Source organism: Vigna umbellata, chromosome 3 (genome assembly GCF_029865625.1).
Source record: "Vigna umbellata cultivar VRB3 chromosome 3, Vumbellata_1.0, whole genome shotgun sequence".
In the NCBI taxonomy this organism is placed as follows: Eukaryota; Viridiplantae; Streptophyta; class Magnoliopsida; order Fabales; family Fabaceae; genus Vigna; species Vigna umbellata.
Genome location: NC_142167.1, coordinates 7,780,109 through 7,852,197, shown reverse-complemented (window position 1 = coordinate 7,852,197; position 72,089 = coordinate 7,780,109). Strand labels below are relative to the sequence as shown.

The following is a 72,089-nucleotide window of genomic DNA, read 5'->3' as shown; positions in this document are numbered from 1 at the left end:
CAATATATAATTAGAAGAAAAATAAATAATAGAATATAATATTAGTGTAAAAATAAATAAAATAAAATAAATATAAATTAATAATAAAAGGTGGTAACATAATCATAAATAAATTAAATAAAAATAAATTAATTAAATAGATAAATACAAATTAATATAAATTATGAATATAAATTAAACAAAAATTTACAAACATAATTAAGTAAATAACATCAATATAAATTAATAAAAAATTAGTCTATTACTGAAAATGATTACGTTGGACAAGTATATTAATAATTACTTATAATATTAAAAATATAGTGAAATTGTCAATTTGATGATATTAAGATTTATGAGAGCCTATATCACATTCAATACTTATCTATACTTAAGTCAGTATTTTAAATATATTAATTTTTTAATATATTAACATCAATGTATATACAAAATTTGTACTTTTGCTCCAAATTAACTGACCTTTGGTTAATTAATTAAGTTGTTATTTTTATATCATATAGTAAGTATTCATACTCATTAAACTCTAAATCTTCTATCTACACTACAAAAATCTAGAATTTTACCAAGGGTTTTTCTTTTTACATTTTCGACGGTTTTAACCTCTAGAAAATGTATTTTCCGCGGTTGGAAATATCGTTGGGAAAAGTACCGTCGACAAATTTTTTCTGGCAGTTTTGTAAAAACCGCCAGTATTTGTGGAGTTTTGTGAAATCCACATATTCAAACTACCGCCACTAGCACTTTCCTTTGATCTTTTGACTGGTAATTTTTCCTTCACCTCATGAGGTTTAGCACCAACTTCAATGTTGTCTGGGTTATTAATTTCTCTGAATGTCAACTTGTAGGTTACTTTTACTTGGATAAAGACAATTAGCGCACATGAAGGAGAAAAAAGACAAATGCAAAACACTAAAAGATACTATTGGAGTTTGTTTACCAAAGGCCACTCAGTTTACATTAACATCTAGATTGAGAAAGCTTGTCAAGGAGAAAGGGTTTGGTTATTTTTTTCACTTGGGGATAGTGATCGGCTTGCAAAGGATTTTGACAAAGCTTGAAAATTCAGTAGCCAAAGATCAGATAGAATATATGAAACCTCAATGGAAATTTCCAATTATAAGCTAAAAGTTAATCCGAATCAGGATCTTAGACATTAGAAGCTTCAATGATTTAATTAAGCAAAAGTAAGGATAAAAAGCATCTCCTAAGTCAATTTACAACCAAACAATAACAACGACAGTGTTCCAAATCATGATGTGCTGTAATAATTATGTCTGAAAAACATGATAAAAATATTGAGAAAAGGAACTATAAACATGGAAACTATACAGAAATAAAAGAAAGTTAGGGATACACTAAACATAATATAAATAGTTTAACAATTTATTCAGATGCAGTTTAGATCATTTACACCCCAAATATAAAAATGACCACAAAATGAAATATACACAATCACAGCAACATCAACATTCCATCTTATTATAGCAACCACTAACAAATATAAATATTCATAAAGCATTTTCAAATCTAAAACTATTACTTGGCCATGAGTTTCAAATAGACTGGTTTTTGCGTTGATATACCTTGCATAAGCTATGAGTTGGATAACAAATCGAAAAAGAAAAATTTGCACATTTGATGCTAACAGTTCGAATTCTTCTCATCAAATCGTAGTATACAATGCAGGTTGAACAAAGTGCATATTTCAAGGTCATGCATTTAGTACCTGTATCTTTGTCTAGGGAGAGATACCAGATCTGACCATCTTTAGAGGTAGTTCCAATTGTGACATCAGATGCTGTTGTTCTTCCCTGCTTAGATTTATGCTGATACTTCTTAGTTTGTTTAATTATATTGCATGTGTCAATGCCCAATTGTACAAATTTGCCCTTTTTGAATACCAATATCCCCAGAGTCCTAGAGATCTTGTAACATCCCAAAAACATAGTATAAAACTATATAATAGAATAATCACATTTTAATAATACTACAGATCAGTCTTCAAAAAATAGATAACGTACACTTATGGTCGAACGACTTTACATAATGACAAGAAAGTTAAAACTGTAAAAAAATGCAATCCTGACCGAACGGTTTACAAAAGACCTATACCGAACGATCCTACAAAAGAAAAGGAAAAGATGATCGAACGATCATTTTACAACTATACTAAAATACTGACCGAACGGTTCTACTGTTCGGTCTTAACTTCTACCTTGACTAAATTTTCTTCTTCCAGCGCTTCTTCCAGCAGCTCGTCTCCTTCTGCTCACATCCACATGGACGATCATTGCAATAGAAAGACAACCGAATGTACAAAACAGACAAGACAGGAAACATAGGGTAAGCTTATGTAATTCAATTCATGTATCATCATATATTTCACACAATCAACCAAACAAGATAATTCATTAACTCTTTCATGCAAAGCCTAATACTAGACTCTGACTGTCTGGACTGTATGAATTCTGCGTAGCTACGACGTTCGTGCACCCGGGTGATGTAGTAACTGGGATACCCTCAACAACTACCACCCGAGGTTAATCCTATCTGTCCAAATTAACCATAAGGACTAGGACCTCCTGTCATTCCCACACATGACTTACCCTTCTCTACGTGAGAACGAGTAATCACAGAATATCAGGATGAACCGCCAGCTTAGCATGCCCACATTCATACTTTACCAAATTCCAATATCCATTCATGAGATATTCCTCCCCGGAATACTCGTTCATAATCATACTCATTTCATCTACATCATATTCCATCATATTTCATTTTCAAACTTCAATTTGAACAAAGATCCCTTAGGATACAAAATACATAACCTAAATCTTCAACCCCTAACGAGACCGAACACTTGGACTGAGACCGAGAGGTTTCCAGTTCCAGAACAGATCAAAACCGAGAGAGGGAGTTACTATCGTGGTTGGGAAGAGACCGATTACAAGAGTGTTATCACTACAAAAAAAACCTTATTTAGAGGGGGTTATTTTGGGGAGGTTATAAAAAACCCCCTCAAATTAACATACTTTAAGATGTTTAATTTAAATTATCTAACTGACAATATTTGTGGGGGTTTTAATTCCTTTCAAGAGAGGTTTATAACCTCTTCAAATAAAAATATATTTTTATTCATCATCTTCTAATTCTTTTACATTTTTCCCTCTAAAAATTTTAGACTAAGTTTCATTTTAGCAATTTTAAAATTTTATTCCCTCCAGATCTAAAACTCATCCCTGCCTAAAGCCATTATTTTTCTAAAAGTTAATTTTCCTCTAAAAATCTTCTGACAATTTCTCCCTTCATTTCACCTGAACCCTAGTTTCTCCCTTCATTCCATCCGCTCACTCCCTCTTCTTTCATTTCTCGTTTAGAGGAAAATTTAATGAACTGACTCATGAACATTTAGACCGAACACCGTAAAGCCTAGGCCGAGTACTAAGACTCTAGGCCGCAATCAATGGATACTAACACTGCAAGACATTCAAAAGATAGTACTTAAAAGAATCATAGGAAGAAACCGAACGCTATAAATACTTAGATTATTTATGAATTTATCATCAAGAAAAACAGAATGCCAGTCGAAGACCGAGCACGGTAGAGAGTGAACACTATTGAATTTGGACGAACGCTGTTATTATCAAGATAGATTACGGAGAAGAGAACGAGCGCTTGGTGTAAGACCTAGCACTAAATCGTACGAGCGCTTGGTGAAAGACCTAGCAATAAATCGTACGAGCGCTTGGTGTAAGACCGAGCACAACTTAATTTATAGAATAAAGGCTTGATAAATATAAGATATCATTTAACTAACGTTCAAGAACGAACTAATTATACAATTTCATATTAATATACTTAAATTTATAACATAATACCAAGGAACGAATATCCTTGGTTGAACGCTTATATATAAATAATACTAACGAAGACGCTCGGTTCTCAACTACAATTCCATCCAAATGAAAGAATCCAGTTCCAACCGAGTCCACAAGAAAAACCGAACGGTCAATAACCATTCAGTGACAAACATACATTTTCATATGGAATTTCATACTTATAATTATTTATCTCAATTCATTTCTCAACATCTATCTTCATAATTTCATACATCCATAACATAGTAAATTTTCTTACTTCATACAGTCAAAACATAGCAACAATCATATTTCATATTAATTCATCAATCAAACGAGCATGCCAGCATTCAAAAACGAGAAATAAAATCAAATTATATAAGCTTCCCTTACCTCCAACATGACCGAACGTTTTCAGGTGGGATTACTGATTCACCTCTACAAATCCTTCTACCCTCAACGCTCAACAATTCTCCAAAACTAAACCATGTAAAACCAAAACACAATCAGAACTACTAATTTTAGACGAGTGATCAACACATGAAACCAGAACTTGGTTTGCATGTCCAAAAAACCGCACGGCTAAGTGATGAGAAGAACTTACCAGCTCAGTTTCACAAACCGATCGGTTCGATCGAAAGCTCTTGACACCGGAAGAGTAGAAGCGGTGCCTGAATGGTGATCGGAGGAAGAAAAGGTGAGAATTCCTTAGAGAGAAGATGAAGAAATCTAGAGAGAAGGAGGAGATTTCAGAAGGTTGAAGAGGGATGGTGCATGCAGAGAAGTGGCACGAAAATTTGAAAGTTTCAGTTTTACTCCTACCGTCAAAACCGAACGTCCAATCTGCATCACACACCTGTCTTCCACTTCCTGAACTTCAGACGCTCCGTTCGCTTACACTTGGCGTCCACTCAAATGGGGTTTATTAGTGGGTTTTAATGGTTCTGACAGATCTTACACATAAAAATTATAAAGAATTAGTAAGTATATAATTTGATTAAAAATTATGAAAAAGTGTAGTGAAGATTAGAATGAAATGTATATATACATTATCGAGTGAGAAAATAAATTAGCTTTGGGATAGATCTAAAGGCATACATATCTGGGCAAGTAGTTTCCTTAGAATTGCAGGTTTCCCATCCGCGTACTTGATCAGACCATGTTTTCTGTTTAAGAGAATTTGGAGTATGCATCAATCTTTGATAAGAAGTATCATACATTGGGATAAAATATAGTTATATTCTCTTGAATGGCTTTGGTGAAGCTATTTATGTCTAAGTCATAGAATCTTTCTTCGACTGTTTCAATTATGTTGAGATCCCAAACCTGTGTAGCAAAAAATTGGTGAGTAGAGTAGATGGTGAAATAGATCATACAGTAGTAGTGAATGAACCTGAGAATTAGACTTATATGGTGAAGATTTTGCTTCCTTCTATACCAGTGAATGTTAATTAAATTGCCTCCTTTGTCAGAGGTAAATCCCACATGTAGAGGTTGCAGATTCACCATGCAAAAGAACCATTACAATAACTAAATTGGAAGTCAGATGCTAGCTTAGTATATGGTGATTTTCGTGCTTTATCATGCTCACCTGATGTACATCTTCCATAAAATGAGAGAGGAATAGAAGAGCTTGTGTGAGGTTATCTGATATTATGATTTCACCAATTCAATAAGAATTTGGTCAGTGAGAGAATAAGATATAAATAAAAAAATTGGGAAAAAATAGAGGTTGTAAGCTCATAGCAATGGTTTACATTGAGTGTCTTTTCCATAGTCCAGGAGCTGGTCTGTGTAATTCTTAATCGCTCCCACAACAAATCTTCCCTTCTCACCATCCTGATCCTTGCAATCCCCTGAATTTTCAGACAACTGATCAAAACTATCCCACATCACCCCATCACCCCATCACCCCATCACCAGATTTCTAATCTATAAATTTCATAATCCCAAAAGCGAATCTGATTTATGAGATTCTGCACTATTAGCAATTGATGATTTTTCAGAACTGTACAAATAATGTATCCTATAATAGTGTTAGATTATTTAACACAAACACAGAAAATAAACACCAAAATCCTAAGGGGGACAAACATGGATATAAAATTAGGAGCCGAAGATGAGAAATGAACTTACTGTCATATTGATAATTGCAATGGTTGTCTGGCGTATCAGCAAAGTGCAATGCAGAAGATCAGTGCAAATAAACTTCGAGTGTCTGGCCAAATAATTATGAAATCACTTCGTAGTCGTAATAGTGTTTCGAGAGTGCGAAAGAAAAGAAACTAACATCAATCCCTATTTCCATAATATCATGTCAAATTACCAATTTTAATTAGATCATTCATTATTCGAGTGTTGTGCTCAAAATCTATTAAATATATACATGTTGCGTTAGGATATTGAAAGCAAAGCCATAATAGGAGAAATCATATAAAAGATAAACTTACTTCATCCCAAGACTTCCCCTGAGCAAGTCATGGATATAGAGGCACCTTAGGATTGACAAATGATATGAAATTGGAAACTGCCACAAGCTTAGGCTGCATTGTTCAATCATATGACTCCAAGTCAGCCAAAAAAATCATATACATTTAGTAAGAATGGGAGGGAGATAACAGGTTAAAGTAGCTGTCTCATCTACTTGCTTTACTCATAACCCTTCCCAAATTTCAAAAGAAAGTTTCTAATGTTACTACCTTCTTTGTATGGTCTAGAAAATGTTCAGCATGTGTTATTTGCCCAGTTTTTGTTAGTTGTCATCTTTAGTAGCTTTTAGATTAGTAGTAAACTTGGCATACAATGTATCTATCCATTGTATTTCATCTCATAGACAATAATACTAACCTTGTTGAAATTGAAGATTGATCTTTATAGTACACTAACAAAACATCTATAAGCTAAAATAAAGTTAGAATGTTACTCTGCAAAATAAATTGCTGCTACTCAGATGAGCTATTTCAGAAATTAGCAAACTTCAATTAAACTGGTCAAACTCTACTTACGTTCTACCTTCCGAGTCAACTCAGAACCAAACTCGATTTTGATATAAACTCGGTGGGCTAAAATCGTTGAACTCACGATTTTGCAACGGCGAGATTAAAGGAAATATTTTTTAAACAGTGGTTTAGTGTGCGAGAATGAAGAAAACTCACTGGTTCGGGGAGTAGGGTTCCACCCTTGTTCTTCTACTACCCCGCATTGGCCTTCCTTTGAACCGCTCGCCGTCGAGTCACAGACCGTCGCCCTCGGTCATCGTTGCGCGCCCTTGTCGTCGTCCCCTACAGCAGGTTGAGTTGCGCCAGATTGCGTGTGAAAGGGAGACCACTCCTCTTGTACTGTTTTGCTTCGTGTAAGGGTGAATTTTGGGAAAGCCACAGCCGGTCCATAAAACTAGGAATACAAATGAGGTTATGGAGCTTTCTAAACATTAGAGCCAAAAGAGAAAAGAACTCAATCATAATTTTCTCTCTCTCTCTCTCGCAGTATACTACACTTGATTATTCATTCTCATTCTTCGAAAAAAAGGTTTTCTATAATTTTGAAAAACTTCACATATGACGGAGTAAAATACCTAGATGAGCATATAGATGGTAACTAGCCCTAGGAGCGACTCTTTATACAAAGAAGAAAAACAACACTCTTCAAAACACAGTAGAAATGGTTCGGATGACACAGAATGAGATTTAATAACTCACCTTCACAATATCACCACGAACGCAAATAGCGCCTTCCTAGTTTACAATACCTTCATCGATTATTGTAAAGGGGAGAGAATTGAGCGAAATGTAAGAAAGGAGACGAAATCTAAGAGCCAAATAAGCACGATTTTCATTTGGACTGCCTTCAAGATTAGGAGTTATGGATTTGCATAAGAGTAACTAAAAAATTCCAATAAACTGTTAAGACAGAGTGAAGAGGAGGGAAATGGAAAATAACGAAGAAGAAATAGAGAGAAACCTGTTGCAGGAATTTTTTTTAATAATTTTGGGCAGTTTTGGAAGAAATCGCCGAAAATTACCGGAGATTATCAAAACCGCCGGAAATAAACCTCCCCTATAATACATTATTTTTGTAGTGCTATTATGTAATTAGAGGAATGAGGGATTACCAACAATCCCTTTTCTAAGTATGAAATTGCTTAATGAAAGTATAATAAACATTTGAAATAATTTCACATTAACCAAAAATGAAACATATAATTAAAACTACTCCATCAAACCTCTATATAGAGATTATTCAGCCATGCATAAGTAAATGATATAACCTAAAATAATTGCATAAAAGTAGTCTTCACCTCCCATGTATCACTCTCTTATGTTTAATGATGCTAAGGAAAAGTCCACGTTAAAAAGTAGTAAATTAATCAATCAAAGTTATAAATTTGTGTCTATTTTCATCAAACCCAAAATTTAATGAGTGATATAGCTTGTCACATAAAAAACATCATTTAAGATAAGTCATCAAATGATATTTACAAAAATTTTGAGAATGAAAATAAAACACAAGTCAATAATCATTTTCTTTTTCTAATTTGTTTTCAATCAAAAGTTTCTTTTGATTCCTGTATTATCTTCTTTACATATATATCTCTTTGATAAATTTGATCAAATCCATATAATTTTTTTTAATATAAATGTTTTTTACGTTTGTCTATCCATAATCACTAATATTCTAAGGAAAACAATGTATATAAATTTAAGTTTTCGTGAATTTCATAAATGCCAATAAAAAGTTTTTTTTCCAAACAAAAACAAAAAAAAATACCAAAAAACAAATTCTGCCTTCTAACTAACATCCTTCCCATATCCTCTAGCAGAGAGAAAAAAAATCATATAATACTTTGTCAAGAGGAATTGTCTCTCATTGACCCAAATATTTTCAAACCACATCAAGTTTCTTTCAAAGATTTAAGTGTGTGAGAGATTTATTACGTTTTGTCAACATAATACATTCATGGAAATGATTTTTGAAAATTCAATCCTCTTTTCTTTTGTTTTTCTTTATATTTGTGTGATTTATTTTCAATCAAAAGTCCATTTTGGATCCTTTGTTATATTCCTTTTATATCCTTAGTAAATTGTCAAATCCATGTAAAAGTTAAAAAAAAATGTTCTTCACATTTTTCTATTCGTAATTGTTTGAAAAATTGCATCACTGATAAAGAACATTATCGTCATTACTCTATAAAATCACCCTACTTAGATAGAGATAAGATTAACATAAGGATACACAAAATATAAATGGAATTTTCAAGTTCAGAGAAAACCACAATCATTATTTAATGACAACTTGAGAATAATACTATCTGAAATTTTTTACAACATATAGATTGTAACATCCCAAAAATACAGTGTAAAACCATATACGAGAGTCATCACATGTTAATAATACTACAGATCAGTTCTACCCAGAACGAGATACAATTTTGGCCGAACGGCCTTACATAAATAACAAGGGATTTAACAACGTACGCTAGCTACTACTAGACTGAACGGTGTACAAAATAACTTATCCCGAACGGTCTTACCAAAGGTAAACTAATAACAAACCGAACATCTTTAAGGTTCAGTCTTCACTTCCGTCGCATCTTCCAATACTTCTTCCAACAACTCTTCTCCTTCTGCTCACATCCACACGGATGATCATTGCAACAGAAGGACAACCACCGAATGCACAAAATGAACAAGACAGGAAATAGGGTAAGCTTATGTAATTTAATTCAATTATCAACATATATTTCACTCAATCAATTTAAACAAGATAACTCATTAACTCTTTCATGCAAAGCCTAATACTAGACTCTGACTGTCCGGGCTGTATGAATTTTTGTATAGTTACGACGTTCGTGCACCCGGGTGATGTAGTAACTAGGATACCCTCAACAGCTGCCACCCGAGGTTAGTCCGTTCCGTCCAAATTAACCATAAGGACTAGGACCTCCTGTCATTCCCACACATGACTTACCCTTCTCTACGTGAGAAGAGTAATCACGGAATATCAGGATGAACCGCCAGCTTAGCATGCCCACATTCATACTTTACCAATTCTAATATACATTCATGAGATATTCCTCCCCGGAATACTCGTTCATAATCAAAGTCATTTCATCCATATCATATTCCATCATCTTTCATTATTAAAACCTCTACTGAACCAATTTGAATAAAGATACCAAATATCGAACGTTAGTTTTTAATCCAGAACAAGACCGAACACTTGGAGTGAGACCGAGATGTCCCCAACTCAAAACATAATCAAATTGAGAGGGTTACTCACGAGTTGTGAAAGGGATCGAATACAATGATACTTCCCAGAGAATAATAGAATCGAACGTTATTTACAAGGTGAGCCAATTTAATGAACTGACTCATGAGAGTTTAGACCGAACGCCAATAAGCCTAGGCCGAGTACTAAGACTCTAGGTCGAACACCATAGAAACTGATACTGTAGGACAACTAGTAATAATAAGTGACGGAATTATATGAAGAAACCGAACGCTATAAATACTTAACTTATTTATGAGTTTAACATAAAGGAGAACAAGTGTTAGTCGAAGACCGAGCACTGTAGAGACCGAACGCTATTGGTTTTGGCCGAATGCTCTTATTTAAAAATTAAATTAAAGAATCAAGGTCGAGCGCTTGGTTTAAGACTGAGCACCACTTAGTACGAGCACTTGGTGTAAGACCGAGCACTACTAAACTTATAGAAGAAAGGCTTGATAATATAATAAGATACCATTTAAATAGTTTTCAAGAACGAACGAAATATACAAATACATATAGATATACTTAAGTTTACAACCGAATACCAAGGAACGACTACCCTTGGTCAAACGCTCATGTACAAATATTACAAAACGAAGACATTTGTCCTCAACTAAAATTCTTTCTAAATGAAAGAATTCAGTTACAACCGAGTCCATAAGAAAACCGAACGGTCAATCACCTTCAGTGACGAACATAAATTTTCACATAGAAATACAGACTTAGAATTCATACTCTTATTAATACATTCCTCATCATTTATCTTCATACATTCATACCGCCAAAACATAGTAACAATCATACTTCATATTCATCCAATATTCACACAAACATGCCATCATTCCAAGAAAGAATAAAATTAAATTAAATAAGCTTCCCTTACCTCTTACGTGACCGAACGCTTCCAGATATGGTTATTGGTTCACCTCTATAAGTCCTTCTACCATCAACGCTCAACAATTTCCAAAACTAAACCAAGTAAAACCAAAACACTATCAGAACCACTCATTTTAGAATAGTGATCAACACATGAAACCAGAACTTGGTTTGCATGTCCAGGAAATCACACAGTTGAGTGAAGAGAAGAACTTACCAACTCAGATTCATAAACCGATCGGTTCAATCGAAAGCCCTTGACACCGAAAGAGTGGAAATGGTGCCTGAGTGATGATCAGAGAAAGAAAAGATGAGAATTTCTTATAGAGAAGATGAAGGTTTTAGAGCGAAGTAGGAGAAAATGGTTCAGAGATTTGGAGGAGAAGGTAAGCATGCAGAGAAGTGGCACAACATGTGAAATTTGGCATTAACTACTGTCGTCACCAAAAACGAACGTCCACTCTCCTACAGCCACTTGTTTTCCACTTTCTGATTTTCAGACCCCCTTCCTTGACACTTGTTTTCTACTATTTGGGGGTTTTTAGTGGATTTTAAATGGATTCTGACATATATCATTCTCTCATGTCCTTTTACCTATAGTACACATACTCTCCAAAGCACAAAATAACTCTAACCTTACAACAACCTATTACAATAATATAATAAAAATCAAACAAATGTGTAAAGTTTCGTTGATTTGGGAAAAGAAACAACATACACTTAGAGTTCATTATATAGTCACTAATGTCCACTCTCTAGCTTATCTTAGGCGATGTAGGATTTTTTAAAACGTAATATTTTCATCAGCCCAACAATAATCACTCTTTCGATTCCTCTTGCTTGTCTTTTTAATTCCAATTTTAATGTTTGTCCTTCGTATTTCTTTGAAACTATATTTTATGCTCCTAAAATAATTATTTATAATAAATAACTAGAAACCAAGAAAGTAATCTAAAGGCAATGTAAGATTAAATAAATGAAATAATGCAATTATGTATGCAAAAACATGCATCCACATTCAACTTCAACACATATAAAGAACTAAATTAAATAATAGAATAGAAAATAATGGAATAATATAGTACATGGCTCAAAAATAAATATAAGATTAAATAAATGCATAAAAATTATCAAAATTAATATAACAAAGGCTTAATTTAACTCTCTCTTATCTTCTAAATATCAAACTCAAGAGGATAAAGAAAGAGAATATGGTAAGAAAATAAAGATGATGAAGAAGGGAAAGAAATATGGTAAAAAGAAACCAAGAAAGAAATCAATAAGAGAAAATGGACAAGATAGATTTTTATAGAGTTTTTTTTTTAATTATTATCTTACAAATTATAGTTGAATGTCCTTCCTTAATTATCATTTTTTATTACTTTTTTTCCATTAATAGGTTCACATTCTTTAATAATCGAGTTTAAAATAATTTAAATATTTTTTTTCTCTTTTTCTCTTTTCGATACTTGTGACAAAGCTCTAATATGCAAAACAAACAACACCTTAAAAATACGATGATTAATCTTAATGATTATACTTAACATACTTGAAATAAAAATATCTTAAAAATTATACTTAACAGACTTGAGATAAAAATATTTTTATTTCATTATACTCAATTTTAAATATTAATTGATTTATTTTTTTATGTTCAGACTTTAATATGGATAAAACATGAAAGTTTTAATGTGTAGAACTTTTAAAATATCAATTAATAATCTAGTTATTTAAGTTTTTTATAAATTTTAAGTTTAAAATAAAGATAAATTAAATAAATAATCTAGTTATTTAAAAGGAAAGATGTTAGAAGCATCATTAACTTTCATCTTCAGTCTTAAATTTTAAAAGATAGACAAATAATTTTCTTATAACATCTCCATATTATCACTTATAATATAATGCTTTTAAACTTTTTTCAAGCTAATCATGTTTAATCTCAATATATCAATTGGAGATATCACATAGAAATGTTCTTCCACTCTTTACAAACAAATCATATTAATTAGTGTGTCACATGAACGAGTCTCTTTAGTAATTATAACTCTAACTATGATGATATAAATCCATCCATGACCATTCAAAAATAATATTATATAGTAATGATCAAGTGTAACTATCATGGATTATATTTCAATTTATTTAAGTCTACATTAAAAACAATACTCTTTAAATATATTTCATGTTATATGTTAGTAATTATTTTTTTACAAGTAAGAATATTCTTTTCTCATAATCATTGCAAGCTTTACCTAATCTTTTTAATTTGTTTACTCTCAATTTAGTCATTTTAAGTTGCCTCACTCTCAATCTAGTCATCTTTAGTTTCTTAAGTTGTTAAATTTCATCTTTCTAAGCTTTGCATATTGTGATTATTCCTTTATTGGTTAATGTTACTCTTAGTTTTTTATGAAGGATGTTACAAAGTCTACCTTATCTTTATTATTTTTCAAACAAAGTTTTAATAAACAAAATCACCAAAGAAATCTATCTTTGATATTTTTCCAACATTTTTAATGAATAGTGTACAACGAAAATCAATAACGAATCCTAAACTTGAGTTGGTAATAACTCCTAAAATTGTTAATAAATGTATAATGAAAAAAAAAAAGTAAACCACCAAAAGGATTTGAAAAAGAAATGGGAAAATATATGAGAAAATGATACAAGTTTAACATTAACCTATATTTATAATTTGGAACCACTTAATATTCTCTATATTTATATTAATCAAGGGGCTACTTAATCTTATGAATTTTATATTATTTTTATTCTAACCTACCATTTAAGTTTGTCCAATTTATTCCTTTTTTGGTGTATTAACTTTCGGATTATTATTTTCTTGTTACTCTCAAACACACTTTGATTTTATTTTATGAGATGCTTGGCTTTTTGTATAAATGTTTTCTATGTGAAGTTTGTTTCTAGTGCAAATATAAAAGGACTTTAATGTTACAAAGTTCAAGTCATCATATCATTGAAACCAGAAAGAGCCTTTGAAATACATTCTATCTTTTTCATCTTATTTTTCTAAATTTGTGATTTATATCACATATTCACATATTTCTTCAACATATTTACAGGCAAGTCATCATTAATTCATGTTTTTATTGATAACAAAATTATTTTTATCGTAGAATTGTTTCTTTCTTTATCATACCATAACTAATGGTTGATTTAAATCACACTTATAGATATTATTTGAATATAAATGTTTCGCAATATTTATTTTCTATAAAATCCTTGTGTATTTTGTTTGTATATTTTTTTATTTAGAATATTTTTTTTCTTACAGTTTCCAAATTTACTATAATGGCACAAATTAAGGAAAAGACACTAGTTTTAGTTGGACGTACTGGTAATGGAAAGAGTGCGACAGGAAATAATATTCTTGGAGAAACACATTTCAAGTCAAGGACAGGTGCCTCTGGTGTAACACGGATTTCTGAAATGAAGCAAACTACTACAAATGATGGACAAATTATTAATATTATTGATACTCCAGGTGAAGAATAATAATACATTATCATTCACTATATGATTATAAATTTAATTTAAGTCTATGTATTTGCTCCTTCTAATTTTATCATATGCAAATTTAAAACTTAAACACAAATTCAAGATTTTTTAAATGTGCATGAGTTTTAAACTCTCCTAATATTTTATCTTTTCAAAATTTATTATTACATGTTTTGGTTCTTGTTATAATATTTCATTAGCAAAAATGTTTTTTCCATCCTTCTAAATTGAATAATTATTTTTCATGTTGTGACATAACGATGAAGTTTACTTGTAAACATATTATTTTCATATGTATGTGTGTCCTTGCAAAATGTACTTATTTCCAATTGCATTGTGTGAAAAAAAAAAAGCAATAAAAAACATATATAACTTGTATTTTTTGTATTTTTAGTGTGAAGATAAAAATAGAAAAATAATTACTGAGACTAAAATAACAAATAATCATATCTAGAAGAATATGAACATTTTTAATTATGAATCTAAAACTTAACAAAATTTTGTAGGACTATTTGATGGAACTAAAGAAGTCGGAGATGAAATAATGAAATGTATTGATATGGCTAAAGATGGAATTCATGCTGTCATTTTAGTATATTCTTGTAGAAATCGTTTCACAGAAGAAGAACATGCTACTTTTCTTACTTTGAAAACTTTATTTGGAGAAAAAATTGTTGACTACATGATCATAGTCTTTACTGGAAAAGATGACTTAAAAGCTGATGGACAGACATTTGAAGATTACTTAGCTAATCAACGGGAAAAAACTCTCCAGGTTTCTCATTATCATCACCTTCACTACTATATGTATATTTATTTTGTGTATAATAATGTTTTATACTTGTAATATATAATAGATAAACATATTTAGCATTTAACATGCTTATTATTTTTTCATTAATGTATCAGATAAACTTGTATTGTTGATCGAATTGAGAGAAAAAACACATATTAGCATTAAAGGAACTATAGATTAATATAATATTTATTTCTTAAAGTGTGTATACATTATTTTAAACTATACTTTTATATTAAATAAACACATAGCATTGTACCTTTCTTGTATTAAACTAATGATGTATCTAATATGTTGAAGTACAGACTTATTTGTGTTCTAAATTTACAATTAAATATAAAATTTTGATGATTAAATGGATGTTGAATATTTTTGTAGGATATAATCGTTTCATGTGACAATCGAAAAGTACTTTTCAATAATAGAAGTACTGATAAAAAGGAGCAAAGGAAACAAGTTCAAAAACTTCTTAGTTTTGTAGATGCAGTTGTATTAAAAAATGGAGGACAACCTTTTACAAATGAAATATTCAAAAGATTGAAGGTGATGAATTTTCATAAATATTGAAAGTATTTTTGGAATATTAAGATTTTTATAAATAATATATAATATTTATCACATGATATTGCAGGAGAGAGCAACTGAAACTGAAAAGGCAGAAACAACTAGAATGAAAAAACGTCTACAAAGAAGATATGATATGATGCTTGAACGAATGGCTCGTGAAGTATATTACTATACATTATATCATCTCGTTTGGTTTTGAATAACTAGTTGAAGTTTATAAACATGTTATCACTTTATTAATTTTATTTCTTCTATTTTTGAATTAATATTTTTTATTTTAATATATAGATGAAATCAAAGTTGGATGAAGAACTTGGCAAGCTTAGACAATTGTTAGAAGAAGAAAGGAGTGCCAGACTTGCAGCTGAGGAAAATTATAAATCATTCCAATATTCATCGAATAAAGAAATTCAAAAACTGAGATGGGATCTTAATGAGGCAAATAGTAAGAGATGTGCCGTTCTCTAATTATGATACATTCAAATATTTCTATTTTACCTTTATCGCTGTGAGTGTGTGAGTGTGTGAGTGTTTGTATTTGTGTAAATATGTTGGGATACTCTTTGTATATATTTACTATGTATATATTTATTATTGTATTCCTTATGTAAATTAAATTATGTTTCAATTATATTTTATTTTTATTTTCCTTATGTAACAAAATCAGTTATTTGATTTAATCTCGTTTAATTTATTATTATGAGTTCATCACTTAATAAATCAATTCAACTTAATTTATTTATTAATAAGTTTAAAAATTTGATACCCATCTGAGTTAATAGATTAAATGAATCATAATTATAGTTTTTTTTTTCAATCTTAATAATAAATTATAATTTTTTCTAATTCAAATTTATATAAAATTTAATTCAAATACAAAAAAAATCATAAAAATATAATATAATTCAATAATTCAAATATATTTAGATATAGTAAAACATTTACTGCTTAAATAGACTTTAAGTCCAACTAAATATTAAAAAACAACTTGTATAAGGTACAATTTAATATATATATATATATATATATATATATATATATATATATTTTCTTTTTCTTAAATAGATTTTTATAATGGATTAAGAAGTTCCATCACTATTGATTAAATATGTTTATTTCTAACACTAGTGCAGTAAAGGAAAAAACAATAGTTATTTTCGCCTATTCGTACCGGTTCTACAATCGAGGTATATACTGACGAGGCAAAAACCGAATCAAAAAGATGTATGTTTTGTCTCGGTTAAAATGAAATCGAAGCGGTAGAGGGGAGACTTTTGGTTTTGGGTTCTGGTGAATCGAGGCAGTAGAAGGTTTTTTTTTTAAACATCAGGTCATTAACAGATCCACCTTCCACGAACTTGATTAACATTAGCTTATTGTCATTTTCTCTGTTGCATCATCTTTTAGTCTCGACTCCATAGAAATTTGAAGATAGTCTTCTATCCCACAACCAGAAAAGAGAGGAAAATATCATAGAAATAATAAACTTTAAAACTCATACCCAGGCTAGAATCATATTCAGATCCTTTCATAACATAACAAAATCATATAACACAAAAAAGAAAAAGAAACAGTTTTTGCTTAGTAAGTTCATCCCCCTTCAACCTACACTACATGGAACACACCACAAAAGCCATATCCAGAGAGGAAAACATCACTTTCTCCTTCAATTCCTCCCTAACAAAACATGCTAGAATGCTCGTGCTCTGCTCCTTCTTCACCTACGTAAAATGGAGCCAACAACCAAATGAGATAATGAAATTAAGCCTTCACGCATCTCTGTTCATCTCCAATCACCAACAAAGGAGTTGAATCCTTAAGCAAAAACCAAGGGAGATTACCTTAGGGTAGCAAAGGTAGCCGCCGAACCATCGTACATGGCGCGACTTCCTCCAACGTGAGCAACGACGGCTCCGACGACTGGCCTCGACGAAGACGTGGCACAACGACGTTTCTCTCTCGAAGAGTTGGCTTCTGGGGTAGAGCTGAGTGAGGTTGCGAACGACACTTCCCTAGGTGCGAATCTGCGAAGAGGCATCAACTTTGGAGACGATGCGGGTGAGCTTCTGGAACTTGTTGTGGACATTAGGGATGGAAGAGGGGTCTTTAGGGGTGGAAGTCGGGCCTTCAGATCTATAGATCTGAGATCTGAGATTTTTCACCGCCAACAGCCATCGCCAACAACCACCGCTTGCTCTTCACTCCAGAGGCGACGCACTGGCAGGTGAGGTGGAAGCTGGGCTCAAGTCGTCGCAAAGGACGAGGTGGTGGTAGCTCCCGGCAACAGCGGGGCAGCGGTAGGGGCACTTAGAGCAGGCAGCAGCGAGATTGGAGCGTAGAGAAGAGAGAGAAGCAATAAAAATAAAAGGGAAATGGGAGAGGTGCTAGGTTTTCTTGGCTTGAAGATTTGCACGGTCCAAGCCCAAGTCTTAATAGAAAGCCTTATATGCTTCGGTCCATCTACCAATCGAGGCAATATCTCTTTCACCTGAGGTATATATCTCGGTTCATTCTGCCAACCGAGGCAGTATTCCGTTTAGACATCGATTGCTTAACAACCAAGACATATAACGGTTTGAAAATTACAAAATTGTCACCGCATTTTGATACGCTTCGGTTCTGAAAAAATCGAAGCGTAATGTGCGAGTTAAAAATACAAGTTCTTTTAACGAGGCTATTAGAATGAACGCTGAATAAAAGTTATTCCATAAAATTATGATATGTTTATTCTGTGGTTTCGAAATGTATGCAGTTTTATCTAAGTAAATTCTCTAGCTTTTTAAAAAAGCAAAGAGAAACGTAGAATGACTTACTCACCTAAATAAATGAGAAGAAAACACCTTTTTTTAAGTAGAAAATGGAACGAAAAAATGAACTCAATAACCTTTTGTTTTAGTTTAATAAATTAGATTTTAAAATATATTAAATTATGTTAGAATATTAGAATAAGTTATCTAATTAACAGATATTAAATAATAATAATAAGTTATGTAAAAATAATTGGTTATCTTAAAAATTAATATATGTTAACTGGGTGAACAATTTTTTGTTAAATATTTTGTTTTCTAAATTAAAAATTAATAAATATTTAGTTTACTATAATATTTTAAAATAATAATAATAAAAATAAATAATTATTATTATTTTTATTATGTTGATTACTTTTATTTTAATTTTAAAAGATGTAATTTATTACAACAGACAAATTTTGTTTTGTACGGTGTGCTGAACGAAGGAAAAACAACTTTTAAAATTGGTTTTGTGTTTTTAGGGTTTTTCCCGTATAAAAAGCCCCTCCATTTCCTTCCTTTTCATCTTCCCCGGTGCCCTGTTTCTTTCCCGGAGAGTCCTGTTTCCTTCCCCGGCGTTTTCTTCTTCGAGTCCCTTTCTTCTATACCGTGGTTTTCTTCTCCGAATCTCCTTCTCCTACAACATCATGGCTACTCTGCTTAAATTTCTTTCTTCCCTTCCAACCAAACTTTCTAGAAACATCCAAACGGTTGGGCTGGTGACAACCGCCGGCATTGCTTCCACCGTTTACACGGTAGACCTCGGTCATACTGCTGTAGTCTTTAAGGGCTATCTAAGTCCACTTTTTGCCTAAATCCAGGCATTCATTTCCTTCTTCCATGGATACATACACCCCATGTCTTTGATGTAAGAGCAACCATCCATACTTTGCAATCGACCTTCTTTACGAAAGATGATAAAAGAATAAGCCTTCAGTTTCGCATTGTCGCTCGACCAAACGTTGAACATTTACCCACCTTGCTTAACCGGAGAGGCTTTAGGTATTACGAAATATTATTGCCCACTCTAAACAGTGGTATGAATGATTTGGGGAAAACTTACACTCTGTCTCAGATTCTGGAGGATGAGATAATTTTCTCCAAAACCATTCCTTTTGCGCGAAAATGCCCACAAAAACGGTATTATTCTCGATATAGTAGCGATAACATCCTTTGAGTATCCATCCACCCGAAAGTGGTTTTGCTCCCGCTCTCGATATATGATGTTGCACAAGGTTTTGGGTGCATGAATTACAGTTATCCTTGACTTGGGTTGTAAAATTTAGATGGATTGAATTGCAAGATTTTGAAATTGTGATATATGCTGAATTCAATAAACATGAATTCCCCTCTTTTTTTGTTGGTAGGCGATGACGCGACTCGGGGAGGCTTCCTTTCTTTCTTTCTACGTTGGTCCTGGTAGAGTTCCTCCTTTCTTGTGGTGTGGTGCGGCGAGGCGTTTTGGTGGATGATTTTGATTTCTTGTTCTGGAGGTTTTGATTCACGACGCAATCCTCTTCCTCTTCTAAGATTGCGATTAGGGTTTCAGTTGTTCTTGAAGATTTGGGGGTTTTTCTGTTCGATCATCTGATTTCTTCTACAACATTAGATGTAGGGTTTCATTCCATTTGAAATTGGGTTTCCCACGTTCTTGTGGTTTGATTAAGGTTGATGGCTGCGATACAAGATTCGTCTCTGGAATGTCTCTGGAATTGAGGATTATATTTTGAGAAATTTTGGGTTTTTATGCGTTTTAGGGTCCTGGTTCGGGGTGGCTGTGGGTGGTTGCTGCAAACGGAGCAGCCATAGAGGTTGCGGTGATGGATGATCGTGAAGTTCCCAGGCTTGGGATGAACTGGCTGATTTCCTGGAACACAGATGAATAAAACCGAACGTTGGTGATCCAATCCTTGCTGGCTTAGCGCTCGGGTGCCGCCACGGCAACGGAGGCGGAGCGAACCTCCGAGGAGAAGAAGCAGAAGTCGCCGAGGGTGAATGACTCTCCAGCGAGGATGATGATGTAAGCAAATCTTACGATGACAATGAGAAGGCCGATGATGAGTAACTGTGTCAAAACATTTCTGAGTAAGGCCGGCTTCCCTGTGGCAGGCTCCATGGAAACAGATTGTACACTTTTCTTCAAGAAAATAATATGCTTTCAATATTTCTTCAATTTATCGTAGAAGCGAGTGAAGGAGTGGTTAGCGTCGAAGGATAAAACAAGATTTATGGCTATGGATTCCTGTTTGAGTTATATGAAACAATGATGAAGAAGTAAGAGAAGAAGTGATAAAAATAAGAGGAACGTCGTGTGGAGGTTCCAAATTGCATAATTTTTCAAATTTTCTTTTAATTTACTAAATTTCATGTTATCACTCACAGCATATTTTTTTTAATAAAATATCCACCTTAGCATATCCATCTCAGCACATTTTAATGTCGTTTTTGACAACCTGACGGTTAAGACAAAATTGGTTCAATTTTACAAATATTTGGATCAAATTGAGATATTTTACAAATATATAAATCCAATTGAGACAGTATGAGGACTCACTTGAGATTCTCATACAAATACGAGAATCATCCGAGGATTTAAACTTTTCTTTTTAATATATGAGAAGTCTATATTGGCATTGAAGCCTGATGGCTTAGTTTTAGCAGGTATTCTTGGTGGAGAAACGTTAAAATAAATAGCTTGTAGGTTAACAAAGATGGAATTGAGCAAAGGCAGATAAGAAGTTTTTGCAGAGATGAGCATGGTCACATTTTATTGCTTACCGATAAAAGCCACAAAAACCATGTCACCTCACAACAATCTGGTGGCTAAAAGAATAATAGAATTTCCGCTTGTGAATATGCTTGTAATAATGTTCAAAGGATGAGACTGAGGTTGATCACTATTTATTATGATCAAGAGTCCGTTGTCATATCTTAACCCAAATTTTTAGATTAACTATATACGCTGATATACATTTTAATATATTATCACTTATAATAATGTTTTTAAACTCTTTTCAAGCTAATCATATCTAATCTCATATCCATGGGTGATAAATAAAAATGTTCTTACACTTTACAAACAAATCATATTGATCATCCCAAAATATAGTATAAAACTGTATAAGATCCATCACATAATATAACAAGAAAAATCAACAAAAGCTTAAAAATAAAGTTATTTACCGTCATATACATAATTATAAATTTAAAATTTTATTTACAACATCATTAACCAAAACTATATACAAGACAACTAACTAATGCTACTAAACATCAACAACTTCTCCATCTAACGCATGCTCCAAAGAAGTCTCATCATCATCATCTGCTCACACCTACCGAATGATCATATCAAAGCAAGAAACACAGTAACATACAACAAAACACAAGTAAAAGCGTAAGCTAGAGTAAACCGAATTATCTTAAAACATTGAATACATCACACAAAAGCCATTTCAATATACATATGTAATCACACATATAGCACCCTTAAATACAACTAGACTTGACTTATCCGGATAAAGTATGAATGTTGAACTATTGTTGGCTTAATCCAAGCTACAATACAAGGTTAGTCCTTTCAAGTGTCTTTGGCCAAGGTAAAGTCCCTAGACAAGAACCTCCTGCTACTCTCACAACATGCCTCATCCTTCTCTACTTGAAAATGAATGATCATTAGAGTGTCGGGATAAACACCAACACTTAATTCCATACATTCATACACTGAACACTCAAGAACCATCCATAAGAATTTCCTCCTTGGAACCCCCTCTCCATCATTTTCATTCACATATAAACCATATACATATCTATTCGCTTTTACATTGCATACCAACATATAAAATTGATGATAATATTGTTTAAGATCATAAAAGAACAATGAAAAATATAGATCATATACGTACTAGTGAATTTAGTTTAGATTAGTCAAAATTTCACTTTACTGGTAGAAATAATCTATTAGATTGGTAATCAAATATGTTAGGACAAGTCAGAATTCACATAAAGCAAAACAGACAAAAACTGCTCATTTTAATCTATTATGTTACTAACATAATCGATTAGACTGTAGTTTCTATTTTAATCTATTATGTTATTAACATAATCTATTAGACTGTAGTTTATGTTTTAATCTATTATGTTATTAACATAATCTATTATACTGTAGTTTCTGTTTTAATCTATTATGTTATTAACATAATCTATTAGACTATAGTTTATGTTTTAATCTATTATGTTATTAACATAATCTATTAGACTGTAGTTTCTATTTTAATCTATTATGTTATTAACATAATTTATTAAAACCAAAAACTATGGCCAAAACAATTATTATAACTTTGAACACTTTCCCCACACCTATATCAATCCACCAATTATTGCATAACCAAATTTAAATACACTTGCTAGCACACCTCAAAACCTCAATTACTCTTAGCCCTTCTATTTGAAAACCTCACCATGTAAAACCTCAATTTAGAATAAAAACACCTAAGAACTCACCCCAAGATGACACCAACTATTCTACACCAAATATTTCTCATTTAACCGCTTAGACAAGTCCTAATAGGTCTCATATCAACATCTAAACTACCCAAAATTGTTTACACTCATTACTTCAAAATCTCACTACTCAAAACCCCATTTTTACACTAAAAACACCCTAAAACTTCAACAAATCACTACTCCTTTTATTCCATAACAAATTTTAATCCACTAACATCTCTAACAAGTCTTAAATTACTTCATAACAGTCCCAAGATAGTAGTTCCCTCTCAACAGCCCCTATTACTCAAACTCACCCATCAAAACTCCTCTTTCTAACCTTGACCAACTAATGATTTGATCACTATTTTCCCCAAACATTCTGAATTCAATTTTTAACATCAATATAACTTCATTACACACTAACATAATAATATCAACATAAATTTCACATAGTACCAGGCATTAAATCATCCAACAAACATTGATCATCATTCAAACTCAAACATTACTAGAACAATCACTTCTAATACATGCAATACAACTTATTGTACATAAAGATACTAAATTCAAACCACTAAAATAATATAAAACAAGGTCTAGCTTCCCTTACCTCATAAGAAATTGCCCGACTCTAAGAATGTTCCACTGATTGCTTGAAACACCAGGAATTTCTAAAGGAACTTACGAAACACCGAAAAATGATCGAAAAGAGTTCTTAAGACCTCAATTTAACTAAGAATCAAAGGAAAAATAGAAAGGCTATATACAAGGGAAGATTCTTGGACAGAATCACAAACTGAGAATGAACATAAACACAGGTATAAACTTACTTATCCTATTCTTAAAATTAATCGGCTAGAGGTGGAGATAACTTAGTTGTGATGTCTTAGGAACTTCTTGATCATTAAACAAATGATCAAATGATGAGAAATCTTCACTACTACAGAATTAGCTATAGATGGCGCTGAATAGATAACGCTTTTTTAAATAAGCGCTATCTATGAATGTGCAGAATAATAGATACCACTTTTTTAAATAAGCGCTATCTATACCTATGATAATAGATAGCGCTTTTTAAAAAAAAACGTTATCTATAATTAATTAACTAATATAGCAGAAATGTCACTTACATTAGAGGTAACATCCCATTCACAATAAGTTTGATTATGTCAACGTGTTAGAGATGAATCCTCCTCCTGATTTCTTATTTTTCTAATCATGCAGGGAATTGTCTATGTTGTTGATAGTGGATTTTCTAAACAGCGGTTCTACAATTTGTTAATTATTTTGTTATTTCCATTGAAGAGATATAGTAATGAGCCTGTAATGATTATTTCTTGTTTGATTTATAAATGTAACATTTGGTTTATCTTTACTTCTATTCAAGTTTCTTTTTTGCTTTCAATTTTTTTACTGACATTCAATATAACACAAGTACAAGTTTGTACATAATAAAACTAATATTTTATATTTTTTTGAATTTTTTAAAATATTTTATTGAAAAATTATTATTTTTTTAAAAAAAATTTAGATCAATAAATAGCGCTTGTTCAAATAAGCGTTATTTATTGTCTGACAGCAATAGATAGCGATTTCTTAAAAAAACGCTATCTATTGTCAGACACCAATAGATAACACTTTTTTTAGAAGCGTTATCTATTAATAGATAGTGCGGTCATAGATAGCGCTTAAAAAACGTTATCTATGATAAAAAAACGCTATCTATACACTTTTTTGTAGTAGTGCTTAGAGATATGTGAGAGAAAACAAGGAGAAAGAGTTTTAAAGAGATAGATAGTGTTTGAAGTAATGAAATAGAGTTTAGAACATTTTATTTATATTATTCAATTATTTTAAAATAAAATAATCAGTCTCGTTATTTTAAAACACCTATCAACTCTAATGCTCTATTTTCTAAGTTCTTAGATGTCACATAACTATTATGAATGCTCATATACATCCACCCATGACCATACTAAAATAATAATCTATAGTAATTATTAAGTGTAACTATCATGGATAATGTTCCCATTTATTTAAGTCTACATTAAAATAAAATACTCTTTAGAAATATTTTTTTTACAAGTATGAATATTCTTTTCTCTCAATCATTTCAAGCTTTACCTAACCTTTTTAAGTTGTTTACTCTTAATTTAGTCATTTTAAGTTGCTTTACTCTCAATTTAGTTATCTTTCTTTCGTAGTTTTTTAAGTTGTTAAATTTCATCATTCTTAGCTTTGCATGTTGTGATTAATCCTTTATTGATGAATGTTACTCTTAGTTCTTTATAAAGGATGTTACAAATCTACCTTAAATTTGTTACCTTTATTATTTGTGAAACAAATATTTAATAAATTGTACACAAATAAAATCAACAAAGAAATCTATCTTTATTATTTTTCAACAATTTTTGTAATGAATAGTGTATAACTAAAATGAACAAGGAATCCTAAATTTGAGTTGGTAATAACTCCTAAAATTGTTAATAAATGTATAATTTAAAAAAAGTAAACCACCAAACAGGATTTGTAAAAGAAATGGGAAAATATATGAGAAAATGATACAAGTTTAACATTAACCTATATTTATAATTTTGAACCACTTATGAATATTCTCTATATTTATATTAATCAAGGGGCTATCTTAATCTTTTATAGATGAATTTTATATTATTTTTATTCTAATCTACCATTTTAGTTTGTCCAATATATTCCTTTTTTGATGTATTAAGTTTCGGATTATTATTTTCTTGTTACTCTTAAACACACTTTGATTTTATTTTATGAGATGCTTGGCTTTTTGTTTGCATATTTTCTATGTGAAGTTTGTTTCTAGTGCAAATATAAAAGGACTTTAATGTTACAAAGTTCAAGTCATCATATCATTGAAACCAGAAAGAGCCTTTGAAATACATTCTATCTTTTTCATCTTATTTTTCTAAATTTGTGATTTATATCACATATTCACATATTTCTTCAACATATTTACAGGCAAGTCATCATTAATTCATGTTTTTATTGATAACAAAATTACTTTTATCGTAGAAATCTTTCGTTCTTATCATACCATAAGTAATTGTTGATTTAAATCACTTATAGATCTTGAATATGAATGTTTTACATTATTTATTTTCTATAGAATCATTTGTTTCTATATTTTTTATTTAGAATACTTTTTTCTTGCAGTGTCCAAATTTACTATAATGGAAAAAACACTAGTTTTAGTTGGACGTACCGGTAATGGAAAAAATTATTGACTATATGATTCTAGTTTTCACGGCAAAAGATGACTTAGACGATGGAGACACGTTTTAAAAATACTTAGCTAAATCTGAAAAACCTCTCCAGGTTCTCTTTGCTCTCACCTTCATCAATATATTATTTAATTTTTATTATTAAGTGTCTATTCTAATTATGGTGAGAAATAAAAATTATATATATATATATATATATATATATATATATATATATATACCATTAAATGTTAATATACAAAAGAAAAAATATTTAACGCGTTTATTATTTTTTAGTTAATGTATTAGTCAAATTTATACGGAAGTTGAAAGAAAGAAACACATATTAGTATTAAAGTAACTATAAATTATTATAAATTCTATTTCTTAAGGTTTATATACATTATTTTAAATTATATTTTTATATTTAAATAAACACAAAGCATTGTAGCTTTCAATTATCAAACCAATGATTGATATTGCTACTTTTAATACAATTTATTTAATATGTTGAAATACAAACTTCTTTGTGTCGTTCATGTGACAATCGAAAGGAAACAAGTTAAAGAGGTTCTCAAACTTGTACATAAAAAAAATGAGTTGTTCAAAAGATTGAAGGTAAATTTCTCATAAATATTGAAAATATTTTTAAAATATTTAAATTTTTATAAATAATATATAATATGTATCTCTTGATATTGCAGGAGGAAGCAACTGCAACCGAAAAAGCTGAAACAGCTAAAATGAAAAAGCGTCTACAAAGAAGATATGATAGTGTGTTTGAACAAATGGCTTGTGCGACTATACATTATATCATCTCATATTTTTTTCATATTTGTTTTTATTTATTAATTCAAGGTTAAACATATTAATATTATCTTAATTTCTGAAATGATATTTTATTATATAGATGCAAAAAGAAATAGAGGAAGAACTTGAGGAGCTATCCAGACTTGCAGCTGAGGAAAATTACTAACAATTCCAAATTTCATCAAATAAAGAAATTGAAAAACTCAGATGCGATCTTAATGAGGCAAATATAGGAGATGTGCCATTCTCTAATTGTGATGCATTCAAATATTTGTATTTTATCTTTATGATTGTGAGTGTTTTTATTTGTGAAATATGGTGTGATACTCCTTCAAAAGTTGTATATATTTATTATATATTTCTTATGTAACTAAATTATGTTTGAATTATATTCTCTTTTTTTAACATTGAAATAACTCTCATCCTATACTTCTCTATAATTATAATTTTTATTATTATCATATGCATATATTTAAACAATGATAATGAACTATTTTACAAAAAAAAAAATAGTATAAGTAGGCTTAATTAAAAAATTAGTATTAAGGAAAAGTTCATGTATCAAAATTAATAAATTAGTCAAGCTATAAAGTTGCATTTGTTGTATTCCATTGAACCCAGAATCCACTCACTCACTGATGGCTTGTCACATAAAAACCACCATCTTACTATTAATCATTATATAATATTTACGAAAATTTTGAGCAAGAAATTAAAACACAATTCCAAATAAGTTTATGTTAAGCACTTTCACATCTCAACTATGTTAACCTTCCAAAATCCAATTGTCATCGTATGATAATTTTATTAAAAAATAAAAAAGAGCAAAATATATAGAGACAATTTCTCATATTCCACATCCACATATAATTCGAAAATATTGCCTTCAATTATCAATATTCATCGAAAAGACTATGTATACGAATCTAACATTGAATTTTCATAAATGAAAATAAAAGTAATTGTCCAAGCAAAAACATAAGAGAAAACCAAAAGATAAAAAGTCCTTTGTTCTCCTTTCGTAAGAATCTATGTAGAAACACTTACTTAATTCCTTTACTCACGTATATATATGATTATTGCAAGTGAGTAACCAAAACAACGCAAAAGAAAATGAAAGATAAACTAATATTTTTTTATAAAGTTCTATCCACGCATTTCATATTATATAATTCAATTTTCAATCATATATTTATTATTAAACTCATCATGCAACATTGGACACAATTAGATCTATAAGACTCTATTGTTGAAGACGTATACATTTGGTGTCGATAATCATATAATGTCTTACACTTGTCATAAATTTACTCCATATTAAATTCAACATATAAGTCAGCGGTAACATTTCATACTGATTCCTCATACTAGAAACCTCTTTCGACTTTCACCATCTAAACCTCATTTTTTGAGTATAGTATGAAATTCAGTAGAGTCAAGATGACTTCATGTTAGAATTCTTACACCAATAGTATACACTTACACTATACAATATGATCTTTCACCTTAGAAATAACCATATTCATATAAGTACATAGTAACACATTCATCATCAAAACAAAACAACTAATAACTAATTCAATTTAATCAAATTCACGTATCATCATGCAACAGATAAAAAATTAGAATTTATAAATATTAATAAGCTTCTCTTACAACTACCATTATCACACCAATATCAACAATTTGACCATAGAATAATTGTTATTTTAAAACAACTAATTAATTCTACAAAATCTACATATTGTAAAACAAATCAATATTTAGAACTTATAAAAATAAATAAACTCTCCTTACCTCAAATGGCTTTTTCTCAAAAGTAAGTTTCCAAAACTTAAAAACATTATCACTCACCACTAGAGATTTTGTTTTAAAATTGATCGGTCAAAAAATGTTCCATAATATCTTAGGTTACTCAGAGTTGCGATCAATTTATGAAAATTATAAGTATTACTATTATTTTCCACTTCATTTCATTATTTTATCATTATTTCAATATTTTCCCTTGTGTAAAGTTTTAAGTGAGGGTAAAATTGAAACTAAGGTAATGGAGGTGTAAGAGTAAGTATGTGGTGCATGAAGTGAAATGGATATATGCCCAAACAATTAGGACGTGTAACGCGAAGAAGAGGGTTGCACGGAGTAAAAACTTATCATTCCCATTTTTCACTCTCTTTCAGAAATCAGGAATACCTACTTCTCACTCTCTCCCTCAAGCAATACACCCATGAATCACGCAAACAGCAGCCGTTGCACCCTCCATCACCATTTATCGCCGGCGTTGCTATCGGGAGTGTCGCCGTCGTTGGGGTTCCCTGCATCTGCGTCGATCTCCCTCCATCGTCACCACCTGAAGATGCCACCGTCACAGCTACTTACGTACGCCGTCAACAGCTGCCACGGTGATGTCAATCGGGCCGTCGTAGGGTCTGTTCTTCCTTGCAACGAACAGACGATGTCTACCTCTTTCAGATCGGGTTGTGCCGCCGCGCACAGGCTAAGTCACCGCCGCTCCCCGTCATGTCGTGACAGCGAGCGCCACCTGAAAGGAACTCCACCCGAGCCGCTTCTCCTCCAAACTTCCAGATCAGAATGCAACAGAGGAACGTTGATGCGCCTCTCCAAGTTTCGCCGAAGTTCAACCACTGCACCTGTCTTCAGGGTCGTTGCCAGCGCTGATCTTGTAGATTTGTACACATTACTCAATATAGTTAAGAACTCCGTGACATAAAAGCTGGTACTCAATTTACTATAATTTATTACACTTTATGTTAAGTGGATATTAAACTAAACCCACCTCACTCTCATACATACATATATATTTAACTTGTTTCATGGGTTTTACAATTAAGATTTTCAAATTTTAATTTTAATTTATTTTACAAGTAAGAATTTAAAACATTTGAACATACTTTATGCAATTGCAAGATTTGACAGTGTATTAATTTTTTATAAACGTTCAAAATTTCAAGAATTGATAAAAGATACTAAAAATATAACATTTGAATAAAAAACAAATCAATACATTTTTATAATTATTATTTTATTCTCCTTTTATGTCATTCTATACTAACCTTTCATGTACTGGTTTGTTTAATTCATTTTTTTGTACCGACTAATAGGTTTAAAGTTATGGTATATGTTTAATAATACCAAAGAAGAAGAATTTTCTATAAGATGAATTGAAAATTTATTAAAGCAATATTCTTCACGAAGAAAGTTAACAAGTAGATTTAAATGTCTATACAACCTTTAACAAAGATAGAATGGATATGCATGAGGAGAAAAAAAAATCTAAAAACCATAGAAAAACAAAGACAGTACAAGAAAAATTTCATAATAGTTATTTTACGATAATTCTTTTAAGAGTTAATTTATTATTTAATTCTTATAATTATAAAAGCGTTTTCTTGCAGTTCTCCAAATGCATAAGTATCTTTTTCAATCTCTGCAAATATAAATTTTAATCCCTTAATTCAATAGGTACAAGAAATTAAAAAAAAATGTATGTGTGAATTAAAAGAAACAGTTTTTAAATATAGAAACTAAGAGAGAAAGTTCTTGTAATTATATAACGAGTGATTAAACCTAAATAGAGAACCTTGCCAATCAATCAATGCCATTAAAGAACCAATAAATAAATAAATAAAATGCATTGAAAATTACTAGAGAGTACACTTCAAAATACAACTTTGAACTTTTGATTGATTCCATAAGACTTAATTACGCTACATAAGTTTGATTTGATTGAGTTTAATTTTAACAGAATTGGAAGTGAAAAGACAATTTTAATTTGGTGGTAGGGAAGAATTTGAAAATAGTGTTGGACCATGGAGGTGCCCTAATGGTTAATTATTTTTAATGAAAATGTAATTGAAATTAAATAATGATTAAGAGGAAGATAGGTGTGGCATGTGGTAGGAGATAAATCCAAATCCAAAGTTTGACTGAACCTTGATAGATGAGCAATTAAAGTAAGAAAATCTTGATTAGTGGGGGCACCACTTTCCCTTATTCTCCGTAACCTGTCCTCATGTTTTACCCCTTTTTTTTCTCTCCTTCATCTCTATTCTTTTATAATTTGTTCCATTCATTCTCTGGATCTATGTATTAATTCAAATTTTAGTTTTTCCATCTCCATTGACATTTCTCCAGTTCTTCTTACCATAGCTGCTTACTGTTAAGTCCTAATTATTAAAAAGATATATTATGTAAAAATCAAACTGGGAAATTCTTCAATAAAATGAGTTTATTTTCAAGTAAAGTTCACCTTGGTGTTTATCTTAGCTTACCCCACCATGGTTGGTGCACATGATGATGAACTGTTGTGTATATTTGTCTTGTTTGAAAGCCTAAACATCCCCACAAATCTAGCAATTGTTTTTATTTAGCACAGTGCTACTAGACAGGAACCTGAACATCGTACCTGCTGCACCCACTGTCTGTCAAATTCCAAAAGTTATTTTCCAGAACCCTTTCTGCATATATATATATATATATATATATATATAAGCAAGGTTGCATTTTTTTTTTTCACATAGGTGGTCTGTGAGAAACAAATAATAAATGGCCATTTCAACTACTTTTACAGGGAAATTATTGCAAGCTCCCCCAACACACGATTTATGTGTGTCCTTCATTATGACTTCCATCTTCAATATTCTTTCATGGAAATAGTAAACCGACTAACTTAGGTTTAATGGCAGATATATAATCGAGTAAATTCGAGTAAATTTGATCGGTAATGTAAAATTAAATTAGATTTAAAATCTATTTTTTATAATAATATTAAAATTATAATTATTAAAATCACTCCTTAATATCTAGTTATATATATATATATATATATATATATATATGTATATTTAAAATTTGTTAATAAAATTTGTTAATCAGTGTTTAAGAACTTTATTTAATGTACAATTAATGATTGTTTATTCTATTATATTTATGTTAAAAGTTAAATAATTAATTTTCCTAATTAAAATAATATAAATTTATATGACAAGTTATTTAGAAACAAAAATATTATTTTATGCTAACAATTAAAAGAAAACGATACACAAACATTATTATTAATTATTTTTAAATTTTGTATGCATTAAAACAAATTATTAATTATAATTATATAAAAGTTATACCTCTAAATAAAACAAAAGTATAGATATTAATATTTATTAATTATTAGTGGAGAAAATTTGAGAAATAGAGGAAGTAGGGTAGTAGTAGCTTGCATAACCCTCTTTCCCCTAATTTTGACACCGGGTCCGTTTCCACATTTTCAAAACCCAAAGTTTGGGTGATAATTACGTCTTTGAAACCGGAAAGCCATTTGGACCACTTTTTTAAAAAGAATGGACAACATTAATATTTTTTAATATTTATAATAATAGTTATATTTGTGATTTAAAAACAATAACACCACGCCACGATTCCTTCTCTCACGTAATTTCAGCTTCCCCAGCAAGTCCTATCTTTCTTTCTTTTCTCCCCGTAAAGAAAACGTTCAAAAAGCAACCCCAAAATCAAACCTATTAGCTCAGGGTAGGTACGCGTACAGCCACACAACTCTGAAATTCGGGACAAGACACACTTTTATTTATAATTTTCATTTTTCTATATCTCTTCAACTTTAGTATATTTATTATTTCTGCCAAAACAAAATAAAAAACGGTGTAGGAAAAGACAAAAACAAACATAAAGAAATTCCATGCAGTTTTCGATTTGAACTCACTCTCACACGCACGCACGGATGCATACACAGTGATTTAGTTGATCAATGGGAAGGAAGCATAAGCATGTGCATATCGTATTATGCATAGGCATAAGCTAAAACTAATGATTAATTTTCCATGAAGCAGAGAGTGAAAAAACCCAAATGAAAAGAGCGAAACCATACCTCAGGAGGAACATGTCGTGGTCACCAACACTAGTAATTACCTCCCTTCTTCTGATTGCCTTATTCGTTGCAGTAACAACAGCAGAAGCAGAATCAGAACCGGCATCAACCTCCGATGCGAATCTCCTCATCCGCTTCAAGCAGTTCCACGTTTCCTCCGACCCCCGCGGCTTCCTCTCCGATTGGCTCCCCGACGCGCCGTCCCCGTGCGCCTGGCGCGGCGTTACCTGCTCGCCCCAGCCACCCCGCGTCACCGCCATCGACCTCTCCGGCGCCTCCCTCTCCGGCACCCTCCACCTCCCCACCCTCACATCCCTCCCCTCGCTAAGCACCCTCGTCCTACGTGGCAACTCCTTCTCCGCTTTCAACCTCAGCGTTTCGCCGTTTTGCACGCTTCAAACACTCGACCTCTCTTTCAACAATTTGTCCGGCAAGTTTCCTTTCGCAAACCTAACTCCGTGTAACCGCCTCACTTACTTAAACCTCTCCAATAATCTCATCACCGCTGGGCTCGGCCTTGGGCCTGACTCTGGGCTTTCCCTGGCCCAACTCGACTTGTCCAGAAACCTCGTCTCCGACGTGAGCCTTCTCGTGTCCTCTCTCGCGAGCTCCGCTCTCGTTTATCTGAACTTCTCCGACAACAGACTCACGGGTCAACTCGGCGAGTCGCTCGTTTCGCGAAGCGCGAACCTCTCCACCTTGGACCTCTCCCACAATCTTCTCTCTGGGGCGGTGCCGCCTCGGCTCGTGAATGACGCCGTTCAGGTTCTCGATTTCTCGTTCAACAACTTCTCGCGGCTGGATTTCTCCTCGTGCGGTAGCCTAACGCGGTTGAGCTTCTCGCGCAATGCGCTCTCCGGAGAAGAGTTTCCGCGCGGGTTGAGCAGCTGCAACAGGCTCGAGGTTCTGGATCTTTCTCGCAATGAGTTTGAAGCCGAGATTCCCGGGGAGATTCTTCGGAGTTTGAGGAGCTTGAAGTCTTTGTTTCTCGACCGCAACAAATTCTTCGGCGAGATTCCGAGCGAGCTCGGAAGCCTCTGCGGAAGTCTCGTGGAGCTTGATCTCTCCGAGAACATGCTTTCTGGTGCGCTGCCTTTGAGCTTCGTGAACTGTTCTTCTCTGCGGAGTTTGAACCTTGCGAGGAACTATTTCTCTGGGAACTTCCTCGTGTCCGTGGTTAGCAACCTTCAGAGTCTTGAGTATCTAAACGTGGCGTTTAATAACATAACGGGACAGGTTCCGTTTTCGCTTGTTAACCTGAAACGGCTTCGGGTGCTTGACTTGAGCTCGAACCGGTTAAACGGCAATGTTCCGTCGTTCTTTTGCCCTTCCGAGCTGGAGAAGTTGATCCTTGCGGGCAATTACCTTTCCGGGACGGTGCCGTCACAGCTCGGTGATTGTAAGAATTTGAGAACCGTTGATTTCAGCTTTAACAGCTTGAACGGTTCGATTCCGTGGGAGGTTTGGGCTTTGCCTAACCTCTCTGATTTGATTATGTGGGCGAATAATCTCACTGGGGAAATCCCAGAAGGAATTTGTGTTAAAGGAGGGAACTTGGAGAATTTGATTCTCAACAATAACTTCATTTCTGGGTCAATTCCGAAGTCAATTGCCAATTGCACCAACATGATATGGGTGTCGCTGGCGAGCAACCGGTTAACCGGAGCGATACCTTCTGGGATTGGGAAATTGAACGTATTGGCGATTCTCCAGCTTGGGAACAACTCGCTGAGTGGGAGGATTCCACCGGAGATAGGCAAGTGTGGGAAGTTGATATGGTTAGATTTGAATAGCAATAACCTAACTGGGAATATCCCGTTTGAGCTTGCTGATCAAGCGGGACTGGTTATCCCGGGCAAGGTTTCAGGGAAGCAGTTTGCGTTTGTGAGGAACGAGGGTGGGACTAGTTGCAGGGGTGCTGGTGGGTTGGTTGAGTTTGAGGATATCAGAACAGAGAGACTTGAAGGTTTTCCCATGGTGCATTCGTGCCCATTGACGCGGATTTACTCCGGTTGGACCGTGTATACTTTTTCTTCCAATGGGAGCATGATCTACCTTGACCTTTCCTACAACTTGCTGTCTGGGACTATTCCTGGGAATTTGGGTGGCATGGCCTATTTGCAGGTGTTGAATATGGGGCACAATAGGCTGAGTGGGAACATTCCAGATAGTTTTGGTGGTTTGAAAGTAATTGGGGTGCTTGATCTGTCGCATAACAGTCTTAATGGGTCCATCCCTGGTTCATTGCAGAGCCTTTCTTTTCTCAGTGACCTTGACGTCTCTAATAATAATCTCACCGGGTCCATTCCTTCTGGAGGTCAGTTGACTACTTTTCCAGCTTCTAGATACGAGAACAACTCTGGCCTTTGCGGCCTGCCGCTGCCATCGTGTAGTGCTTCGAAGAACCGCTCAGTGGGTGTTGTGGTTTGGAAGAAGAAGCAGCCTGTAGCAGCTGGGGTTGTCATTGGTTTGCTTTGCTTCCTCTTGTTTGCGCTTGGGCTTGTGTTGGCTTTGTACAGGGTGAGGAAGACTCAGAAGAAGGAGGAGATTAGAGAAAAGTATATAGAGAGTCTTCCCACTTCGGGGAGCAGTAGTTGGAAGATTTCCAGCTTTCCTGAGCCTCTGAGCATCAATGTTGCCACCTTTGAGAAGCCTCTGCGGAAGCTGACTTTCGCACATCTTCTCGAGGCTACTAATGGTTTCAGTGCTGAGAGTTTGATCGGCTCTGGGGGATTTGGTGAAGTGTACAAGGCTAAACTCAAAGATGGCTGTGTTGTTGCCATCAAGAAGCTCATTCATGTGACGGGTCAGGGAGATAGGGAGTTCATGGCTGAGATGGAAACTATTGGGAAGATTAAGCATAGGAACCTGGTTCAGCTGCTGGGTTACTGTAAAGTTGGGGAGGAGAGGCTTCTTGTGTACGAGTTCATGAAATGGGGAAGTCTTGAGGCTGTTTTACATGAAAGGGCAAAAGGAGGAGGTTCAAATCTTGATTGGGGTGCAAGAAAGAAGATTGCCATAGGGTCAGCAAGAGGTCTTGCATTTCTTCATCATAGTTGCATTCCTCACATTATACACAGGGACATGAAGTCCAGCAACATTCTTCTTGATGAAGATTTTGAGGCTAGAGTTTCTGATTTTGGCATGGCAAGATTGGTCAATGCCCTCGATACTCATTTAACTGTCAGCACACTTGCCGGAACACCGGGTTATGTACCCCCTGAGTACTACCAGAGTTTCCGATGTACAGCTAAAGGGGATGTCTATAGTTATGGTGTCATACTGCTTGAGCTTCTATCAGGTAGAAGGCCAATCGACTCTTCCGAGTTTGGTGAGGACAACAATCTTGTTGGTTGGTCTAAGAAGCTTTACAAAGAGAAGAGAATTAATGAAATACTTGATCCTGATTTAATTGTGCAATCATCTAGTGAAAGTGAACTATTTCAGTATTTGAGAATTGCCTTTGAGTGTCTAGATGAGAGGCCCTACCGTCGGCCGACCATGATACAAGTGATGGCCATGTTCAAAGAGCTTCAGGTTGACACAGATAATGATACGCTTGATAGCTTCTCTCTGAGAGACAGTTTCATTGATGAAGCATGAAAATAGGATATTTACTGTGAGACTCAAAGCCTTTTGACGGTTGAGGAGGAAATAGAAAGTTTTTCAACATTTGGAGTGTTGCTGGACAGAATTGACAATTTCTGGTGACACTTATCTGTCCTACCTGAAATTGGAGGAGGGTTATTGCACTTTCTTTTCTGTATATAAGACATACAATGAAACCAAGAGATCGAAGGCAATCATGGAAGGATGAGACTTGAGGTTATAAGCAGAGTTTTGTATGTTACTTTTGAGCTGATCAAGTGTTCAGTCACTTGAAATTGGTAGATATATACACTTTTTTCCTATGAACTTCTGTTACTCCATCATCATCACCCACACACTTGCTGACGGTCTTGTTTGTCATTTCCATTGGGTTCTGATATCACCACAGTTTTGCTCATTGTGTTTTGGTTCGTATTGCAAGTGACAATTTTTATTTTTTCTAGAAATCTAGAATATGTTGTAAATATAAATGAAATGTGCTACATTGGGTATGCTTTTCCTCACTTGTATGGAACTATAACTGCATAACGGGATTAACACCAAATGATTATCGTTATGTAAGATCAAATAGAGGTTGAAATTTGAATGCCAATAATAGACACGTTTTCTGGTTTCTTACCAACTACTCAAATTTCAAATAGAATCCCTTATAACCCTTTTATAATGCATATTTGATAAATTCATAGCATAAGGAATGATATTTCGTGTATTAACATTGTAATGATCCTGGAGGTTAAATATCATGCATCACTAGTCTAAGGTTAACAGGGTTAATATCTAGGCAGATACCCTATGCTTTAAACTGTACTTTATTTAAAAATAAATTTAGGAAAGTTGACTACTATTATGTTTATTATTAAAAGATGTAATAATCAATTTTCTGTGCCTTTAACAAATAGAGAATATTTAACAATGTATTCTGCGTCCGAGGACAAAGAATACGGATATGGTAAAGATAATTTCCTTTGAATACCGAAAGAGGTAAAAATCTTCTCTATAGAATCCAACAAGGAGGAGTTTTCTTACCACACCTGTATGTAAATGAGGAGTGAAGAGAAGGAGTTGCGTGTTAATAGTCATATTCTATATTTGTTTTTTTGTTTTGTTATGTTTGTGTAACCTCTTTAGAGATTTTGGAACCTATGTATGCTCTGTTTGTGTTCTCTTCTTGATAAAGTGAACAATATTCAGTTCTGTTTTTGTTAAGCTTTTCTTTACCTTTTCTGCATATCAAAATTCTGATATATCCATTAAACTCTAAAAAAAATATATAGTACAAAACTTGCCAAAGATAAAAGTGAAACTCCAATATGTAGTGTTTCAATATGCACCCAACCAAGAATTAGTACGAGGATGTTGAAGCAGATGCAAAAGCAAAAATCAAAGACTGAACATTTTTTTACATTTTCCTGGAAAATCCTCTTTGCATCTACAAGAATAAGGATGTGTTAAATAACCCTTCCAAATACCTTTGCACAGTCTTGTAGCATTCATCTAATACAAAAACACCTTCAAAATTTTAAAAGCAATATTTGTACAATTCATGTATACCATGGATGAAAAGCACCATTCTGATTTTCTTTGCACATAATTCGCATTGGACATGTAGCCATGCATCTTAAAAAAATCAGTCTGAAGCTTCAATTTCAATCAAATTACGAACAACTGATACACCATAAACAGATTCGATGGCATCCAGCCTTGAAGACGTGGCAACACTTTGAACATCAGCTCTAACAGCTGCATGCTGACTGCAATAAAAGTCCCAAACAGCCAGTGAAAAAATAACATACGTAATTTACAATGCAGCTAGCTAACAAGATTAGCTTAGCAAATACATTTTGTAGCTCAGGTGACCAACCCTTTTGTAACTCAATAAAATTTGTTTTTAAACTATTCCAAAAGACTTTTTATCAACAGAAGTATTTTATGTGTATATAAATTCATGTTTATTTCTTATTTTTTATCTAATACAAGACTTTGTTTGTATACCTGTGTGGTATGCTCAAAGTTTAAAAGAAGGAAAATGACAATAGACTTACAACTTTTAACATAACAATAGTATGCAATTTAGCCTGTTAAAACTTTTAAAAACAAGGAAGACGACATTGATGAAAAAAAGCATTCTTAACGACCTATTATGACGGATGAAAATCACTCATCATAATAGATTGACCGGTGGCAGAATTGTAATAAATGTAAAATATATTATGACGGAGTTTGACAAATCAGTCATAATATACAACGTGGTGACAAACTTGTAAATAATTTTAAAACATATTATGACGGAGTTATAAACATTAGTCATAATATGAAATACAGTGAAAAACTTGTAAATAAGTTAAAGATGTATTATCACTTAGTTTTGGACAAATGTTATAATATATGAGAGATAATGTTCATCATGGCTCACATTTGTTCAAGTTTGATAGACACTTAAAGTAACGTGTTTGGTCAGAATTTTGTCTGTGAATGGTATTTGTCACTTTTGTCAAATGAATTAGCTGTCTTTGGGAAGATTAATTGCTATACAGATATAGAACCATCTTTTGCACAGTTATTTGTTTTAAAATCTACGAACGAAGTTGAGAATCATGTAAGGTTGGCTGGTATATTTTGAAGTTTAAAGAAAGATCACCATCATACTGCAGTAGAAGAATATCTATTCTACATCTCCTTGTGATGATTCTATTAGGGAAAATTTTAGCTGAACTGAATACTAAAAACTTATCAGAAACAAGGTAAGTCCTCCTAATGTTCAAAGAAAATTAACAGATATATGCCAACACAATTGTCAAATCAACAGCAATATTCAAACTTTAGTCCTTATGAGATATCAATGTAGCTTGGGTTGATTTTTCTTAAAAAAAATATGTTTAAATAAATATGATTTTAGCTTTTAAAATTTAATGTGAAATTAAAATTTATTTTTATTCATTTGAGTTTGATATCCAAATTTTAAAAATTAATAAATATAATCATTTTAATTAAATAAATTAAAACTTGTCAGAAAATATTTCAAAGTAATATTTGAGCTGTGTATAAGATTTGATACAGTTCAACTCAAATATTAATATAAAAAAACTAATTAAACAAAATACTCAATATTTTATAATTATATTTATTTATTTTTAAAATTTAAATTCTATATATATCAAAATTTAACAAGATAATTTTAATTTTTTATTTAAATTTATTAACTACAACCATATTTAAAAAAAAACTAATTTTTGACATGGCTATAAATGTAATCTAACAGTTTAAATGTTGATAGTAATATATTTTACAAAAATTTACACTGTCATTGAAACTTATGATTTAATAATTCAGGATCTCATTAGTATTAGTAGGTCAACTGTAATGATTTTAATTTACTCTAATTATTTTGCAATCATAAGGATGGATTAATCAATTCTGATCTAATTCAGTCACTCCTGCATCAATAAGATATTATTATTTTTTCACATTTAACAAACTTTTACACACATTTTATATTTATTATTTTACCATTAAATTTTTATTTTTTCTATAAATATAAAAGTTAACTTTTTAATTATCAAAATACCCCAAACAATTATATTATCAACTGGTCTAAGTGATGTAAAAAGACATTTTCTAAAAAATATTACTCCTTTGTTAATTACAAAACCCAAGGCACATTATTTAGTGCATCAATCTAAAAGGGTGATTTTAAAAATATAAAAAAAAAATTGAAATAAAAAAAATATTTTGTTTCTGTTAGGGACAGTAGCCCTATAATATTGGGCAGTATTCCCCTATTGTAGAGAGATTCATAAGACAATAAAATTTGGGTCCAAGAGGCCCTTTTAATCTTCCATCTCTATCCACTTTTTCTTTATCATGTCCTTTTCAGTAAAGCTTTCTCCATCACCCACCTCTATTGCTTGTTTAGTAAAAGCTAAACACACAAACTTTCATTATATTTCTAATTATAATCTTTGCTATTTATTAATAAATGTGCTTTTTTCTTAACAAAAATTATTACCTTAATTGGTATTTAGCATTTAATCATCAACTCAATAATAGACTCACAACTTCAACTCTAACTTTCTCTTACAAATGAATCACCCCATTGAAAGAGGGGTTCTACCTCTTCACTCTAAAAATAAAAAAGTATATATATAAATATATATAAAGGTGGAAAGAAATATAAAAATCATGAGTTTCTTACATAACATACTGCCATTAAGATATGGATTCCTAATTTATGATTTTTTGCTTTGATTTGATAGTTAATGTTGTTTCTAAATACACTCGTCATCATGTGATTATATATTATTTGAAACTCTCATTTCTGTTTTTCTTAAATTAAATTTCTTTTTAATTTAACTTATATCTTTATTGTTTATCTTTTTCAATTTCTTATCTATTTGTAGATGAAAAAATACTATTAAAATGGATTTTTAATTAGTCAAATTCATCATGGTATTATCTCTATAGTTTATTATCTTTCACAGGTTTCTTAAATATAAAGAATAAATTATCATTGATTAAATAGATTTTTGTAATTGTTTTATAATTTAAAATGATTTCAATTTGGTTCATATTTTTTTTTTAAATTCAATGTAATATTTTTTACTAAGATGACATGTGTGATTTATTACTTATGTTACATTCTTATGTTAATAAGTCAACTTTAACTCATAATATATTATTCATTATTCATTCTTGTATCGAACGAATTTGACATAAGATATTTTATGGATTCGTTTAAAAATAAAATTAAAAACAAATTAAAAATGTAAATAATAATACGAAAATGAAAAAATTATGATAATAGTAATAAAGAAAAAACTATTTAACGTGTTTCTCTATCCATACAACTTCTTAATTTTAAATATTTATTATCTCTTTTAATTTTTTATTGGTTCATCCGAATAACAATTCTTGTTTTTATACAAGTACAAAAAATTAGTAATATTTTTATATATTAGATTGGAGTCCATTTAAAATAAAAAATTATAACAATAGTGTCACTACCTCTACGTTACTCAACAACATTAGACTGGAGAATAACCATCTCTATCTCTATAAATAAACATTGATAATATCATTAAAGGAAAATAGACACACTTTCTTATTAAGGCTTTTACTTCAACTTTAATAGGAACACTCATCTATACCTAACAACTTATCCCTTACTTACCTAAAGGTGTTCATAAATTTTTCAATAAAAACTGTTAATAGGCAAAGTTAGGAAATTATCGTATCAAATCATCGTCATATTGTAAAAGAAAAAGCAACTATATGGAAACCATAAGTTCTCCAATTAATAATTAATATTAAAGCTTTACTAATGAATTTTAATAAAGAATTAGTTGCTCTCTTTCTCTTATAGATATGTTTGTTTCAAACAATCATTTTCCATTTATCCTTTTTTTTTTTAAAACTTATTATTCAAACTCCTCTATTCATACATAATTATTATATATTCTTATAAATGTGAACTTAGTCCATACTTTATAGATTAGTCCTATTCTATCTTTTATTAACCTTTCTTTTAGGTAAGGGGATTAAAAAATAGTTCTAATCTCTAAATGAGATGGACCAACCTATGTCATAGGTCGAGAGGAACTAATTAAAATCAAAGGTTGAAACAGATTGGCCCAGATCGAAGGTCGAGATATGCTGGCTCGAGTTAAAGGTTGAGAAAGGTCCATACAGACTAGCCTTGACCGAAGGTTTAGACAAACTGACCTAAGTAGAAGGTCGAGACGAGCTAATCTGGGTCGCAGGACAAGACGGGCCGACCAAACTCAAGATCGAGATGGACTAGCTCACCAAAGCTTGAGACAAGTCAGCCCAGCTCGATGGTCGATATAGGTTTGCCTGAGTCGATATGGTCTTGCTAGAGCAAACATTGAGATAGGTTAGTTTAGGCAGAAAGACGACATAAGTTAGCCTAGGATGAAGGTCGAGATAGATCAGCCCGAATTAAAGGCCTTGACAAGCTCACATGAGCTTAAAGATGAGACGAGTCAAGTCGGGTTGATGGACGAGAGGGGTTGTTACAAACTGAAGATCAGGACGAGCCATCCCAAATCGAAGGTTGAGACCAGCAAGACCAAAGTTCGAGACGGGTCAGGTTGGGCCAAAGCTCGTGACAAGCTGGGTTGAGTCAAAGGTCGAGATAGGCCGAAGGTCCAAACAGGCTAGCCTAGGAAAAAGGTCTAGACAGGTAGATCCGGGTTAAAGGACGAGATAGGTTGGCTTAGGTTGAAGGCTGAGATGACAATCCAAGTCGAAGGCCAATATGGGTCAGACCAAGCCAAAGGTCGAGACATGTTGGCTTGTGTCGAAGGTCAAGACAATCGGGGCCGAAGACCGTGAAGGGTTGTCCCTAGCTGAAGATCAAGATAAGTTGACCTGGGATGAATGTCAACACAGGCCAATTCAAGCCAAAGGTTGAGACAGACTGACATAAGTGAAAGGTGAAGACAAGTCAGTTCAGATTGATGATTGAGACGAACCGATCCAGGCCAAAGATTGGGATGGGCCGACCTAGGCTGAAGGACAAGACGGGCTAGCTCAAACTGAAGGACGAAACAAGTCGGCGCTAACCAAAGGACGAGACGAACTAGCTTGGATCAAAGGACAAAACGAATTGACTCAAATCGTAGGTCGAGATGGACCGACCTAAGCCGAAAGTTGTCTGAGCTTAAGATCATTCTTGACAATTTAGATGAAAGTTAAAACAGGTTGACCTACACCAAAAATTTAATAATATACTTAAAAGTATAATGTATTTTTCAGGTTTAAAAAGAAACCATACATTTGGCATATTGGTGGACTTTTTTTACCTTATGAACTTTTTTATCAAGAACTTTTTTGCTGTATGGATATTTTTGTCTCAATTTACATAGACTAGACAACTCTATATATTTTCTTCCTTCTCCTTTATATATATTTTTTTATAATTTCAGTATTACAACATAAATATTATAATTTTATTATTTAGTTTTGTTATATAATATTATTGTAAAAAAAATTAATTTTGACCTAGGTAAAACTACCAATTATGTGAAAATGTATCACAAAGAAAAAGTTTTAAATATATATATATATATATATATATATATATATATATCTTTTATTTTCATTTTTATGATATGTATTATCAGTTAGAAATTTTATGAAATAATAAATGCATGAAAATTAAAAGGTTGCTGTAAAATACATGAAAAAAAGATAATAAGATGAACAAAATGGCAACATTTAAATGATAAAATATACCATTAAAGTTAAACTTTATCAAAGTACTTTAGGGAAAGAAAATTAAAAAAAAATGTTAGAAACCATTTTATATTATTTACTTAAAAGATGACTTTAATCTGTGTACAAATTGATTTTAATTTATAAATAATTATTTTTTCTAAACGTGTTATTATAACTATTTATAAAAAAAAGAAGTTATGTGGTTATCACGAAAACATATCTTTTCGTGATGTGCAATTTAGTGTTGGGAACTCCGGAAATTTAGTATGTTAACTTGTCTTTATTCACAAACCCTTAAGATTACGAATGATTACTATTTAACTTAAATAAACTGCCTAACATTTCTTATTTTTAGTAATTTTTAACTCTATCTTTACAAATAGAGTAATTTGTAAAAGAAAATATAATGTTTAAGGATTAATATTAATAAAATTAAAAGTTTTACTTATTTATTTATAGCTATGATAAATCTTAAACATATATGGAAATTGCATTCAAATTTGAAGTATCTATTTAAAAATAAATTTAGGAAAGTTTACTACTGTGATGTTTATTATTAAAAGATGTAATGATTAATTTTTTCTATCTTTAACAACGTAATATATTAAATATTAAAAAATGGACTCAAGTGACATCTGTAATTTTGGTCATACTATCTTTCTTGATAGATAATTTTGTTTGAATCACTGCTAAATTTAAAATATATATATATATACTACTTAAAATATGATTATGATATACTCAGAATAAAATTAAAAGTATAAAAATAATATGTTATTAATATAATTTATTGGATTGTAGATTTTAATGTATTATATTATCAGCATAATATATTAAAATCAGAAACTATGTCTAAATCATTTTTTATGACTTTGAATACTTTTTCCACACCCAAATCAATTTATCAACTGCATAACTAAGCTTAAATACATTTGTTAGCACACCTCAACACCTTAGATTACTCTCAACCCTTCTATTTCAAAATCTCACCATATAAAACCTCAATTTGAACTAAAAACATTCAAGAACTCACTCTAAGATGACACCAACTACTCTATACCAGATTTTTCTCATTTAATAACTTAGACAAGTCCTAATAAGTCTCATATCAACATCCCAACTATCCAAAACTGTTTACACTCATTACTTCAAAATCTCACTACTCAAAACCCTCAGTTTTACACTAAAAACACCTTAAAACTTCAACAAATCACTATCCCTTTTATTCCATAACAAATTTTAACCCACTAACACCTCTAACAAATCTTAAATTACTTCATATCAGCCCCAAGACATTAGTTCCCTCTCACCAACCCCTATTACTAAAACTCACCCATCAAAACCCCTCTTTTTGACCTTGACCAACTAATGATTTGATCACTCTTTGCCCCAACCATTCTGAATTCAATTTCGAACATCAATATAACTTCATTACACACTAACATAACAATATCAACATAAATTTCACACAGTACCAAACATTCAATCATCCATCAAACATTGATCATCATTCAAACTCAAATATTACTAGAATAATCACTTTAAACACATGCAATTCAACTCATTCTACATAAAGATACTAAATTCAAACCACTAAAACAATCTAAAATAAGATCTAGCTTCCCTTTCCTTACATCAACGATACAAAACTCTAAGAACACCCCAATTACTTCTTGCACAACAAACTTCTAGAAACACCTACGAAACATCGAAAAGAGATCAAAGAGAGTCCTTAGGACCTTTGATCAACAATGAACTCAAAGTAAAGTTCATATTACACATGCGGTGGAAGATTCCATGCATGGAATCAAATAAAGAATGAAGAGCAAAAATAAGCTGAAACTTACTTGCTCTTTTGCAGAAATTGATTGGATGAATAGGTAGACCTTCATGCCGTGATCGTTTAGGTACCTCCTTATCGTCAAAGAGATGACTCGGGAGTTAGAACTCTTAGAGAGAATGTAGAGAACTATAGAAAAGTGATTTCTAGAGAGATGGTAAGTTTTAAAATAATGAAACTTGTTTATAACAAACTATTTATAATAAAACCATTTAATATTAAAATAGCCGAGTCTTATTATTTTTAGACTATCACCATTTCTAAAATATCATTTTCTGAGGTTTTACATTCTCTCCCAACAAGAAAAATTTTCATCCTCGAAAGTTCTGATAGAAGGAACAACCTACTATCCTCACATGCTCTATTATAACCACCTATTTGACAAAGATACTACTCCCAAACAACTTTACTTGACATGAAAAATCTTGCATCTATGCTAAAATGATCTAGTGTTTCAATAGTGTAGATTGATCTAGCCATTATTCTTTAACATTAACCAACCATATTGTGTCTACCACATTGCCAAATCCTCATCTGAATTCCATTGCCTCTTGTGAAACTCTTCTAAACTTCTGCTAGCCTTGACTTCAGATCAACCCTTGATTGATCTCCTTTGACCTTCTCTTAATTCCCCTAAGAAACACCCTGCAACTTATTTGATTAATCACGACTTCAGATTTTCATTACCATTTATTAACACTTTTGATTACCTTTAAACATACTCATTCTGATGACTTTACATTTAATGATCTTCACCATTGAGTAACATAATTTCCAATTAAGTTCTCTTACTACTAAAGTAGAACTCTCTCATCCGTTGTAGCAACAAAACCAAATTAAACTCTCCATCTTCACTTCTTTAACTTGCCAACATGAACCATTTTCCTTTCTTGACCCACCAGCATATACCCACGCTTAGCTCTGTCTTATTCTCGACTTGAAATTCACTAGCTTGATCAGTATTTAGCCATCTTATAATACATCTCAAACTAGGATTGTCCAAACTGCTCTTTCTCAGCCATTTTGAGAAACTCATTAGTTATAGTACTTTAACTATGTTAATGAATTCTCCTTACCATATCCACTTCAGACCCAATCTTCATACTCTTGGATTAACTCTTACTCAATTCTTACCAACCAAGAACTTGAATCTCCTTTTTGTTCTCACTATCTGTTATCACTTCCTTACCTCAAGATCGACATTATCACTTGAAACCATAGTTCAATTCATCTCATTCGTCCACTGACCCACTTTCTCTACTCAACGTCCATCAATACTTTCTTACTTCAAGGTTTACACTACAGCTTGAAACTACAGGCTCGCTTTGTCTTCTCTGGCTATTACCTATTTCCTCCATATATAATCTCACGTTTAACTCTTGAAGATTACCAAAAACACTCTCAACTCAAAACAAACAACGACATCACTACCTTGTTGAAGAAACCCACTCTTAAAAAACCACCAACCCATGATTTTGAAAGCTCTTCGCGCACACCACTTATTGATAAGAACATGCCCATTATCATTTGTTGCGCTACTATGATTTCCCTACTTCCTTACTCATCGATTTATTGAAAAGAACGCTTTCTTCCTGCCAATTGTAACCCAAAAACAATCACTATCGAAGAATCTTCTTCAAAAATGCGATTATTTTGCAAAAACCCTAAGAACTTTTCTCTTCCGTGATAACCTTGACATTCTGTTCTCCTCAAAATTGTTTTTATTCCTTAAAAACAGACATTCTAAAACTGCTCTCGGTTGCCAACACTTATACCCGGATGTTCCAAACCATTACTTTTTCCTCCAAACCATCACCTGCCTCTTGTACTTTACACCCTCCACAAGAATTATCCAAAAAGGTGTTATTACCATTAGTTCTGTTTCAAACACCAACCTAAAACCCTTACACTACAAGGAACTGATCTTCTCTTCTTCACATATCCATGTTAACCTCTTTAAATTCTCACAACCATTTTTGTTAACTTCCTACTTGATCCACAACTGATGTATAACTACTGACTTTCCTTCTTGAAACACAAAGTTCTCTTGAAGACCAAAACCCGTTAGATCAAGGTTGATAGACGAACCATCACTAGTGCAGAAAGGACTTTAGACGTCCGTTCTTTTGGCCTTTTGACGTTCGACGTACGCCCGACGTTTATGTGGGTGACGTTACTCAGACGTCCGCTGTGTCAGGACAGACGTCTATATAGACGTTCGTTGTGCAAGACCGGCCGTTTATATAGACGTTCGCTGTGTTAGGACGGACGTCTATATAGACGTCCGCCTCCTCCCTCCCCGGACGTCTACCAGGCTGAATTGTTTGTGGTAGGGTCTGGGGGTGGACGTCCGTGTGTGCACTGCCAGACGTCTATAGACGTCCGGCTGTACACTAACGGACATCTACTGGACGTTTTTTTTTAAAAAATTAATTTATTTTTTCAATAAAACCACACCTGAAAAACAGAAAAATGTCCCAGAACAATTTTGCAATAATATAAATATGTGTTTTATATAAACAAAGTTCTACTTAATGTGGAGTTCAATCCACTACCAAAACTATCAACATAAAACTTAAACTAAAACTAAACAATGTTCAACAAGAAATATAACTATTCCTAACTCCATCTTTGCAGAAGATAAACGGTCCACTCCTGCCTTATCTGTTTAATTGTGTCCTCTGGAATAGACGATGTACTCTTGAAACGCTGCAAAATTCAAGAAAGATTCATTATTGTTTCATATATGTTGAAGATGCATTTGATTTGTAATGTATTGAAGGTATACATCATTACCTCATTCCAGTCATCTGTAATGACAGCTCGAATGATGGTCTTAATCCAACACATCACATAGAAGCCACATTCCCATGAATCTAGCTGCTGGTTACACTAAAATCACAAACTAAATAGTTAAGAATTTAGATCATTCAATAACATAGAAAATGAATTAGAAACTATAAATGACTTACAACCTTTGGATACAAAATTTGAACCAGTTGACCACGAGATTTACCAATAACTCTGTACAGATTGAAAACACAAAGTATAATTAATATGACTATTTTATCATAAAAGTTGAAGGTGACATGGGGAGTTGAAGCGTTGATTTTGTTCAGCCCCTTAAACGTCCGCCCCCCTCCCACGGACGTCTATAATATTATAGACGTCCGTCCCCCCTCACAACGGATGTCTAGAGTTTCACTTATTTACGAATATGCCACCGGTCAATTATTTACGTTGGGCCTTTTGTGAACGAACGTCTATGGGGGGACGTTAAAAGCCAATTCTGCACTAGTGCATTCTCTTATAAGGTGTTGCTTTCATCCTGCCAAGAAGCCACTCCATATAAACTTCAAACCTGAGCCCTTTGAACGGATCCATAAACGCCACATCACTTAGAAATCTTCATGTACTCGCCACTACTAGCTTAAATTAAAAACCTTTTTCAAGAATTACCCTCTTCAACTCAGAATTTTAAGTAATACAAACCTTGCTGCTAAACCTCTGCACCTCAACCAACCTAAACTCTCTAATTATCCCGATAACCACTTTAACCGATTATACTATAAACACCCTTTTTCATCAATTTGCAAAACTTGCCTTCTCTTTCCTTGATTCATCGTGCTCTTAATTCTCTAACCTTACCTTTCCTTACCAAACTGATGTTCTGATGTGCTTCTTTATTTGACGCTTGAAATCTTTCACCTCAGTCCAAGGTTAACCTTCCTTATATGGAAATCACTAAATCTTGAAACATCCTTCTAAACTTGACTCTGATGCATCCGCTTGTTGAAAAGATCTAACCATCTTCTTATAACTATTTTGCTTAGCTTACGACCAATACAATACTCCATTCTCTTTAAAACTTCCTTCTCTCCAACTTAGGAAAACTCTGCATTACACAAATGCTCCTAAAACTCTCCTTTACATTATACATCTTTTCTAAAGATTGATGCCTCCTAGTCTATTTCAGAATTCATATTTCCTTCTTAACTTTAACCTCAAACCTTACATCACTTTTCTTCTTCAGATTTCAGACATCACCGATATGCATAACCATGTTGTTTTCTCGAAATTTACCCTGCCAGTGCGCACCAGATGCCTTTCTTTCTTTCGACTTATGACACCACTGATATACAAAACCATATTGATTTCTCACCTTGCTACATCAATGCTTACCCAAAACTCCTTTTATACTATGTAGAACTTATGATTTCTACTCCTCTAACTCTGTTATTAAAACTCCTTCAAAGAAAACGTAGCTTCTGGACTCCAACATATTTCTCCATCCTTTGCAAACAAATCACTCTAGTCTTCTAACTCCAGAGCACCAACACATCACATCATCTTATCTTTGAGGCAAAACTTATCTCAAAGGCTATAACCAATACTAATGAAGATATACAAATCAAGTTATCCTCGAATCTGCATTCTTCTACCAGTATAGAGCATAAAACACTACCACAAAGGCAAGAACAAGACAAGAATCACTATAAACAACAACACAAGAACCACAACTCTTTCTTTCCCAAAACCTTCAGAATTATGAAAGGAAAATCATCTCTGGTAAAAGTCACGAGTGTGCACCCTCATTACTCTTATCAAGACGTTTTATGTTCTCACAACTTTCTTTTAGATACATAACTCTACTCTCTAGACTTGGAGGAAATGGTAAACCATACCATTTAGACTCAACTCTTCACAAGGAAGACACGACAAACCCACAACTCGCAGGTCATCCTAAGGACGAACTGTTATGATTCATTAATGTAACATCCCATTTTTAATAGTAAAATACTACTAAAAATAAAATATTACATATATGATAATGGAACCACTATAAGATAACAAACTTACAAAAATAATATCTACACTTGTAGAATCATCTGACTTCACAACTGTTTCACCCTCACCTTTTACTGCAACAACTGAAAAAACTGTATCTCAAAGTTCACACCATTAAGGTGATCATCGCAAAGAGAAAACAACACACAACAGACAACACAAAAGCAAGGGTAAGATAATGGTAAAACAGTTCATCATAAATATAACAAAAATCCAATCATACATTATATTACACACATGATAAAGCATACATCCCAAATCATATCATAACCTTATATTTGAATCATCTGGATATAATATGAATGTCAAACTATTGGTAGTCTGTGCAGTTGTAATGGTAATATAATTGGCTGAAACCAAGCTACCATACAAGGTTAATCCATTTCAGTTGCCTAGGGCCATGATCAAAGCCTATAGACAAGAACCTTCCACTACTCTCACCACATGACTCACCCATCTCTCATTGAGAATGAATGATCATTAGAGTGTCAAAATAGACCATCAACCCAAAGCTCCATACATTCATACAACAACAATAACAACATGCACGACCATGTAACCTCTCAACGAGTCATGGAATTACGTCCATCAACAATATTTGCACAATAAACTACATATTCATCATCAACATATCCCTCCCATAATCATATATATATATATATATACACACACACACACACACACACATACTTCACACAAACATTGCATACTAACATAAAAATATTGATGATAACATTGTTTAGGATCATAAAAGAACAATGAAAAACATAAATCATGAGTTCTAGGGAATTTGGTTTAGATTAATCAAAATTTCACTTTACTGGTAGAAATAATCGATTAGATTGATAATCTAATTTGTTACGGCAAGTCAAAATTCTCATAAAACAAAACAAGGTAAAACTGCCTATTTTAATTTGTTATGTTATTAACATAATCTATTAGACTATAGCTTATGTTTTAATCTATTATATTATGAACATAATCTATTAGAATGTAGCCTCTGTTTTAATATGTTATGTTATTAACATAATCTATTAGACTATAGCTTACCTTTTAATCTATTATGTTATCAATATAATCTATTAAAACTAGAAACTATGACTAAATCACTTTTCATGACTTTGAACAATTTTCCCACACCCAAATCAGTTCACATACTGCATAACTAAGCTTAAATACACTTGTTAGCACACCTCAACACCTTAGATTACTCTCAGCCCTTATATTTCAAAATCTCACCATGTAAAACCTCAATTTGGACTAAAAATATCCAAGAACTCACCCCAATATGACAGCAACTGCTCTACACCAGATTTTTCTCATTTAACAACTTAGACAAGTCCTAATAAGTCAAATATCAACATCCTAACTGCTCACAACTGTTTACACTCATTACTTCAAAATCTTACTATTCAAAACCCATATTTTTTTTCACTAAAAACACCCTAAAACTTCAACAAATCACTATCCCTTTTATTCCATAACAGATTTTAACCCACTAAAATCTCTAACAAGTCTTAAATTACTTCATATCAACCCCAAGACATTAGTTCCCTCTCACCAGTCCCTATTACTCAAATTCACCCATAAAAACCCCTCTTTTTGACCTTAACCAACTAATGATTTGATCACTTTTTGCCCTAACCATTTTGAATTCAATTTTGAACATCAGTATAACTTCATTACAAACTAACATAATAGTATCAACATAAATTTCACACAATACCAAGCATTCAATCATCCATCAAACATTGATCATCATCCAAACTCAAACATTACTAGAACAATCACTTCAAACACATGCAATTCAACTTATTCTACATAAAGATGCTAAATTCAAACCACTAAAACAATATGTTTCACTTGTAGTGGTTCAGACGTCGTTCCCTCATCTGCTCCTGTATAACATATATGTTATACGATCATTGCAAAAATAAGATTTTTCGGCAAAACAAACAAGTAAGGGTGAGCTACCACGCAAAATTTCAAGAGAGGCATAACATTATTATTAGACGTAATACATTCACTATAAATTCTTGTAAGATGCAATTATTATACTAGACTCTATTATCCGGATATAATGTTGATGGAAGTCTTGGGTGGTCATGCACTTGTGGTGACTTCTACTTCTCTCACAACATAATCTTGGCCAAATACAATATATATCATATCATCCACAAGGTTAGTCCGTTAACATCTATGACCATAATTGAACATAGACTAGGACCTCCTACCACTCTCACCACATAACACATCGTTCTCTATTTGAGACTGGATAATTATTAGAGTATTAGGATAACCACCAACGACAGGACCCTCGACATCAACATATACACTAATAGCATACCATTATAGAGTCTCTCCCCAAGACTCATACTATATTCCAATGCATAATTTCATATTAAACATCATAAAATACATTCATCATAGAAATCATACAAAATGAATATATTACAAAAAAAAATTAACAATAATAAAATATTACTATAAATGGTCACCGGAGAAGAATCAAATGTTTGACGAATCAAACTCACCATAAACGCTAGTACATATGACCAGTCACAACTTACTGGATCAGACTAGGGCTGCTCTATGATCAGGGATGTACTAACTCCGGTTTTTAAGATTCCTCTATCCTACCATAAAAAATAACCTTAATATAAACGTCCTGGGGAACTAAGAAGTTGAATATGGCATAGCCGGTTAGACATCTTCTTATCCTTCCAGAAAGATGCAATAAAAATATATAAGAACAATAAAAATTATGGAGAAACAAGAAGTTGAATCTGGCATAGCCGGTTAGACAACTTCTCATCCTTCCAAAAAGATGCAATAAAAATAAATAAAACAATAAAAGTTCTGGGGAAGCAAGAAGTTGAATCTGGCAGAGCCGGTTAGTCAACTTCTCATCCTTCCAAAAAGATGATATAAAAAGAGATAAAAACAATAAAAATTCTGGGAAACAAGAAGTTGAATCTGGCAAAGCCGGTTAGACAACTTCCCATCCTTCCAGAGAAAGCAATATAAATAGATAAAAAAAAACAATAAAAGTTATGGGGAAATAAGAAGTTGAATCTGGCAAAGCCGTTTAGACAACTTCTCATCCTTCCAGAAAGATGTAAAATAAACAACTAAACGTTTTGAGAAACAATAATGTAAACACAACAGAATAGAATTAAAATCACGTTTACAACCATCAATAAACTTGGATCTCATCATAGAAACATGTTCATATTCAAAATTCAAGATCATACAAAAACAAAATACTCCATATTCAAGATTTAAGATCAGACAAAAGAAAAATATTGCATATTCAAGACTCAAGATAATTCAAGACAAAAGACTCAAGAGTAGCTCCCCTTACCTCTATTCCAAACTTAATCTCCTGCTTAGAAATTGTTTCCCGAAAACTTTCAAAATTTCCCCTCTTGCAACTAGAATTTCCTCCAACTCTCTCTTCTCTCAAAATCTCTCAATATTTTGTGCAATTTCGGCCTTCCCCTTTGCTTGCTATTTATAGGCTAAGATTTGGCACTATTTAGATTTTATTAATAATATTTTATTAAAAATACTATTTTATTAAAAATAATATTTTGACTTCACCAAAAGTGTCTTGCTCACCATTCTACTTCTGAAAGGTTCTTTGTCATTTTGCAATCATTTAACTTTTTTTTTTAATTTTTTTTAATCTTTTTTTTACAAAACCTTCTAAAATAAAATTTTCAAAATTTTGAATTCCTTCTTCTAAAATTACTATGATCCTTTTATTTTTTTCTTATCATAATTTTCTTATTAATTATATTTTCTACCTTTAAAATTAGGGTTAAATATGTTTTTAGTCCCTAAACTATTGGCCGTTTCTGGTTTTCGTCCCTCTTTCAAAGTAAGGTACAATTTGGTCCTCATTCTTTTTGAAACGTTTGTTTTAGTCCTCGAAAACTAAACACTGTTTAAAAATTTGGTCCTCATTTAGCAACAAATGAGGACTAAAACCATGATCATTTAGGTACTTCCGATTGTCAAAGATATGACTATGGGGTTATAATTGCTAGAGAGAATGTAGAGAACTCTAGAAAAGTGATTTTTAAAGAGATGGTAAGTTTTAAAATAATGAGACTCGTTTATAATAAAACTATTTATAGTAAAACTATTTAATATTAAAATAACCGAGTCTCACTATTTTTATATTATTATCACTTTTAAAATACCATTTTCTGAAATTTTACATTACTAAGAGTAAAATAAATTTTAAGTAAAGTCTTATTTAACTGTTACCACTATAATTATTAGAAAAATTAATTATATACAACCTTTTAGGAAAATTTTAAAAATATAATCATTTTTTTTCTTATTTATACACACAATGCCTATCATTTAAAAAGAACATAAAATTTTACCTAATTAGGAGAGACTCGTTCAATTACCAATCTTATGAGTTCTTAAGCTTTTTACAAAATTAAATTTAATTTTGTTCGACGAGATATTGACGTACTCAGCAAACTATAATACTAAAAGTTCAATTTAAAAGTTCGACAAATAAATTTTGGCTCACCCTTTTTTTTTCTTTTCTTCTTGTTTATTTTCCTTTACCTCCTAAATACTATTGATAAAAAATTTCAATAAATTTTAATTTATCAACAATTTTTTTTATTTGATAACATTTATAAGTAAATATTATTTTAGTGATGGATTATTTTCCATTGATAAATATATTCTTATAGTATATAACTAACAAAACTTAGAAGTTTTTTTCTCATTATATTAAAATCAAAATATATGAATAGTTATTATACAAGTCTAACATTTATATGATTTAATTTATTAATTGAATATGTCATGATGGATACATTATATGTGAGGAAGTTGATTTATATTGATAAAGTAACAAATACTTTAAAAATAAAAATATAATCACGTTCTAAAATCTTTGAAATAACTAATGTAGTTGGAATAATAATTTTTCTTATCTTTCAAATTTCCAAATTAAAGACTAATAGTTTATACTTTGATAAATTTTCTTAATAATAAAAATCAAACGATGAAACAAGATTTATCATTACAAAAATCATTACAAATAGTAGCTTCTTTGAGTAACCTAAAAAAAATAATGAAAATCCATATATGATATGAACAATAGTAACGTTAATGTGGTACCACATTATGTCATTCTTACTTAAGCAAAATCATCGGAAAACAAGTGACATTTCACCTATTTTAACTGTTACTGAAAAAAAAGCTTTTGTCATGTAAAATTAAGCAGCACTATTAATAGGGTAATTAGTAATTACATAAATTAATTATGCAACATGAGTATTAACTAACTCCACTAAACACCAAGATCTTTTATCGAACAACATGGTTTCTCATTTCTCAAAATTAATGACTACAAGGCCAGCTGTTGGCAGTGAAAGTGACAAAAATTGGAACTACCAACCAAATCCCTAAGTCAAAACAAACACCACCAATGACCACCATTTTAATTTTTATATTTTAAAAATTTATTAGGATTCATTTTTTGTGAAATGTTTTTAATTTATTTATTCATTTCACATGCTTTACAAAAATATCTAAAGATCTTTTTTTAATATTTATTGTAAAAATAAATGAATTTGTAACTACATCAAACTTGATTCGATATTAATAAGAGAAATACCTCAATTAATAGGACATAAATACTAATAAGAATGTAAATACTAGTCTTCTATCCTAATTAATATGAAACTCTCTTAATTTATTTTTATTTGTAACTTTATTTTTAATTTTATCTAATTATAATATTTTCACTATTATTTGGTATTGAAAGAAAACACGTTACTATTTCTACATTAATTTTTTTGTAATATTGCTTTTACTTTCTTTTCTTTTGACTTATTTTTTTATAAAAATATGTTTAATAAATATTTAATATATAAGTTTTAAAGATATAGAAAATAATTTAATATCAATAGTGGTTTTAATAACGACACTCAATAATTTTATATATAAGAATTTAATTGTTGAATAATTTAATTATAAATATATTCTAACGTATCAAGTTTTATTTTATAAAAATCACCATTTTTATATTTAATATTTCTTTTATAGAATTTCTTTTATAGAATTTCTTTTATTTTTTTTCTAATTTTCTAAACTTGTCTTTTATCTGTTTAACAATCAATATAAAAGGATTAACTTTAAATCTATTTAAACTTTACAAAATCGATTTATAAGGTAAAGTTTGCACTCACTTGTATATTATAATTTCGTTTTATCTCTAGTTCATGTAAGATTTTCAACACACCCTTTACGCTAAGGCATATACATCTCGAGTTTAAGACTAGACATTAATGGGTGGTCCGATAATGGATGACATGATAGGTCCAACAAATAACAAGTCTTGCTAAAATGAACTCAAATCCATATCTTTGCTACCATGTTAAGAAGTGAATTTTAAGTCTAACTTAAAATGATCGTTTGTGGTTAATAATCGTCCAATGCTTTCATTTATCCTAGATGGGGTGGTGCAAGACTTTTTTTCCTACGTAAAATAAAATTCAACGTTATGAACAACATTCCATACCCCTAATTAAACCACTTTGGATTCTTCAAGGAAAACCCTAATCAAACCCTAACAAATACAATATTTTGTTTATCGACAATGTTAATTGTTAATATTATGTTAGTGAAGGGAGTTGAACCTACAACCTCTCTCACATTTCTTTCCAACCCACCAAACCAACCTTATAACTCCAAAGTGTTAATAGGAAAGTTGAATTCATAACATCTCTTACTCTTACTTCTAATTTTACCATCAACCTCAACCTTATAACTATAAAAAATGCAATGCATGTGCATAAATGTATAATATATCTACTCCAAAACTATGTGTTTTCAATTTAGTTAGAAAATTGGGCAACATTTATCCTACAAATGTTTATCCATTGAAATTGAGAGATATATAAGACAACAATGGTTGAGGTTGAAAGGTTCCTCGATATGATAAAAATACAAAGAAGCCATATAAATTGTTAGAATGAATAAAATAGCAAATAAATAATGGATGGAAACAAAACTTGAGAGCTTCAAAGTGGAAGTGTTCGATTAAAAAATCATATAGTTAAGCTAAATATTTCGATAAAAATACTTACTATCATGTTTTTTTTTTTAAACAAGTCTTTTCAAATTTATAAATTTATAGGTAAACTAATGAGTCATCACTATCATTATCATAATTGTTGATATCAAATATAGAATATTGTCCCAATCGATATTGGACCTAAGGTAGTACAACTCAATGCAATGGATGATAATTTTTTTTTCCTCATACTCCAAGAAACTTCTCTTTAAGTGTCTTTATCAACCTTGTGGTTATTGTGATTCTATTTTTTTTTCTTTCTAGAAAGTGCTTGTCAAAGTGCATGCATAGGCTCTAAGAAACTTCTCTTTTAAATGTCTAATTAGCCTTTATAGTTATTTGATTCTTTTTTTCCTAGAAATTGATTGTGAAAGTGCATACAAAGACTCTAAGAAACTTCTCATTAAGTGTTTGATGAGCCTTATGGTGGTTGTGATTATTTTATTTTCCTAGAAATTGATTGTGAAAGTGCATAGGTGCATCCAATACTATTACATTGTTTTTAAATCTTGGTGAAATTCAAGAACGACTGTAAATACATATTATATGTTTATGTGTTTAGTTTATTACTTAATACATAAACAGTAATAGTTCAATTAGTAGTGTAAATCTACTAAATTGGGATGTCACATGAGTAGTGATGCAAATATATTTATTATCCCACAAAAATGAGATACTTAATCAGTGTAAAAAATGCTTTCAAAATCACCTAATATGCTTCGATTTCAAGAAAACGAAGTCTTCCAAAACACAGTTATATTTTTGAAAATTTTTGCACAATTATAGGCTTCAGTTCTAAAATGGTCGAAGCATATACTCGTATATGCTTCAATTATTTAAATAATCGAAGCATAAACTATTATAGGCTTTGTTTTTTTAAAGAACTAAAATCTATTTGTCTGTTAGGATTAAAATTTCACAAATTTTGCATTCTCACTAAAGCTTTTTCATTTGTGTCACTACAACACTCCTCAACTACAAGAGCTACTTTCCTCCCTTCCTTGTTGTCAAATGCAAACCACGTCATTGCTTTCTCTACTACTCTTCCACTCTCCTCCCTTCCCTTCCTTGTCGCCAATGCGAACTATGTCGTTGCATCATCACTACGAGCCTCCTCCCATTTCGAAAGTGGTGAGATGTTTGTTCTTTCATCTTGCATTTTTTTTTCTATTTCATAATCTTTTCTTCATAATGTAGGTATTTCTTAATTATTTTTATTCAATATAGGGTGAGAAGGGTGGTAGTGACTCTGTTTGTTGATAAGAAACGTGGTGATCCTATTTTAGTTTTGAGATGAGAAATATTAAAAAAATGAGAAAAAATTAAATTAATAATTTATTTTTTTTAAAAAGTAGAAATATTTTTCATTCAAAAGAAAAACATAAAGTAAAAAGTAAGCTTCAATTATAAAACTTAAAGTTATATATTTTTTACCTTAAATATGTTTTGATAAGTTAAGGTAGAATTTCTAAAATAACCAATCATCATTAGTCACATTTTATATAAAAAATTAATATAGATGAAAACAAATACTAACTTTTTTCTAAAACCCTAAAATATAATTAATTTCACATCTGATCCCAATCGTACATAATTATTTATAATTAAATGGTCGAATAGATTTTACATGAGTATACTTACAAATTTTCATTCAACAAAATAATATCTATGATGTAATAGAAGATAATTGTCAAAAAACTAAACAAATTATCATGCGTTATTTGTAACTTAAAAAACGTGTATAAAATTATGTTCAATTATTGTAAAGAGACAATAACACACTTTTTGATATATATATATATATATATATATATATATATATATATATATATATATATATATATATATTATTGAAGATGTTTGTCTAATAACTGATGAAAGTTTATTAAAAGGTATAAAATGAGAAAAGAAAAACATTAAATAAGACATGAAACTAATGGAATGTAGTAATCTATAATTAATATTAATTTATGGAAGAGAATATATTAAAAAATGTGTTAACATCCTCCATGATTGCAACATAGCTCCTAAAAGAAAACAAAAACAAGAATTTGGGTGTGTTATTATTGATTAAAATAAAAATGAAAAAGAAAGAATTGAAAGGGAATGAATAAGTGTCTGAAAAGAGAATTAAAGATAGGATATGTTTGTGTGTCAAAGATTCCTTTGATTTTTGAGGTCCACCACCATTTCTCAATCATCTCTCTTTTCTCTTCCACCTTCCCCACAAAGTCCTTATACCCTTTTGCTTTAACAACAGTGCTAATTATTTTTCATTTTCCAGATTAATAACAATGCCATAATTAATTAATTTTTAAAAAAAATTATTTATTTTTTTATTTATGCAATAAAAAATATGGCTCTTTTTGTAACTATTCTCCTTCCTCTTCTTCCTCTTTTTCCTCCTTCAACAGCACAATCATTTCATTTCATTTCTATATTTTGAGACAATTATTTCTAAACACACAACAAAGCACAACACAACACAGCCAGAGAGACAACAAACAACTGTTAGAAACAACATCAGTATGGTGAGAAAACATAGTTGGATCAAATTCCATTAACCGAGGAAAAAAAAAGAGAACCAACAAAAACCCAGATAACTGGTTGGGTCGGGTTCGGGTTTATCGGATCCGTTTCTCTGGTTCCAACCGTTGATGTTGTTGCTGTCGCGGTGATTATAGTGCTCGTGGTTGTTCTCTTTCAGGAATCTCAATAATTCATTGTTTTTTAGGTAAACTCATGCATCATTCTCTCTCTTTTGTCTCTTTCTCTTTCTCTCTCTGTCTCTCTCTCTTTCCCTCTGTTTTTTTTCCTCTATTTTTTGTTGTTGTGTTTTTACCTTGTTTGTTTGATGATTTAAACGATTCTGAAACAATGTTGTTGTTCGTTGCGTTTGATGAATTGGGTCGTGTTTTCTGTGTTCGGATTGGGTTCCTTTTTGTCCCATTTGAGGTTTATATTATTTTCTTGTTGCGAGGAGCGGATAGAAGAAAAAAAAAAGGATCTTTTTTTAATCTATAACTCTGAGACTTTGTCAAATGGTGAATGAGAAAAGTGGGGGACATGGATTTTTAAAATTTTTATTGTTGAAAGCGTTGTCCTTGGTGATTCATGTTGGCAGGGTTGTCCTTTATTTTGTCAGCCAATTAGGCAAATTGCATATATGTCTGTAAACAAAATCATTTGCTTTTTCTTTTGAGTAGTTGTCATTTTGTGTTGCAGGAGCTGAAGGTGGGGTTTCTATGTTTTTGCCTTATTTTCAGAAAATTTTCTGTTTTCAGGTTAGGTGTTCTTGGGGTGAGGTCTGAATGGCTGGGATTGATGATAATGTTGCCCTTTCTGGCGATTGGGGTCTTGCTAGCCCAAGTCCAAGAACATTTTTTTCTAGAATGTTAGAGGAAGAAAATGTAACAAGATCAGTCTCAGAGCATTCTGGAAGTGGTAGAACTGGGGAATTCTTTTCAGGACCACATGAGCCTAGTGAGACAGGGAAGAGAAACATGCAGGATGCAACACAAGATGGAGATTCTGTAGCCCAATTGAGTTTTCAGACCGAGCAAAAGCCTAACTCCAGAGGTGGTCTTGTGGAAAGAATGGCTGCTAGAGCTGGGTTTAATGCTCCTAGGTTGAACACTGAAGGCATTAGATCTACTGATCTTTCACTCAATTCTGACATTCAGTCTCCTTACTTGACCATCCCACCAGGTCTCAGTCCTACTACACTTTTAGATTCTCCAGTGTTCCTTGCAAATTCACTGGTGAGCTCTGGTTTATTTGTGCTCTGTGGTTTTTTTTATCAAATTTGCTTTTTATTCCTTCAAACCCCAAGAATATAGGATAGATCCTAGATTTGGCTGTTAACATGCTACGCCACACTACAAATCACGCACTGTTATTTCTTCTGATGTCTGTGTCTGATATGATAGACAACAGTTTGCATGACTGTGTATTTAATTCTTCCATGTAGTATTTTTGTCTTAGTTTGGACAATCTGAGGATTCATTCCAGGTCATTTCTTCAACTTGTACAATGGTTTTGTTATGTGATCTCAAGGTTTCCTAAGAATGACCCTTTCTGTTTCACTTCCTGGTTTCACGCTTTCATTTTCTTCCTTAGGTTTCTTTTCTGTCCTTTCTTAAACTCCTGAAATTTCATTAGCGGCATGCTGTTTGGTTAATATGGTAAATCTTTTCTGACATCATAATTTTGAAGTATACTCTGGAACAGCTTGAAAGAAATCATGTCCCATTGTGACTTTTTCCTTTTTCAATGTACTTTTTGTGCAGTAGTTGGTGCATTCAGACATAGAATTATATCTAAATATATGTTGGTACTTTCTACTTTGAAAAAAATGATAGGTAGGACCCTGTTGTCTTGGTAATGGTATGTGACTGTGCTTATAATTCTATTTGATTTTCATTTTATAGTGTTACTCACATTTTCTAACATGGAAACTATAAGTTGCTTAGATTCTTACTGCTCTGCATGCTGTGCAATGAGGCACCTTTATTATGCTCTTTCTAGACATCTGGTGTCAAATTTAGATTTTAGAATCTTAAATTATCTCTTTTTGTTTTACTTGGTTCTGTTGACATTGTTCTGTTGACATTGTTCTGTTGACATTGTTCTGTTGACATTGTTCTGTCTCTTATTGAGCTATGAATTTATCTTCTGTTGTAGGAAATTGATACCTGGTTCTGTTGACATTGTTCTGTCTCTTATTGAGCTATGAATTTATCTAATTTCAGGCACAGCCATCTCCAACAACTGGAAAGTTTCTGTTTATGTCAAATGGCAACATGCGGCACCCTGAATTATCATCTGATGCTCCAGAAAAATGTAAAGATAATGGCTTTGATGATATCTATACATCATCCTTTGCTTTCAAGCCTGCAACAGACTCAGGCTCCTCTTTCTATCATGGGGCTGGAAGAAAAGTAAGCACATTCTAAAAATTTTTTTATTACCAAAATGTAGATACTAGTTTTTTGACAAAATTACTTTTCAGTCAACATCCCATGTCATTAGCACACATTTTTGTGCAATTATTGATATTTAGATTCAAATTAGATATACTAAGGATTTGTATGGAGTTAGTTGACACTTGACAGTATGTGTTGGCAATGATATTTATATCTGTTTTTCCTTTTTGGTCATTTAGTCTGTCCTCTGTTTGCAGATAAATCCAACTACATTTCCTCAACAATCCCATCCTGGTATTGAGGTTTCGGCTCAGTCAGAAAATTCTTTTCATTCCCAAAGTGTTGATGCTGCCAAAGTTCAAACTGAGAACAAAAATGGTCTTCATCTTCAGGCAGACTTTGCCGAATCGCCTCCTGAAAAGGATATTAAAATGTTTCCAGCTGATCAAAGGGCTTTTGATGCTGTTGGTGGTGGCATTGAACATTCTACACCAGTTGAAGAGCATGGAGATGAAGAAGGAGATCAAAGAGCCAATGGAGATTCAGTGACTGGTGGTGTTGGGGGCGCACCATCTGATGATGGATATAACTGGAGAAAATATGGCCAAAAACAAGTGAAAGGCAGTGAGTACCCTCGAAGTTACTACAAGTGTACCCATCCAAACTGTCAGGTCAAGAAGAAAGTAGAACGATCCCACGAAGGCCACATAACTGAGATCATCTACAAGGGAACGCACAACCATCCAAAACCTCCTCCTAGTCGCCGATCAGGCATAGGTTCAGTTAACCCTCACACTGACATGCAAGTTGACAACCCTGAACATGTTGAATTACACAATGGTGGTGACGGTGACATCGGCTGGGGTAATGTACAAAAGGGAAATATAGCTGGAGCTGCTAACTGGAAGCACGATAACCTTGAAGCAACATCATCAGCATCTATTGGCCCTGAGTACTGCAACCAGTCCAATTTGCAGACGCAAAATGGTGGTACTCTTATTGATTCAGGAGAGGCAGTTGATGCCTCGTCTACTTTCTCTAACGAAGAAGATGAAGACGATCAAGGCACTCATGGTAGTGTATCATTAGGTTATGATGGGGAAGGAGATGAATCAGAGTCCAAGAGAAGGTACTTACATACCATTAGCTTTTATTTTTCATGCAAAACTGATATTTATCTGTCTTACATATTGAAATCAATGATCTATTTTCTCAGGAAACTGGAATCATATGCAGACCTGAGTGGAGCTACTAGAGCCATCCGTGAGCCTAGAGTTGTTGTACAAACTACCAGTGAGGTAGATATCCTCGATGATGGTTATCGGTGGCGCAAGTATGGACAAAAAGTTGTCAAAGGAAATCCCAACCCAAGGTGGTCATTCTACCACAGAAATTATAGTAACAATACATCATTTCTTTTGTGGTAAAAATCTGAATGTAGTTGTTTTGCTGCAGGAGTTACTACAAGTGCACAAATGCAGGCTGCACAGTAAGGAAACATGTGGAGAGAGCATCACATGACCTTAAATCTGTGATCACCACTTATGAGGGAAAGCACAACCATGATGTTCCTGCTGCTCGTGCCAGTAGCCATGTCAATGCTAACGCGTCAAATGCCAACCAAGCTTCTGGTGTTCTTCATAGCCATGTTCATAGACCGGAACCATCTCAAGTACATAATGGCATGGGAAGGCTTGAGAGGCCATCCCTCGGCTCGTTCAACCTACCTGGAAGACAGCAGCTAGCACATTCCCACGGCTTCTCCTTTGGCATGAACCAACACATGCTATCGAATCTGGCAATGTCAGGGTTAGGCCACATGCAAGCCAAGCTCCCTGTCATGCCTGTTCATCCATTCTTGGCACAGCAACAACAGCAAAGTCCTTCAAACGATTTTGGTTTCATGATGCCAAAGGGAGAGCCAAATGTAGAGGCTATTCCTGAACGTGGTGGTGGCCTTAACCTGCCAAATGGCTCATCAGTGTACCAAGAAATCATGAGTCGCATGCCCCTTGGACCTCACATGTAAAATTTCATTCCCTGATTCTTTCTTCAAAGAAAACACTAATGTTTTTACATCTTATAACATACATATATATAATATATACATGTGTAATGCTCGGGCATACATAGGTGAACTTTTTCATTATTAGACTGTCATTGTAATGTTTGACATTCTTCATCACATGAGCAAAGGTATATGTTGTTTTATTTTGCTGATTTATTGCATTCAACAAATCCAGGTCAATTTCAGAAACAGTGGCTATGTCACTGATAGATTGTGTTTAATTTAGAATTATTCTCCATTGAAACTATGCTTATTAGATTCAACATTGACCAAGACACTTTATACAATTATTTGATTGTTTTGCAATATCTTTGACAAATGATAACAACATTTGCTTCACTGACATCACACACTCATTTGTCTAACAAGCGAGAAAAAAAGTCTACATTATTACGACTTGTTTTGCATTTTGTTTACTAATAGAATAGTTTGACCTGAAAATGGAAAAAAATTATTGAGATTCATAGTGTTGTTGAATATTTTGGTTTTAAATATTTGAACATAATTAGTTTATATTGTTTTTAATCAAAATTCAATTACAAAACGAGGGTCAATAGCATATGTTTCCACTGACAACATTTTTTAAGGCAAGTTTGTCAAACAAAATCTAACTTTCACCCATCGAATGTCCACAAAGGTATTTTAGTTTTCCTACCATACAATTGTGCTAAATTTCATTTTGATAATTCTGCAATGACCAGAATTAATTTTGAAATATTTTCCACTTAAAGGGCATTGATTGATGTCAGGAATATATAAAAGTCAATATTATATATGGTAAAATGTAAACCAATCTTAGACAGTCAAAGTATAACTTATTTTTTACTATTTATTTTTTGAAAGAACAAACGTTGAAATTATGCAGAACTTGGTAGAATCATTTTCCAATCTTCATCCTAAAATTCTGATTAAAGAAATCAAAATTCCCACTAATGTGAACATACACAAACAATCACAGGAACTGTGAGCAGTTTAGATACAAATTGAAAAAACAGAACAAGAAGCAACAAGAGAACAGAAACTGATAAAATCATGAAAAGCGTGAGTGTGAATCAGGTAGAGTTGTGGTCCATCCATTCATATAAAGTGCATCATCATTGATTCCCCTCTCTATGAAAACTTCCAACTCCAACACCCCTCAACAAATTCTTACATCATGTCTGAATGCACCCACAATATTTGTAACAACATTCAATCAATGCAAGATCATCTTTCCAAAGGAGCTGCATACCTTATTTTGCTGTTATGCAGTTTTATCTTAATCACAGTTTCTCATAAAACTGCATTTTCTTATATCAACCATGGTTTTATCAGGAATTCATATATATCTAACAAATTCTTATGCAAAACATCAAACTTTTTCTGTTGAACTTGAAATTAGTTAATCTAACACAGTAGATTGAAATTTCTGGTAAAATAATACAGGAGACTGTTTTTTAAAATATGTATGACTATTATATCATCAAATGTGATGAAGATGATCACAAAGATAATGCAAAACAGTTCAATCAGTTTTACAACACTACTAATCAAATGATCAACCACAAGTTTCACAATGGTGCTAGGAAGTGAATGAAGTCCATGAGTCAACCAAGTTGGCAATAGCATTGGGCTGTTTCTTCCTGTACCTCATCAACATTTTTCCTACATATCATCAACCGGATTTTCCTTTCCGGAACATATTAGATCAATTTCAGTAATATCTTCTCGGAAGACACTCTTCCCACCCTTATTCCAGATCAAACTTTCCGGAAACCTGTGATGGGGGTGCAGGAAGAAGGTCTGGTTATCTTACAAAATGTGAATATGATATTTATCAACTAGATTAACCCTTAAAGGATAATAAGTATAACTAGCATGAAACCAATAATAAGAATTTAGCTATTTTGTAACAACATTAACATAATTTTCTTGAAATATATAAAACTTGTTTGAATAAAAATATAAGAGGGTTGAGAAGTTTAAAGTCTAAGAAATATGGAAGAGCCAAAAAGGAACTCTAAAAATGTAATAAAATATTGATGATGATATTTATCAATAGATTAAAATTTTTGAAATTGATGTTTATAAACATATGAAAAAAATTGAAAAAGATATAGCATAAAAAATATTTTACAAGTAAATATATATATATATATATATATATATATATGTGTGTGTGTGTGTGTGTTCATATTTATTAATATATTGAAAAGTTTTAAAATAATTTTTATAAATATATAAAACGTTGAAATCGATAAAACTAAAAAAATGATATTGGTAATAAAATAGAATGTGAGAATCTAACGCTTAAAACAATATAAATTGTTTTTGAAGATAAAAGGCTGAAAAGTAAAGTTTAAAAAAAGAAATTGAAAGCATGAAAAAAAATGTAGTAATTAACATAAAATGCTTTAATATGTAAAAACCAAAAGTTTGAAAAGAAATAAAAGATTTGAGAAGGCTAAAATATTAAAAACATGGAAAAGGTGAAAATTATTATTGTAAAGTTGCAAAAGGTTCAGATTAATATTATTGACAGTATGAATATATTTATTAATAAACTGAAATATTTCAAAACAATATTTATGCGGATAAAAAGTTTTAACTAATGCAAATAAAAATAAAGTTATTTAATGCTCAATAAATTTATATGTTCTAATTAAGTTTTATTTTTAGATTTTTTTTATTAACTTGATATGATCGTAGCATAATTTTATCCCGTCACCTTGTCGTAAAATATAATTTTATAATATAAAATTAAGTTTTTAATGTAAAATTTTTAATTTTATTAATTTTGTTTGAACTTCAATAATTAAAATTAAATATTTTGTAATTGTCAACATTAACACATTAACTTCAAAACTTCTAAAAATTTTAAATTTACAAAGTAAAAGGTAAAAACAATAAAAACTTGTTCACATATTAATTACACATTAAAATTAATTACATGGTAATTACTATTTGTGTTCAATTATTTAATTATTAATAAAGTTTAAATAAAATTGATGAAATAAAAACTTTATATGAAAATTATACTTTTTTTTCATTATATTAAAAATAAAATATATTTAAACTTATTGGATTCATTATCAATATTTATAAATAAAAAAGTGATTAAATGTTTATAAATATTTAATAATAATTTGAAATTTTTTAAATTAGAAGCAAGTATAAATGTGCGAATGTTAATATTTAAAACAATATAAAATATCTAAAAAATTATAAGGTTGAAAAATATAAAAGAATAGAAAATAAAGCTTTAAAATTATAAACAGTAATTTAGTCAACATAGAGCTAAGATAGATGGTTGTCCACATGTAAAGATGTGATCTTGAGTTGTAATGTTTAAAATGTCTCGAAAATATAAATTTTTTAATGTAATCTTCAAAAGTATATACCAAAATGTTTAAAACTATATCATATAAAGTGTTATCTTTGTTACTCTTGAAATCATTGAGCTGTAAGAAGTTAATTTGACCACACAAAAATTGAAATTGTCTTTATTTTAAATATTGAAAAATAAATAAAATTAAAAAAATTATGAAAACAAAGATATTAAAGATGGAAGTTTTGATTTGAATGCCTATGCAAACGTGGGACACAACAAAATCATAATCACCGCTGAACCTCGTTTCACTTTTATCCAATATCATACCACACTTCCCATTTCAATCTCATCCTTCTTCTCTGCACACTTCAAAAACCCAAATTCCAACCTCTTCTTTCCTCCTCTGCAAGTCAATGGCAACCACGCCTTCTCTCACTGGTGCCTTGTCAAACTCTGTCGGACTCCGTGACTGGAGAAAGCATGCCCCTTTGTCAACCTCTCTTTGTGAGTCTCTCTGTTCATTTATTTTCATTTGGGTCATCTCAAGATTCGTAAAGATTGCAACTTTTTTGCCGTGTCTGGGCCAGTGTCTTTTTGTTTTTATCATGCTTGGTTTTGGGGTTTCAATTAGTTTGTCTAAATTGTTGTGTTCTTTTCTTTGCTTATTTTTAATTTTCATGGGGTTTATCTATTTGTGGCTTTTTGGGTTGTTGGGAGAGGGGATCTTTTTTTGTATTGATTCGGATGTGATGGACAGTGGGGTGATGTAAGTCTCTGTTAGTTAAGGCTTGATTTAAAATTTGCCCTTCTTGATTGAGAATATGTTTACTTATATGATATAGTGATGAACTTGAACATTATAAGAGTTTATGTAAGGTGGGTCCATGGTTGCTTTTGATTCACAAAATTGAATTGTTATCCAAAAGTTACTCATAGTTGGCTGTTGTTAAATAGGTAAACTAAGCTCCTGTTCAAATATAGTTGATTTAAAGATAATATCTCGATGTGGTTGTCGGAAAGTTGGTCATGGCCAAAGAGGTTTCCAATTATATGCTTTATTTGGAGGGAAGAAAGACAATAATGGAAAAAGTGACGATACTCCTTCTAAGGTTAGTGTTTTAGTGCAGTCAATGTCATGTTTATACTCACGGGATCACATATTTGCTTCTGTTTACATCTTTCTCCTTGGATTACTTATTTCATTCACATTCAAGGTAATGGTTTTTGAACATAATTTTTATGCTATTTGAACTAAGCATTATGATCATTACAGTCACACCATTTTGATGCTGTGTCCACGTCTTGGACACATCACTCTCTTGCAAGAGGTAATATTTGTGAAATGTAGAAATACTTTTGTCTGGGTTACTCCCTACACAAACATGCTCCTTTTATAAGAAACAAGTAATCCAAGTCTAAGAAACACCTCTATAGTGCCTACTAGCAACTACAGAAGCCCCTAAACAACTGTCTATCTTGATTAACTTTCATGCTATACATTTTTAAATGCATTGGATACTATGTACATTGGTTATAACACGACATCATCCCATAACATACTGCATTATCCAAAATGATTTAAAATATATATAATTTCTCATTTAGGAGGATGATAATATGTAATAGGGGTAGAAGGAGGGCAATGGGGAATCACAAGATCAGATTTCCCATTCTTGGAAATCTTGGTCATTCCCTCTTATGGATCACCCTGAATGCTGTCCATGTATCTAGAACACCATGGTACATGGAAATAGAAATGGGGTGAGATTTAACTATTCTCAGTAATATAGTCCAAGAAAAATGGTTTCTCACTTGATTCATTCTAGGGTGTTCAAGGTTTGAAGAACAAAGATAAAACAAGTGGTTATAAGTTTGCAAAAAGATACATTTCCTTGATGCTGAAGATAGTTTTGAAAACATGAAATCATCAACTATTATAACTTTTTAATCATCAACTTGGATTTGACTTGACTCCTACACTACATTAACTAGCAGTTAGCAGTAAGCCAGTCATAACTCACAATAATAACAATTTATACTTAAGAGAGAGAGATCAGGTAATCAATCACTTCCAAATGAAATATATGATTAAATGTACTAATACAAACAGTATTTGGCTAAAAGATGTTGATGGTAAACAATACTTGTTGGAAAAATGTCGGCAGTAAACAATATTTGTTGGAAAACATCAACGGTAAACCATATTTGTTGGAAAAACATCAATGGTGAACAATACTCAGTAGAAAAACATCAACAATAAACCATACTCATGGAGAACTGTGATGAACAGCAACACCAACTGGAAAAGACTTCATGAAAAAATTAACTCATCGGAAAAATGTTGGCGGTGGACAGTACAAACTCATTGTGAATAGTCATATGAATGATGAACAACAACTTCATAAGTGGAAAATTAGCTAGTGGGGAACAACAGTGCTGACGGTAAACAGTAATGCCGACTATGAACAATGACACTTGGGAATGTGAATACAGGAATATAAAATTCCTATGTATTTTTGTTGTGAGTCCTAAAAATTATTCTGGATAGTTGACAAATGACATTTTATTGTGGAATCGTTCTAGGCAGGAATTCTTGGAAACATGCAAAATCTTTACGAGACTGTGAAGAAGGCACAAATGGTTGTCCAAGTTGAAGCAGTGCGGGTGCAGAAAGAACTTGCAGCGTATGGCTTTCTTATTATACAATTTTAGCTTTGCTTGTTTTCTTTTTATAAACAAGCGTTTGTTCTATTATGCAGAGCAGAGTTTGATGGTTATTGTGATGGTGAGTTAGTGAAGGTATAGTTTTTTCCTGCAGAATCATTTACTCTTTGATCTCCCTTTAATTTGATGGCTAAGGCATCTTGCCAAGGAGCACATAGTCAATTGAAAACTGAGTCTACAATACAAACCATAGATTTCAAGGGGTTGCCCTCTTTATACACTTTTCTACCCGGATCGGTCTTTGATGGAAATACGTGGAGGTTGACTCAGCACCAGGAACATTACCAATTTTCAATATTTAGTTTTCCTTCTAAAAGTTAAAACTTGGAATTTTATTTTGTACAATCAGTGACAGTATTTTATATACCCTATAGCTATAACTATACATTAGATGAGGTTTTTCCAAGAACAATGTCATTCATTATTTTTGCCAAATGTAGTTTTTCCAACTGATATGTTTTTCTATCCTTATTCATGATCATGATTTTTGCATTAAATTATCAATAATTATATATTAATTTGAAAATATAATTATCTTTGATCACTTACTTTTAGTTATGTATAATTTTAGGTAACGCTGTCAGGGAACCAGCAACCTGTAAGAACCGAAATTACTGAGGCAGCTATGGAATTGGGACCTGAAGTAAGTAAATAATTCATGTGATGTTGTGTTTATATTCTCTTTTTTCTGTTTTACCAGTTATGCACACTCGTCAGGTGAAACTAGACTGAGCATGTAAATTGTCACATTCAAAGATAACAAAAACCATTGGAGTATAATGGCTTAAGTACTAGGTCCTTTCATTATTATAGTTTCTGTTAGGTTTCTGATTTAGAAAACCTAATTTCCTCACAATACTCAAACACACAACAGCGCAGAAACAAGAGATAACAAAGAAGTAATATGTATTGTATGTATTTACTGCAACTAAATACAAAGATAATCCGGGAGCCTAACCCCCCTCCAAGGTCCAAGACCTGTTTCTATTCAGACAAAAGCCCCCTCAAACGACAAACAAAGGTCTAGTTATTCCTTCTCTCTCCCTAACAACCTAACCAACTTTCCCGCCATTTTCTACTCATCCTCTAGTGATCGGTATTAACAACACCCTACCGTTCGGTCCTTCTCTCTCTCTCCCTTACCGCCTCCGTTCGGTATTATTATAGATACCGTTCGGTATTATTATAGATACCGTTCGGTATTATTATAGATACCGTTCGGTATTATTATAGATACCGTTCGGTATTATTATAGATACCGTTCGGTATTATTATAGATACCGTTCGGACCCCATACAAACCGTTCGGACC

General features: G+C 32.0%; 4 protein-coding genes and 3 long non-coding RNA genes across 9 annotated transcripts in view; 6 read left to right on the top strand and 1 right to left on the bottom strand.

Moving 5' to 3' along the window:
- Positions 1-2,009: 2,009 nt before the first annotated feature.
- LOC148201534 (uncharacterized) lies at positions 2,010-5,734 on the bottom strand. The gene is made up of 5 exons (XR_015784955.1): positions 4,956-5,734; positions 4,680-4,810; positions 4,462-4,528; positions 4,251-4,337; positions 2,010-2,265 (listed from the first exon to the last, which is right to left on the bottom strand). It is a non-coding gene; the product is annotated as an uncharacterized LOC148201534 (long non-coding RNA).
- Positions 5,735-13,947: 8,213 nt separating this feature from the next.
- Positions 13,948-16,531, top strand: LOC124824280 (immune-associated nucleotide-binding protein 9-like). The gene is made up of 6 exons (XM_047296695.2): positions 13,948-14,086; positions 14,299-14,508; positions 15,029-15,297; positions 15,697-15,861; positions 15,950-16,045; positions 16,174-16,531. The coding sequence occupies exons 2-6, from the start codon at positions 14,316-14,318 to the stop codon at positions 16,351-16,353; spliced, it is 903 nt and encodes a 300-aa protein (XP_047152651.1). The 5' UTR covers positions 13,948-14,086; positions 14,299-14,315; the 3' UTR covers positions 16,354-16,531.
- A 2,583-nt stretch (positions 16,532-19,114) lies between these two features.
- Positions 19,115-21,091, top strand: LOC124824273 (uncharacterized). Its single transcript, XR_015784842.1, has 2 exons — positions 19,115-19,946; positions 20,042-21,091. It is a non-coding gene; the product is annotated as an uncharacterized LOC124824273 (long non-coding RNA).
- Positions 21,092-26,174: 5,083 nt separating this feature from the next.
- LOC148201533 (uncharacterized) lies at positions 26,175-27,574 on the top strand. 2 transcript variants are annotated; one of them, XR_015784713.1, is made up of 4 exons: positions 26,175-26,510; positions 26,950-27,013; positions 27,100-27,190; positions 27,306-27,574. It is a non-coding gene; the product is annotated as an uncharacterized LOC148201533 (long non-coding RNA). The 2 variants fall into 2 exon arrangements; XR_015784714.1 differs by lacking the exon at positions 26,950-27,013 and having other exon boundaries at positions 26,192-26,510.
- A 5,263-nt stretch (positions 27,575-32,837) lies between these two features.
- Positions 32,838-36,802, top strand: BRL1 (BRI1 like). The gene has a single exon (XM_088110005.1). It carries the CDS (start codon positions 33,084-33,086, stop codon positions 36,705-36,707), a length of 3,624 nt encoding a protein of 1,207 aa, XP_087966131.1. The 5' UTR covers positions 32,838-33,083; the 3' UTR covers positions 36,708-36,802.
- A 23,348-nt stretch (positions 36,803-60,150) lies between these two features.
- Positions 60,151-64,896, top strand: LOC124824305 (putative WRKY transcription factor 2). 2 transcript variants are annotated; one of them, XM_047296725.2, is made up of 6 exons: positions 60,151-60,485; positions 61,036-61,512; positions 62,503-62,691; positions 62,934-63,805; positions 63,893-64,048; positions 64,132-64,896. In XM_047296725.2, the coding sequence occupies exons 2-6, from the start codon at positions 61,063-61,065 to the stop codon at positions 64,703-64,705; spliced, it is 2,241 nt and encodes a 746-aa protein (XP_047152681.1). In that variant the 5' UTR covers positions 60,151-60,485; positions 61,036-61,062; the 3' UTR covers positions 64,706-64,896. The 2 variants fall into 2 exon arrangements, with proteins under 2 accessions (XP_047152681.1, XP_047152689.1); XM_047296733.2 differs by lacking the exon at positions 60,151-60,485 and having other exon boundaries at positions 60,518-61,512.
- A 3,421-nt stretch (positions 64,897-68,317) lies between these two features.
- The window catches only part of LOC124824296 (nucleoid-associated protein At2g24020, chloroplastic-like), a 4,655-nt gene continuing 883 nt past the window's right edge, over positions 68,318-72,089 (top strand). The window contains exons 1-5 of the mRNA XM_047296714.2: positions 68,318-68,558; positions 69,009-69,163; positions 70,638-70,738; positions 70,814-70,853; positions 71,350-71,421. Coding sequence (XP_047152670.1) covers positions 68,468-68,558; positions 69,009-69,163; positions 70,638-70,738; positions 70,814-70,853; positions 71,350-71,421 — 459 coding nt within the window. The 5' untranslated portion in view covers positions 68,318-68,467. The remainder of the gene's footprint in view (positions 68,559-69,008; positions 69,164-70,637; positions 70,739-70,813; positions 70,854-71,349; positions 71,422-72,089) is intronic.

Excerpts from the sequence above, each read along its gene's own strand:
- BRL1 (XM_088110005.1), top strand. The coding sequence starts at position 33,084 with ATGAAAAGAGCGAAACCATACCTCAGGAGGAACATGTCGTGGTCACCA.
- LOC124824305 (XM_047296725.2), top strand. The coding sequence starts at position 61,063 with ATGGCTGGGATTGATGATAATGTTGCCCTTTCTGGCGATTGGGGTCTT. Across the intron at positions 61,513-62,502 it reads TGTTCCTTGCAAATTCACTG|GCACAGCCATCTCCAACAAC; the intron begins GTGAGCTCTGGT and ends ATCTAATTTCAG. Across the intron at positions 63,806-63,892 it reads GAATCAGAGTCCAAGAGAAG|GAAACTGGAATCATATGCAG; the intron begins GTACTTACATAC and ends CTATTTTCTCAG.
- LOC124824280 (XM_047296695.2), top strand. The coding sequence starts at position 14,316 with ATGGCACAAATTAAGGAAAAGACACTAGTTTTAGTTGGACGTACTGGT. Across the intron at positions 15,862-15,949 it reads AAATATTCAAAAGATTGAAG|GAGAGAGCAACTGAAACTGA; the intron begins GTGATGAATTTT and ends ATGATATTGCAG. Across the intron at positions 16,046-16,173 it reads TTGAACGAATGGCTCGTGAA|ATGAAATCAAAGTTGGATGA; the intron begins GTATATTACTAT and ends TTTAATATATAG.